At 41.7% G+C, this 72089-nt stretch overlaps 3 protein-coding genes across 3 annotated transcripts; all 3 read right to left on the reverse strand.

Annotated features, from left to right (window-relative positions):
• Positions 1-7345: 7345 nt before the first annotated feature.
• On the reverse strand, positions 7346-9933 carry LOC115253519 (mucin-5AC-like). The gene is made up of 6 exons (XM_019687670.4): positions 9688-9933; positions 9440-9628; positions 9059-9376; positions 8856-8998; positions 8685-8798; positions 7346-8627 (listed from the first exon to the last, which is right to left on the reverse strand). Exons 1-6 carry the CDS (start codon positions 9854-9856, stop codon positions 7395-7397), a joined length of 2166 nt encoding a protein of 721 aa, XP_019543215.3. The 5' UTR covers positions 9857-9933; the 3' UTR covers positions 7346-7394.
• Positions 9934-28293: 18360 nt separating this feature from the next.
• LOC115271117 (inactive hydroxysteroid dehydrogenase-like protein 1) lies at positions 28294-57074 on the reverse strand. Its single transcript, XM_062858908.1, has 4 exons — positions 56455-57074; positions 29568-29801; positions 29055-29500; positions 28294-28991 (listed from the first exon to the last, which is right to left on the reverse strand). The coding sequence occupies exons 1-4, from the start codon at positions 56612-56614 to the stop codon at positions 28911-28913; spliced, it is 921 nt and encodes a 306-aa protein (XP_062714892.1). The 5' UTR covers positions 56615-57074; the 3' UTR covers positions 28294-28910.
• LOC109413936 (inactive hydroxysteroid dehydrogenase-like protein 1) lies at positions 47149-48451 on the reverse strand. The gene is made up of 2 exons (XM_062858909.1): positions 48023-48451; positions 47149-47961 (listed from the first exon to the last, which is right to left on the reverse strand). Exons 1-2 carry the CDS (start codon positions 48435-48437, stop codon positions 47507-47509), a joined length of 870 nt encoding a protein of 289 aa, XP_062714893.1. The 5' UTR covers positions 48438-48451; the 3' UTR covers positions 47149-47506.
• Positions 57075-72089: the final 15015 nt, after the last annotated feature.

A 72089-nucleotide genomic window follows, 5' to 3' on the forward strand; every position in this document is an offset into this window, starting at 1 on the left:
TTCGAAACACTTTTTTAGAATTTTTATGGCATGATATATTCGAAAACATGTTTCCTTAGATGCTTGATTGAAAATTTTCATAAGAATATGGTTTGCCTGTGCGTACTGGCCTTTCAGAATTTTGAGAAAATCGAAAAAATCGCTTTTTTCTGTTTCTAGATGAGACATGACCACAGACATTCGAGTTTTAAAACATGTTTTAACGAGAATTTAAAAAAAATCAATCTACACCTAATAAAGCTGGAGTATTTATTTAACTTATAGTGAAATTTACTTGTCTTTTTCTGCATGCTGTGATACATATTTAGAAGCTTGTTTTCAAGTATTTCAAATTCGGAGTTTCAAAAATATCAATTTTTGAGTTTGAATTAAATTTTCAGGTTCGAAAGTACATGTTTTCAATTCAATTTAATATTTGTATCATAGATACGCATGTAGAAAATCACGTATATATTTTTTGAAATTTTTTTCATGCTTAATTTCATGCGTGGAAAACAATTTGTTAAGCGATGTTATTGAAAAATATAGCAATTTGTGCAGAAGCTTTAAAAGGTCTTCTAAGGAAAGTTCTACCGTATTAAAACGATGTGTAAAAATCAAATTCTAATAATTGGCATTTGATGTTAATATATTAAGGCAGGATATGTGTGAAAATAAAGATTAATCATGCATCCGTTTCCAAATGGCAGAGCTTCGAAGTTGTGCCCATACTTTCTGGGACACCCTATAAATCTGTATGGTGTATGTTGAACCGAAGTCCGAAGGACCGCGTGAATTGGCTTCTTTAGTGGTGTTGAGATAATTCCATATTCACAATCTACATGCCAAACTGAGCCGAAATCCAAATTTTCATGAACTTTGGTGCCCGGGAACCTATTTAAAAATCGATTTAAAGTTTGTATGGGAGCGATTTGTCGAATCACCCCTCGTCGCATTTCGTACTGGGCGGAGCTGTCAAGCAGTTGCCCAGCTGTCAAAAGGTGATTTCAAAAAATCTTTTTGTAATTGAATTTAGGTATCAAAATAAAGTTAAAAAAATCTGAAAAAAATCATACTGGCTTAAAAAAAGTGCTCTTTCGAATAAAATCAATATATTATTCTTAATTTAAAAACCCAATTGGCCTCGAAAGTGTGAACGCGCCATCGGGTGGGCAACGATATTGGCCGAAGTGGCCACAGTGTAATAGCGAATGTAACGGAATACTTCCGAAACCCCGTGATTCCCGCGTGTGAAGTGTGGCGAAGCGACCTCGAAGCCCGCCGAAGAACGATCACACCCTTAGGGTGAACCGTTGTGAACCAGGCGTCCAGCATCCGACGGCAATTGGGACGTCATACCGTTCAGAACTACAGGTTAGGCAGCCCCTGGGATGAGACGAAGGTAAGTGGGCATGCTTTCTACTAGCCTTGGCAAACTCCATATTGTAATAATGACTAAAATGAAGAATGTGGTGTAAATCTCATTATTTTTATATGTGTAGGAAGGGAATTGTGTCCTCCAGATGAAATTCTTTCAGGAGTTCCTGAATTTTCCATGAATTTTGTTTGATGACTCCTCCATGAATTCTGTCTCCTGAGGTAACTTCCTATTGGGGCAGTTCCTATTGGTAATTTCTCCTCGAGTTCTTATACAAGTTTTTCCTGGGGATTCCTCCATGACTTCCTTCTGGAGATTTCTGAAGTAGTTTCACCTTTATTGGCATAATCCCTATGGTGATTATTAACCTTCATCCAGCCAACGTACATTTCCCACCTTCGGAAAAGCACAAAAATGGTCACAACTTTTTTGTTTTTCGATGGATTTTGATGAAATTTTCACAACTTCCCGAAAAACTCTTCTAGTTTATGATGCCGGGAATATGGGTGCCTGGTCCACATGGTTCCGGAGTTATTCCGGATTGTCTTGGGGTACCAAAATTGGCCACCTACTTTGCGCAGCGTATATCTCAAGATCCCGATGAGGTAGAAGTATAGTGTCTTCGGCGAATTTGTTCAACAGGTTAATAACTAACTGGCAACGGCGACTTTGGTTCGGGATTCGGCCGCTAGGCGGCGCCAGTGTCAAAAATGTTCAAATCCTCATATCTCTGAAACCTGATAAGATAGAATGATGCTGTCTTCGGCAATATTCTTCAGCAAGCTCAGAACAATCTGATAGTAAAGTCTTTGGTTTGGGATTTATCCGCTAGATGGCGCATTGTGTCTGAAAAATTCAAACTCGTATATCTCGATACCCTAATGAGGTATAAACATGCCGTTTTCAGCAAAGTTGTTCAGCAGGCTAAGAACTATCTGGCAATGGCGTCTTTGGTTCGAGATTCGTCCGCTAGGTGGCACCAGAGTCAAAAATCTTCAAACTTCTATATCTCAGAATCCTGATAAGATAGAATGATGCCGCCTTCAACAAAGTTCTTCAGCAAGCTAAAAACTGTCTGATAGTTGAGTCTTTGATTCGTGATTTATTCGCTAGATGGCACCTTTTTTTTCTTCCGGGAATGTCTCTGGGAATTTCTATAGGAACTCTTTCGGGAATTTTTCCAGGAATTTCTCACTGGGAATTCCTCATGAACTTCCTTCAGTAATTTCTTCAGGAAATCTTCCAGAAATTCTTCTAGAAAACATCCTCCAGAAGTTCCTCCGGGAAATCCTCTAGGAAATCCTCCAGGAATTCCTCCGGGCATTAATCCGGAAATTTTCCCAGGATTTCATCTAGGACTCCTATCAGGAACTCCTTCAGGAATTCCTTCAGCAATTTCTGTAGGAATTCTTCTGGGATTTTTTCCAGGAATTCCTCCGGACTTTTTTCCATGATTTTCTCCGGAAATTTCACTGAGAATTTCTCCAGGAATTCGTCCATGAGTGCCTCCGGGCATTTTTCCAGGAATTCCTCCGGGATGTTCTATAGGAATTCCTCCAAGAATTTCTCTAGGAATTTCTCTGGGGATTTTTCCAGGAGTTTCTCCATGAATATATCCGGGAGTTTTCTAAGGAAAACTGTCGTTTTTTTTTGTTTTCACATCTGGGAATTTCTCCAGGAATTTCTTCAGGGATTCCTGGATCCCGAAAAAAAACTCTTCCAGGATTTTTTTTCACAAAACCCTCGAGAATTTTTCCCGGAATTCCTCTAAGACTTCCTTTACGAATACCTCCGGGAATTTATCCTGGAATGGTTTTGGGAAATTTTTCTTGAAATCTTCCAGAAAATCCTCCGGGAATTCTTTCAGGAATTCCTCCGGGGAATCTTCTGAAATTCCACCGGGAATTTTTAAAGGAAATCTTCGGGGTTTTCTCAGGAAATCCTCTGGGAATTTCACCAAGTATTCCTCTGAGAATCCCTCTAGGATTTCCTCCGATAATTTCTTCAGCAATTCCTCTGGAAAATTCTCCAGGGAATCCTCCTTCCTGGGGGATTCCCCGAAGGAAATTTCTGGAAGAATCTCTGAAGGAATCCCCTGAGGGAATTCCTGAAGGAATCCCCAGGATAATTCCTGGAGAAATATCCGAAAGAATTCCTGGAAACAATCTGGAGAAATTGCTGAAGAAATCAGTGGAGGAATTACTGATGGGAGTCTCAGAAGAATTCCCGGAGAAATTTCCGGAGGAGTCGTTAAGAAATTCCTAGTGGAATTCCAGGAAAAATTTTGAAAGGATTTCCTGAAGAAATTCCTAGTGGAATTTCTGTAGAAATTCCAGGGAGAATTTCCAGAGACGTTCCCGAAGGAAATCCCGGATAAATTCCCGGCGAAATTCCTGGAGAAAACAAAGGAGGAAGTCCTAGAGAAATTCCCAGAGGAATTCCTGGAGAAATTCCCAGAGGAAATGCTGGAGAAATTCTCGGAGGATTTTCTGAAAAAAAAATCACGGAAGACTGAGTGGATTTTTTTTAAAACCGGAAGTTTTCCTGAAGAAATTCCCGGAGGAATTTCTGGGGGAATTCCCGAAGGAATTCCTGAAAAAATTTCTGGAGAATTTCCCGGACAATTTCTGGAAGAAATTTCCGAAGTAATTCCTGGCGGATTTTCTGAAGAAATTCCCGAAGGAATTACCGAAGACATTTCCGGAGATATTCCTGGAGGAACTCCTAGAAAAACTCTCGGAGAAATCCCTCCTGGTGAAATTCTTCAAAGATCTCCTGAGGAAAATCCCGGAGCAATTCATGGAGTAACTCCCGGAAGAGCTCATGGAGATATTCCTGGGAAAATTTTCCGAGGAAATCCGGAGGAATTTCAGGAGAACTCCTGGAGAAATCCCCAGAAGATTTCCTGGGGATATTACCGAAGGAATTCGTGAAGGAATCTCCGTAGGAGTTCCTGATGTTGGTCCCAGAGGAAATCCTGGAAAAAATCCGGAAGAATTCCCGGAGACATTTCCAAAGGGATTCATAGAGAAATTCCCGGAGAAATTTGCTGGAAAAATTCCCGGAAGAGTTCCAGTACAAATTCCCGGAGACATTCCCGGAAGAATAAACGGAGTAATATTGTGGTGTGACAAAATTTGTCTGCAGGGGGTCAGAGACGGTGTAGCGAATAACCTAGCACATAAATCATGAATCAAAGACTCAGACAGTTTTTAGCTTGCTAAAGAACTTTGTTGAAGACGGCACCATTCTATCTTTTCAGGATTCTGAGATATGAGGATTTGAACATTTTTGACACTGGCACCGCCTAGCGGCCGAATCGCGAACCAAAGCCGCCGTTGCCAGATAGTTCTTAGCCTGCTGAACAACTTTGCTGAAAACGGCATGCTTGTACCTCATTAGGATATCGAGATATAGCTGTTTGAATTTTTCAGACACAATGCGCCACCTAGCGGATAAATCCCAAACCAAAGACTTTACTATCAGATAGTCCTGAGCTAGTTGAAGAATTTTGCCGAAGACAGCATCATTCTATCCTATCAGGTTTCTGAGATATGAGGATTTAAACATTTTTGACACTGGCGCCGCCTAGCGGCCGAATCGCGAACCAAAGCCGCCGTTGCCAGATAGTTCTTAGCCTGCTGAACAACTTTGCCGAAAACGGCATGCTTGTACCTCATTAGGGTATCGAGATATACGTGTTTGAATTTTTCAGACACAATGCGCCACCTAGCGGATAAATCCCAAACCAAAGACTTTACTATCAGGTCGTCCTGAACTAGCTGAAGAATTTTGCCGAAAGCAGCATCATTCTATCTTATCAGGTTTCTGAGATATGAGGATTTGAACATTTTTGACGCTGGCGCCGCCTAACGGCCGAATCGCGAACCAAAGTCGCCGTTGCCAGTTAGTTATTAACCTGCTGAACAAATTCGCCGAAGACACTATACTTCTACCTCATCGGGATCTTGAGATATACGCTGCGCAAAGTAGGTGGCCAATTTTGGTACCCCAAGACAATCCGGAATAACTCCGGAGCCATGTGGACCAGGCACCCATATTCCCGGCATCATAAACTAGAAGAGTTTTTCGGGAAGTTGTGAAAATTTCATCAAAATCCATCGAAAAACAAAAAAGTTATGACCATTTTTGTGCTTTTCCGAAGGTAGAAAACGTACGTTGGCTGGATGAAGGTTAAAGAATTCTTCTGTGCATTTCTCTAGGAGTTCCCTTTGGGGATTCACCCAATAGTTCCTTCTGAAGATTTCTCCAAGAGCCTTATGGGGATTCTTCCAGGAGTTCCCTCTGGAGAGTCTTCCAGGAGTTTTCTCTGGGGATTCTTCCATGAGTTCCATCTGTAGATTCCTCCAGTTCTCACTGGGGATGCCTCTGGGATTCATCCGGGAATTCTCTTTTGAGATTCCTTCAGTAGTTTCCTTTGGGGATTCCTCCACGATTCACTATTGGGCAGCTCAATGGAAACTTTTAGTATGTGTGTGAGAGATTAGCATAAGCTTAAATTCACGAATAAAAAGAAATAAAAATAATTTTAGTATGATACTTTGTGGCTATACCCCATAGTTCGTTTCCGTTACGGTGAAACAAAGCCATCGTAATTTGGTTGCGATTGAAGTCACCTTGCGCCCATAGTGTGACAAAATTTGTTGCCAACTGACTGCTTTTGAAGTAGAATTTTGTTTCAGTGTACACAACCGTTGATAGCTGACGGTGTTTTGTGTTTTGGTTGTAAACCAGGTGAGTCGGTGCTAAAATTTTTCATCGTAAATTTATTATTTTCCATAGCCCCAAGTGAATTCAAGTGTCAGCAATGCCGGTCTACATATTTCAAACGCGAAAGACGAAATAATCGCTACCGTCTATAACGCATGGGTTGAAGACAAGTTCGTCTATTGACCGCCAAGCAACCTCAGCTAGTCAACAGACGAAGATTTACAGCCGGATGAAGAAAAAAGTGGATTAAGAAGAAATGCAAATTAATTGACAAGGACAAACGTTCTTTAAGGTTAAATGTTCCAGCAAGCAGAGGATGCAATGAATACGCTGAAGAAGGTAACAGACAACGATTATGCAGCTTAGCTGGGTCTTGGAAGAAGATATACGCCAGCTAAAAACAAGCGAACTTCAAGTCTAAGAGCTATCAACTGATGAGTTTTCTTAAATCAGAAAATGCGTAGTTTGATAACATTATTTAGCATCAAATCCAGGTTTCACCGACTACCACGCATTACAAATAAAGTGGTGAATAATGATGCAGCAGCGTCATCCAAGAGAAGTGGCTTACTTCATGTAATCCCGGTAATCTACCGATCTCAGTCGTCTTATTTTAAATGTATGTATGAAAATAGAAGAGCCTTTCGACTGCATGAATAATTATTCCCAACCTTTTGAACTTGCCCTAAATGCCGTCACTTTTTATCGACGAATTTTATGATACCAACTCCGAAGCGTTATGTCGTTATTATGGTCGGCCCACAACGACTACTAGTAATGCCAATATCTCAACGATTCCTCCTGCAACTCAGAATATAAAGTCAATATGTATCACCAATCAACATTTGCATACTACGGCATTGTTTGCCGTAGTATGAGCTTCAGGGGAAAAAGCAGGCAGAATCCAATATTTTTCCGTATCATCAGCGATAAGTGTAGCATCTGTATGACGTGTTGTAAGTTTCAATACGATTCCTTCCAAAATATAATCCAAATGTCAAGTTTTAAATAGTTTTAACAGGAATTTGAGTCATCGCAAAGTGTTCAACCCATCATACCGAATGCTATTCTGCCTATTCGCAAGAAAGTTGTGGTTTTTTACGTACAGCTCCATAGAAAAGTGTCTCGCAAATTCATCTGTATAGAACCCCCTTTTCCAGTAGTGGGAGGGTTTTCACACTAAGCTAAGAACCTTCCCCAGTTCAAAACCCCCCTCCGAATCCATAAGGGCCAGACAGACAGACAGACATTCATTTTTATATTTATATATTTAGTAATTTTTATATTTTGTTCCAACACTGACAGCTTAGTAGTACAGCAAGCAAATCTGCAAAGCCGCAAACCAACATTTACAATTACTAGGAGCTCCAGGTGTCGTCACTGCTGGAGCTGTGGTAGTGGTAACTGAAGCCTGAGTGGTTGTTGTGGTTGGTGCGACAGCGGTTGAGGTCGTTGAAGCCTTGGTTGTGGTCGTTGGGGTCAAAGTGGTGGTTGTGGGTGCCAAAGTGGTTGTAGTAGGTGCTTTCGTTGTAGTCGTAGTTGGGGCCAAAGTGGTAGTAGTTGGTGCTTTTGTTGTAGTCGTAGTGGCTACAGTAGTAGTAGTGGGTGCTTTTGTTGTAGTCGTAGTTGGGGCCAAAGTGGTAGTTGTGGGTGCTTTTGTTGTAGTCGTAGTTGGGGCCAAAGTGGTAGTAGTGGGTGCTTTCGTTGTAGTTGTTGGGGCCAAAGTGGTAGTAGTTGGTGCTTTCGTTGTAGTCGTAGTGGCTACAGTGGTAGTAGTTGGTGCTTTTGTTGTAGTCGTAGTTGGGGCCAAAGTGGTTGTAGTGGGTGCTTTCGTTGTAGTTGTTGGGGCCAAAGTGGTAGTAGTTGGTGCTTTCGTTGTAGTCGTAGTGGCTACAGTAGTAGTAGTGGGTGCTTTTGTTGTAGTCGTAGTTGGGGCCAAAGTGGTAGTTGTGGGTGCTTTCGTTGTAGTCGTAGTTGGGGCCAAAGTGGTGGTTGTGGGTGCTTTTGTTGTAGTCGTAGTTGGGGCCAAAGTGGTAGTAGTGGGTGCTTTCGTTGTAGTTGTTGGGGCCAAAGTGGTAGTAGTTGGTGCTTTCGTTGTAGTCGTAGTGGCTACAGTGGTAGTAGTTGGTGCTTTTGTTGTAGTCGTAGTTGGGGCCAAAGTGGTTGTAGTGGGTGCTTTCGTTGTAGTTGTTGGGGCCAAAGTGGTAGTAGTTGGTGCTTTCGTTGTAGTCGTAGTGGCTACAGTGGTAGTAGTGGGTGCTTTTGTTGTAGTCGTAGTTGGGGCCAAAGTGGTTGTAGTGGGTGCTTTCGTTGTAGTCGTAGTTGGAGCCAAAGTGGTAGTTGTGGGTGCTTTCGTTGTAGTAGTAGTTGGGGCCAAAGTGGTAGTAGTAGGTGCTTTTGTTGTAGTTGTAGGGGCCAAGGTGGTTGTGGTGGGTGCTTTCGTTGTAGTCGTGGCGGCCAAAGTGGTAGTTGTAGGCGCTTTTGTTGTTGTGGTCGGCGCCTGAGTTGTGGATGTTGTTGGAGCCTTTGTCGTAGTTGTCTGAAACATAATATATCAATAACGTTATTGTTTTACATATAATACAAATATACTCACCGCAGCAGTGGTAGTTGTGATAGTAGTTGAATTACAGTACATGTAATTGATTTTCTTAATATCTGGAAGCGAGAGTCCCGTATCATTTCCAAAGTCGTTAAAAGGCCATGGTTTCTAAAAATAAATTACATTATGTTATCAAGCAAGGATCTTTCAAATAAATATCCTTACAAGATTATTCATCACAGGTCGATTATAGCTGACAGCTCCACCCCACTTAGAATAGTGCATCACGCTGCCATATGCATACTCGATGCCATAGAGTTCCACTTGATCTGCAGATTTCTTTCCGAAATTGGCATTCATAAAGCTTGCTAAAAACAAATGAAATTTAAGATTTCACAAAGTTTCGGTCAAAGCACTTGTAAACCAACTTGTCTGATATTCGGGTGCCAATGCACCTTCATCAATGCTGACCCAATCGTCGCGATCCGGGCGAGTGAACTCATGGTAGAACCCGAGAGCATGCATGAACTCATGTGCTACCGTACCCGTTTCCATGCAGGCTGGATTTTGAAGATTCACTAAGTTATAATTGTTATCCAAATGCCTTCCCACATATGACCAGCATCCCGTTGCACTATTATTGATTTTAATGTAGAATTCCTCCGTGGTGCGTGGAACAAATCTGACACAAGTATTTTCCGCGTAATGGTTGATGGTCCACTGGATGTTGGCCAACTCGGCTGCAGCTGTTGGGAAACGCGGTTTGTAGATATTCTTAGCACTTATTTCTCAAAACCCAAAAAACTCACTAAAGGTGCCGATGATCTGATACGGCACAACCGCTTGCGGCCAGCGCACATAGGTATAGGTTCCTGCTAGGATTGCATTGGCCTCAACTGGGTCTTCGACCATCAAATCGAACTCCAGATATGTTCCGATTCCAGCTTCGAATGGCCTCGTTTTGTTGACGCCTTTCTTGTAATTTCTCAACCTTCTTCCTGAAAAATTCACAGCACTAGTTGTCAAAGCACGACAGAATCACCACGCGTTCACTTACCAACTTCTTCCGATGGTCTCGTAGCGAATTTCATTCCATTTCGTTTCGGACCATGTCTGTGGTCTGGGTGTAGATCGGTGGCGCGATGACGTCCTCGTCCTCGACCAATCACAGAGGCACTGCAACTGATAACCACTGCCAGTAGCACTATACAACCTAATATCTTCATTGTGGAAACGGGAGTGGTTTAAACCTAAGCAATTTATTCTACTTAAATAGTTGATTCTTCCTTGGATTCTTCTCATATTTCCATTATTGCCAGCGCAAACATATGAAGCAATCTTAGGCGCCACTAAGGGTGAAGTTCTGTTCATTCTAACAATGACTTAACAGTGTTCTTTCGCCCCGATTATGGCGGTTTTCTGAAAACAGCGTATATGACGTAAATTTGTCTTAATATAGCTACAACAGAGATATTATTGTGACCCTGCTCAGCAGCTAAACAAAGTCGTGCTGAAAGTGGCTTGGTTCGAGAACTCGCTTCATATTAGAAGTTTTCTTGATTAGATTTCGGTATCTGATGCGTGATGAAGAAAATATATGAACACAAAAACCGTGAATTGGCATAGAAGGTGATCAACGAAGAGCTCTTAGAACATCATGCTGAAAGACAGGTTCCTGTCTAGTGGTAAAGTAACGCCAAAAAAAAATAAATTATTTTAGTTCATCTTAGGGTTCCAATATTTGAGCTTCGTTATTGATTCATATAGCCCTTTCGTGACGGAGCTTAAAAAAGTGAAATTTCCATACAAATTGCTCAAATTTGGCTCTCCAGAACTCTCTGACCTTTTAACACATCATCATTTTTTTCTTTGGCATTCGCTAGAACTACTCCTTGTCTTTCGATTCGTAGCTTTGTCCACCTAGATAAATCGAAAATTAAAAATTTGCGACAGATAAAACTTTTTCATGTTTTACAATTTTTGCTCACTTTTTATTTAACTTGTTGTGGCCAATTTCACATACAACATAAACAAAAGTTTGTTTGCACACATGCAAGTATAAGTAATGGCTCAATTATCAAAACAATTTACATCAGGTAAACCAAAGACTAAACAGTTGAAAATATTACACAAAACTGTTATTGCTCAACAGCACAATTGTGCTGGTTCGTCACGAAAGGGACAGGGTATTGGTTTCCTTATTAAGCATGTGGCTCCCATTTTCATCCTATGAAATACAAAGGATTGAAGCGCTGTTTGTTTTGTTTTTTATTTTTGCATTTTTTGATAGAAGTGAGCACGTATGAAAACAAAAGGAACGGAATAAATCGGTGCCCAAATCACTTGTTTTCGAATAGGATGAAATTGGGAGCGTGAGATTACTTATGGCACTCAAACCCTATTTTTAAGCTGTTTCATTGTGCAATGCCTCAGATCAATGTCAGGTTCACTAAACAGAGCTTCCACCCTACATGACCGATTGATATTAGTTTATCAAAGAAGTGTTTCATCGTTTTTGCTAGTCACTACGCGAAACAGATGCCGCTTTGTTTTGATTATCCAGAACTTAACGTAAGAGAGCGATGTGCGCACGTGCCCAATTCTTCGAAGACAATCGCACCATTCAGCTGGTAAGCTGAGTCCACTAACCCGCGGTAATAAAAGGGAACAACCTGTCCTGGCTGTTACCAACACTTGGCTGTAAAAAGGTCACTGTCAACCTCAAAACAACTGCTAGAGACGTGCATCTAAATTAAAGTGACCAGACGTCCCGGATTGTGCGGGACAGTCCCGGATTCAAGCTAGTCGTCCCGCACTGCAAAGTGTCCCGGAAATGTCCCGGATTTCAACAGTCGGTTAAAATGTCATTAAAACATGTTGAATTGTTGCTGTTCTTCTGAAAATCAATCTTTAGACAAATGTAAATAGTAATAACAAAGTTTAACCAGGCTTACAATTGTTTTAGCATTTTAAGGATTTTAATCTGACGTTGTATAAAGTTGTTGGGAGAAGGATGAAGGTAAAATTTGGTTTTCATAAGCACTTCACACTGACTGAAGTGGACTAATTGAGAGCTGACTGAACATTTTTGAATCTCTGCAAGTGAATTTAAAAGTGTCGCACCAGAACTTTTGTTCATATTTTTTTTTCAAAAATTTCAAATGAATTTCAGTCTTATAGAAATATCTGTTAGAACCCGTCAGATAAACTCCTAAGAGAAACATGCCAACATGGCTACTTGATTCGTGGAAGGTTACATCCAGGATTCCCCTTGTCAGATTTTTCCGGGGGTTTCGGGAATGATCGAAGGATTTCTATACATAGAAGTATATGGTGGATCACTCTGCAAACTCCACCGGTGGTAGATTTTTTTAGCTACAAATGAAAAGAATTCCAGGAAACAAATATCTTTTTTAGAAACGTATATTCTTATAAAGTTTGATAAAGATACACTTAACATTTGTGATGAAAATATTGGAGAAGTGTTTCAGAATACTTTCCAAGAAATGTTTTGGAAAATGTTCTCCAGTAATCCACCAGTACTTTACATTTGAATGCAACTAAAAAAATCCCATAGTTTTGTCAAAAACTCATTCCTGAATTTTTTCCAGCTATCTCTTCAATGTTTTGGCAGAAATTTTCCATGAAAAAAATTCAGACATTTAGAAAAAAAAAATTTTAAGCTAGTTTTCCAAATTCCGTAATTCCCTTGTTGAGATCTAATACTTTGTTCGCTGCGTGTCGTGAAAAAGTTCCCTGATCATCAACCAAATTCCCCGTGAAATTCCCTGACTTGCTTTGATTTTCCAAGCCCAGAAATAAATTCGCTAATCGACATCCTGGTTTAGTAAAACTGTGTCCCGCATCAGAGCAAAATATATCTGGTCACTTTAATCTAAATCGTATCGACACATGGTTTTTTATCCGGAAAGGTCTATTTCTACGAATCTGGTACAATTCACGTCATTTTGCGTCACCACTATGAAGGTAGTCGCTCAAATTCTCGATACTGACTTGAAGGTCGCATTTGATAGAGTTAATCATCTGCTTGGGATCTTTACCTGCACAGAAAGAAATTCTGAAATCTACACTTGACGTAAATATTAGAACATTTCAACTTCCATTCCATTCATTCGATTTTTCATAAAAGAATTTGTTGCAAGCAAAATTGTAAGCAAGCTCCATACTGCTGACACCCGAGCAGGAGAAAAAAGTTGAAGAATACCAAACTCAGATATGAAAAACCGAATACATACCTACAACCTTAATGAGGTATTAAGAAGCCCTGCATAAGTGGTTAAATACCTGAAACAATATCTGGTGCGTATACTGTGCATAACACGTGCATAATGACATCAGGTATGGCAACCCAAGCAGAGGAGAATAGCAAGTTAATAACTACGAAATCACATAACCTGTTTTTATATCTGGTTTTGTTATTATTAAATTATCAAGGCATAGCTTTTCCATAACAAATTTTGTAACACAATCTTATTTTGTTATAATCAAGCTATTGATATTAACTAAATTACATTTAAATAACATGTTTTGTTGAAGTAAAAGTTTAGTTATTGTTGTACTATTGATAAACTTATCAGTAATAGCACAACAGTAACAAGATTTGAAATCACAGCAACAATTCGACAATTATGACGTGTCCCTTTATGTTGTTTTTTTTTTTTTTTATTAACGACATTTTACACCAATTGTGCATTCATGTCCCTTAAAACTAAAAAAAAAAAAAAAAACAACAAAATACTATTCAATCACTTAGCGTTCAATACCTTAGCAATGCGCTTGTCTTGTTTTCTAGATCGCTTAGTCAATTTCAAAACCCAACCGTCGATGTCATCTTTAGCTGGATCTGGGCCGGAGTCCGAATCGCTATCGGCATCCGATACAATCGCGTCAATCTTCTCGTTGGTCGTTCGATGATAATCGTGTTGAACCGCGCGCATGATTTGCTTCTTCCTTGGTGGTGAATTTATGGACGATGTGGCAGATGTGGCAGTACTTCTCACAGAACGCTTTTTCTGTTGTTCCCGTTGTTGTAGCTCTGCATCCATTTCGCTAGATTCTTCCATCTGGTTGTCAGCTTCGCAGTGTGCAATCGGCGACTCTTTGTTGATTGTTTGGTTCCCTTTGTCTTCGGCTAATACTTCCGAGCACTTTTTTTTAGGGTGTGCTTTACGCTGGCAGTGGCGGCATGTTGCTATTTGCGAACGGTAGGTGACCATATAGCCGAGGCGGTAAACGCACGGGTATTCAGCATGACCATGCTGAGGGTGACGGATTCGATTCCCGGTCGGTCCAGGATCTTTTCGTAAAGGAAATTTCCTTGACTTCCTGGGGCATAGAGTATCTTCGTGCCTGCCACACGATATACGCATGCAAAATGGTCATTGGCAGAGGAAGCTCTCAGTTAATAACTGTGGAAGTGCTCATAGAACACTAAGCTGAGATGCAGGCTTTGTCTCAATGAGGACGTTACGCCAAGAAGAGAGAGAGAGGTGACCGTTGTGACGTGATTAGCAATTTGTATGAATGACGGCACATGCTTGGCGAGTTCGATCCTCACCACGCGAACGCCGTTTGGAACACCGGGAAAGAACTTTTTCCAAAGTTCTCGCGCAACGGACTTAACTTTTCCGTACTGTTGCATATGTTCGGCAACAACTGCATTCGGTACGGCGGGTGGGAGATCGAGGATGCGAACATTAATAGCACTATCCTCAACATAAACGGGAATGTTGAAACTCTTCATCTCGGAAACAATTGTGTGTTTGAGATGATGGGTCGATGCCATGCTTTCGGCTGCATCCAGATTGCACAACTCGATGAGCACGCAGCTCCGGATAGTGTGAAGTTGGAGATTCTTCACTAAAGCAATGTCCAGCTTGAGTTTCTCATCGAGAAACTGTTTTATTATTTCCGCACTCGATCGAACGGGCAGAACGTCGAAGTCGACGACCAACGTGTTTTTTCGTACAGCATTCATTGTTCACAACTAACAATGATGCTTCACCGCGTATAGAATATGAGAGCCTGCTCTGCGGCAAAAGCGTCCGAACAGATCAGACGGTCGCTGACAACTGCTTTATGTTGTTCCATTTTTGTATTCAGTTAAAAAGGAAATTCCTGAACGACTCCTTTTAAGAATTCCTTAAATAATTTTCGGATAAGCACTTGGAAATTCTGGAGAAACCTTTCGATAAATCCATGGAGAAGTCTTCAAGAGAACTACTGGCGCAATTTTCTTAGAAATTCCGAAATTAATTCTTCTAAGCAATTATTAGGATTCTTGGCAGATTTTTTTGAAAAACTCCTGGAGAATCCTTTGGAAAAACTCATGGTGAAATCCTCAAACAAATTTTCAGAAAATCTTAAGATGAACTTCAGGACTAATGATCATAGGAAATTCTGAAGTAACCCGTGAAGGGATTCCATGCAGGATTCTGGAGGAATTTCTAGAGGAGGCTTAGAAGATTCCGTCAAAGAACTCTCGGAGAAATTTCTGGAAGATTTTTGGAGTCATTTATGGAAAAGTTTATGACCAAATCTGCTGACAAATTTTTGGAAGAATTTTATGACAAAGTCATTTGATAAACATAAAAGGAGTTTTTGACGGAATCCTTAGAAAAATAAATGGAGGAATTTTAGAAAAAAAATATTGCAAAAATTTCTGGTGAAAGTCCTGTAGGAATCATCAGAGGAAGTTCAGGAGAAATTATAGCAAAATTTTTGAAGGAATTCTTGCAGAATCTAGGAGGAATATTCGACATAATTCTTGAATCCAGGAAAAATTCGGAGGAATTAAAACAATCTTTCCAGGAAAATTGTAATAATCTGTACAATATTTCCAACATCCCAAAAATTTTCTGCAAAACTGTTAAGCATTCGTAAAATTCTTTAGTTTCTATACTGAAAAAACAAAGGTCACACGTGCTTCGAAAACAATTAAAGTATAACAGTTTATAAATTACAGGGGGAAATCGAAGCTCGTCGTATTTGATAATATTGAAATTACTAAAGTTCGATTATCTTGTGACTTTAAATCGCTTAGAATGAATTAAAAGCTGAAAATAGTATTTTTCGAGCATTTGAAAATATTTCTTACATCAAAGTGATGAACCTCATGTTATTGGCGGGTTTGTGAGACAAAGCGAATAATTTTATATAATAAGTATTATTACTTATTTAGTAACGAGTTTGGTATCATAGCAAATTCTGCTCTCCGATTATTATCAATAACATACTAATATCAAAATTTGTTATTGAAATATTTTCCGAATTCACTGTTATTAAGTTGTTATTGAAACTAACAAAACAAGTTATTGAAATGGTTTTCCAGGAACATTTTTTTGTTATGGAATTTTGTTATGGACTTGTCTTATGACAGACAAGTTTATAACACAATATGTTATGGTAATAACTTAAAAATATTATTCAGTTATTTTGCCCAAATAACACAGCTCCTTATGCTGTTGTTATTCCCTTCTGTTCGGGAATACCTCAAGCAGTCCTCAACACCAAACCAATAACTCGTTGAGGTATTTTATCAATACATACAAAATACCAAAATCAGTTATTTCCTATACCTGGATAACCGACCTATACCTTGGCTTGATATGATACCTGACTTTGGTATGCTGCAGTTATGTGTCAGTAATTCGCTCCTGCTCGGGCAACCTGTAATTTAACAATCCGAAGAATATTTGGGATGAAATCGATGAAGGTCATTTTGTTACAGCGAATTCGACGTAACAATTTTTCACTGTGCACGCTTCCATGAACAATCATCCGGTTGGACGGCGCGCGGTACGCCCTCCACTCATTGCCTGACTTGAGATGACTTTTAAGCGGTCGCCCGATATGTGAATATGCAAATTGGCATTGCAGTTTTGAGGTATCAAAATTACTGTTTTAGATTTGTTCCTAGTTTCGTAAACATTATGAGTATGAACAATTCCTACAGGATTCTTTTAAGTCATTCAATCATGAATTCTTACAAAGATTCCTTAAAGAATTCATCTAGGGATTCCACCCGATATTTTTTCGGGGATTTGCCCTGGGATATTTTCAGAGGCTCCTCCAGTGATTGTTCCACTGCTGTTTTCGCAGTTTTCTTCAGGGTATTTCAAGGTATTGAGTTGTGAGGTCAACTTGTAACGTAATTGGAGGCAAGGCCTCTCAAAATCAATGAAATTCAGAAAATATCGGCGCAGATTACCTTATTTAGGCATATACACATGAAAACTAGTTCATTGAGCTGAAAAAAGTTCAAAATCGTTCAATTTTGGATTGTTTCGCCCACCCAACTACGTCACAAGTTGGCGCCTATGTTTGAGGAATTTCTACAGAGACCCTTTACGGCATTTTTTCAGAGATTTCTACATATATTCCTTGCTCCAATAATTCCATCAGGAATTGTTCGATTTTTTTTCTCAGGAATGTTTTCCAGACATTCTTTCAGAAAATTTTACTAGAGATTATTCAAAAATTTATCAAGGAATTGCTAAAAAAAATTGTACAAAAATCCTTTAGGAGTCCAGGGAATAATTACTTCAATACTTTTTTGTCCAGGGATTTCACAGAAATCCTCCCAAGAAGTCGCTAAGACAGCTCTTCTGAGATTTCTCATGGGATTCCTTCAGAAATTCCTTCAAGAATTCTGCTAGGGATTCATCCGGGAATTCCTTCTGTGATTCTTCCAGGAATAACTTCTGGGATTATTTTGATAATGCCTACAAGAACTCTTCTTAAGGTTCCTTCAGGAATTCCTCCTAGAATTCTTTAAAAAAAACTCCTCTAGGAATTAATCCAAGATTTCCTCGCCCAGCTAACACAAAGTCCTATATGATGTTGAATAGGATGCTAAAGTGGAGGCCATATACGTACATGCTTCCATTTAACTGCGTGTAAAGTGTACGTATATCGTCTCCACTTTTGCATCCTATTCAACATCATATACGATCATGTGTTGACTGGGCCAGAAACTGTATAGAGATTTCCTTATAAGGAATTCCTATAGGAATTCCTCTTGGGATTGCTTCCTAGATTCCTCCTGGAGTTTTTTCCAGGAACTCCTCCAGGGATTCCTTCAGGAACTGCTACAAGGATACCACCCAAGAGTTTCACTACGTAATCTTTTTAGGATTCCTTTAGAATTTCCACAAGAAATTTCTACATGTCAACATTTCTACGATTTCTTCAGAATTTCCTCCTGGGGATTCTTTAGAAACTCATCCTGAAATTCCCTCAGAAATTCATCCTGGGATTTCTCCAGAAATTCCTCCAGGGATTCCTCCGGAAATTCCTACACAAATTGTTCCAGGATTTCTCTGGGTAGGACAGGGATTCCTTTAAAATTCCTATAGAAATTCTTCCAGGAAGTCTTCAAGATATTCTTCCAGGGATTCCTCCAGGAATTGTTTCAGGAATTCCTGCAGGAATTTCTCCAGAGATTATTCCTGCAGGAATGCATGGACCCTGGAACCCTGGATTTATCCCTAGCGGAATTCTGGGAGGATCCTCTGATGAAATTTCTGAAGAAACTTCTTAAGAAATTCTTTGATGAATCCTTAGAGAAATTTCTGGAGAAATTCTTGGAAGAAGCCCTGGGGGAATTCTTGCAAAAATCCCTGGAGAAATTTCAAGAGGAATCTCTGAAGCAATTTCTGAAGGAACCTCAGGAGGAATGCCCAGAAGAATTTCTGGACAAATTTGTGATGGAATCCCAAGAGGAATTCGTGGCGGAATCGCAGAACGAATTTCTGGACGAATGCCAAAGTGTCGAAGTTAAAATCAACCAGTGTTACAAAAATCGAAGTTTTGTACCAAAACTCCCACCACACGACAGTTAAAGTTAGATAAAACTACACAGAGCAAATAACGAAAAACATATCTTTATCATGGAGCAGATACCATCCAAAGTGTCGAAAAGTCGGGCTAGATAATAACACGTGTAACAAGTGTCAGTGTAACGTCCAGTATTGATAAGATTTGTCGCGTGTAGTATTCGTCGCATTTTGTATAAAAAAAGAAAACGTTTGTAGTTAGGTTAAGTGTAACATCCCAAAAATCCCACGAACGCAGCCATCACTGCACTGCCCCATGTAAGGACGACGGTAGTTCCGCTAGCCACCACCAGGCTGCACAGGACTGCACGAATGGGCGGCCATGGGGGTGGCGAAATGGGCGGCCATGGGAGACGAACTGGGTGGCCATGATGAGGAGGAACTTCGGCGCTTACGACGGGTCAATGGCCAATGGTTCGGGGTCAATGATGTTCAAAAAGGAGGATCATTAGCCTGGTGAACTTCAGAGACAACAGTCGTTTGAAAAGTTGATAGAAGGATAGTTTTTTGAAGAAAAGTAAAGTTGGAAGAAAGTTTAGTTGGAGAAGTTAATAGAAAAAGTTGAAGGTACGGAAAAGTAGAGAGCAGGAGAAAAGGAAAGTGGAGAAGTTGGAGTAATCCGGACATCCAGGTAAATTCCGTAACAATACCCCGAACCTAGACCATCCGTAAAGCGCCTAACCCGCCATTGCGATTTTCCCATCGTGCCCACAGGACCTTGCGGTTTCGAGACCTCTATACCGCAGCATAGACCCTACTGGCCGATTTGTATTGTGTCCACATCAGCCCTGTACTCGATACAACAACCAAGCGCGCCGACGAACCCAGGCTTTTTCCAGTGACTCTACGGATCACTGAAGCCTCGAGTCCGTCAACACACTCGAGGGGCGCACGGGACAGGAGGAAGTTCCGCGAGAGGCTGCAGCCAACAAGTAAGAAGAAAGGAGAAGAATTGCCCGCCCCAGGGCCAGGAAGGAGAGAAGGAGCCAGTGGACAGGCGAAAGGAGCGGAACGAAGGCAGTGTAGTGCGCGGGGCCCCGAAGAAAAGTGAAGAACGTAAGGTAGGACTAGTCCGTAAGAAAGTGGGAGGCGTCGTCCGGTGTTGAGGGCGGACGCCAAGAAGTTAGAAGAAGGCAGTTAGAAGGGGGAAAGTAGGACGTCAGGAAGTAAGAATGAAAGTGTACGAGACCGACAATACAGGGAGTTTTTTAATCGAAGCTGTAAGTGTTTTCTTTTCGCGGAGTGTCACGAGCGTCTTGCCGACCCTGAGGCTTGAAGACGGGGGCTTCATCCTTGCTGGGAGTAACAGGGCCCTTGCTAAGTTACACTCGTTTTGATGCATTAAGACTGCGTAGCCGTTAAATCCGATTTGCCTGAAGAAATTTCATGAGAAATCCCTAGAGGAATTCTAGGGGTAATTCCGTGGAACTATCCCTGGAAGAATTCCTGGAGAAATCGCTAAATCAATTCCTGGAGGAATCTCTAGAGAAATTCCCAGAGGAATTCCTGGAGGAATCATCGGAGGAATATCTGGAAGAATCTTTAGAGAAATTCGTGATGGAATTCCTGGAGCAATTCCCAATGGAATTTCTGGAGGAATCCGTGAAAAAAACTCGTGGAGGAATCTCTGGAGGAGAAATTCCTGGATAAATTCCAGGAGGAAGCTCTGGAAGAATTCCTGGAGGATTCTTGAAAGAATTTCTAAAGGAATCCCTGGAGGACTTCCTGGAGGAATGGCTATAGGAATTTCCAAAGGAATTCCTAGAGGAAATCCGGTATCTATTCTTGGAGAAATTCATTAAGAAATACCTGAGGTGAAATTCCTGGAGGAGTCCCTGGAGAAATTGAATAATTCCTGGATAAATTCCGTGAGGCATTCCTGGAGGAATTCCTGGAATAATACCTGAAGGTTTTCGTGGATGATTTTCTGGATAAATTGCCATAGTAATTACTGCAGGAATTCCAGCAAGAATTGTTAAACAAATTCCTGGTCGGATTCTTAAAGGTTTTCCTGGAGGAGTTCTTGAATGAAATCCTGAAGGAATTCCTGGATGAATTCCTGGAGGATGGATGAATCCATTGAGGGAATCTTGGAAGAATGCCTAGAGGTATTCCTTAAATAATTCCTAGAGGAATTCCTAGAACAATCTCTAGAGGATTCCTTAGAGGAATTCCTGAATGAACGCCCTGGAGAAATTGTATGTAAAAATTCCAGGAGGAATCTCTAGAGATATTCCTTGAGAAATCTTCAGAGGAATACCTGGAGAAGTTCTCCAGGAATTCTTCCAGGGCTTCCTCCAGGAATTTGTCCAGGAATCTGTCCTTCAGTGATTCCTCCTGAGATTCCTCCACGAGTTTTTTTTTTCACGGATTCCTCCAGAAATTCCATTGGGAATTTCTCCAGGAATTCCATCAGGGATTCCTCTAAAGATTCTTCCAGATATTCCTCCGATGATTCCTCCAGTAATTCCTCCTACAACTTCTTCTGGAATTCCTCCAGAAATTCCTCTGGGGATCCCTCTAAGAATTTCTTCTGAAATTTTTCGAGAGATTCCTACCACAATTCCTCTAGAGATTCCTCCAGGAATTGATTCAGCGATTTCTCCAGGAATTCTTCCAGGGATAGTTCCACGAAATTACTCCTAGAATTCCTCTAGGGATTTCTCATGTAATTTCTCCAGGTGTTCCTCCAGCAATTCCGTCTGGGATTCCGCCACGGATTTCTCCTGCGATTCCGCCACGAATTTCTCCTGGGATTCCATCACGAATTTGTCCAGAAGCTCTTCCAGGCATTCCTCCTGAGGTTCTTCCAGAAATTGTTTCAGGGATTCCACCAGAAATTCCTACAGGGATTTTTGCAAGAATTTTTTTTGCTCTGGGAATTCTTCCAGAGGTCCCTCCCAGAACTCATTTAGAGAATGAACCAGGAATTCATCTAGGAAATCTTCTTATTATTCCTTCAGAAATTCCTCCAGGGATTAATCCAGGAGTTCCTCTAGAGATAGCGAACCAAAATTGTACCACTCGTGCTGAAAAAAAAACATCATTTTGCAACTTGTTGCAGAGATAACTATCAACGCACTAGAAAGACACTATCACCGCTAATTAGAATAATTCAGGTTTTTATACAATATTATACAATTTTGGAAGGCCAACAGCCAAATTTATTGGTATGCCAATATGTGAATCCTATATAAAGAAAGTTCTAAGCATTGTGTATGCTGATTGGGTACATGTTTCATATCATTGGAAACTCAATCTTCATTCACCAGACTTTCTGGTCCGTGAGTATCACATGCAAAAGCAATTACAATCTATTACAAACTGACATACAAGCACATCCCAGCCAATCTCTTTCATGTAATTACATGAAACGTAGTCACAGATCATCTATACCTCACTCACCTGCTGTTACTGGTTGGTTTCTAGACATGTAAAAGTAACCTCATATAGCCACAGAGAATAGACATTCAAACTGGAACCATTCATTTCCTCCAACAGTGTAAAAGAACTCAAATAGTGTCAGTCAGCCATTAGCAAGTTTTTTTTTTTTTTTTCATTTAGCTCGCGTAGTGTACACAGCACCAGCGTGGTGCTGTTGACAGCAGCCAATCATGCAAGAGAAACCTTTCGGAGCTGAACTTGCACGTCTTCGTCTCTATGTTACAGCACTAGGGAAACCCTTGAGAAGGCTAAGATCACAACCCATCCGTTTCAATAGGCTTCGTAGGCACATCGGTGTGTTTGTGTGAATGGGTGATGTTACCAAGCATACATTTTCGTTCCTTAAGCTTTCAGGCACTGCCGACGCTGGCGCTCGTTGGGTTGTCCCATTTGGCCAGTAAAGCCTATTACAACGGGGACCAGATTTGCCTCTCATCTGCACCGATTGGCTCGACGAATGACCATAACCAACCAAGCTGCCCGCCTGACCGCTGTCACACAAAGGACGTGTTATTTTCCGGACTACGGCTTTGTGCGGTTGGCTAGAGGTGGACCAACGCGTCTTGGTTGCTTCCGCTGGCTGGCTTCCGTCTGTGCGTGCGAGCACATCGAATCAATCAGAGCACTAAGAAAACAAGGAACTGGTCGTTCGTTCGTGGGAGGAATGTCAGGAAGGATTTGTTTCCTCGGTATAATGAGGTGCTTGTGTAGAGGATAGGTACGAGCCAATCAGTGATCCCAACGATCCAACCAACCGTTGGTCTCCAGTGCCAGCAAATGCTGTGGAATTAGCTGTGAATGCTAATTGGAACATTGGTACACGTGTAGATGAATGGGTCGAAGCTAATTGGAAGATTGATAATAACTTGCACTTGGCTGAATGTTCTGATTGGCAAAAATGGTTGTCATTAGAAGATGAAGTAGATTATGGTTGCATAAAATAGTACCATTTATACAATATATTACGGATCAACGGGCTCCAGAAGACGTTGCGGTCCAAAAAGATTCACCCACGCAGCCAAATGCACTATGTACAAAACGCTAATTAGACCGGTGGTCCTCTACGGACACGCGACATGGACCATACGCGAGGAGAACCTGCAAGCACTCGGAGTTTTCAAACGATAGGGTAGTGGAGGTATTTTGGACCGGGCAGGTATTTTGGACCACCTAGGGAGTTTTATGATATTTATCACATAATCTCTACTAAATCTTGGTAAATTTTTATTGGAACACGAAAAGTATTCAACTGTGGGATGACCTTTATTTTGGATGTCAGTTAAATATGCTGTTCAGTATAAAAAAAAGAGAAAATGTTTTCACTTCCAATGAAACGCACGGAAAAGCACCAAAAACAAAGAAGGTGACAAATTTGTAGTCGGCTTCGAAGAGGTATTAAATTTTTACAAATAACTATTTATTTCATGTGAATGTAGTTGGGGCCATGTAAGAACTCAAAATAAACTGTTCTTAACCTCGGTGGAGCGATAATATTTACTAAAATGGTGGTTTGAGGTATGGCCAAAATATGTTCAACATAATCAAATGTGGACATATTTTGGACCACCTGTCAGATCCATCTCTCCAGTTCCTTCTAAAGGGAGAAAACATTCATGCGAATTTAATGTACTCTGAAAACAGATAAATAGAATAAGTTGGGACCTCCCGTGATCTGGGTTGTTATACGTTTATTTCACAATGAGATTGTTGTGGGTTCGATTTGTTCTAACAACTTTTTGCCAAGTTATTTCGTTTCGATTCGATTTGGGCCCTAACAACTTTTCAACAAGTTGAAGTTTTCAGGTGTTCAGTCATCCAGTTTAGAAAAGTTGTCCTTCTCGGCAATTAGTTGATGACTGAGACAATGTGTTATCTAATGTATGTTTGACAAATTACGTATCATTCAAATTACTTTATTTTCGATGGCCTCTCCACTCATTACAATGTGTGGAACGCCTTTATAGTTAGCAAAATCACTAAAATTTCACACTTCCTATGATGCGTTACGTAATTTATACATGGTGACTTACATCATACAATAGTTAATACACGTTAATAGTTAAATACATGTTTTGCGTAACATTTTTTTTATGAAACATCATACTACAATGCGTAAAAACTGGCAATAGCAACAAAATTTCATCTTTTTTCACCGTTACGTAATTTTTAAACGTTCCCTGCCTCAAAAAATGAATAGAAAAGATATAAACTTCACGTAGTTTTAACTATGTTTAAATTTTAGCTGAGGTGGCTTTTATTTCATCAATCAATTGAAGTTTAATTTGGTGGGCCAAAATATGTGCACTTGATGGTCCAAAATAAAGTCAGGTGGTCCAAAATAGAAGCCCAAGATCCTTCAGGAGTTTTGATATTTCTTGTATTTACTACAACAATTTTGAGTTCTGTTTGACCTTTTTCGACAGAAAACATGTTGCTCTACGTAATGCCTACTGAAATTATCCATATTTTTAAGTGGGTACCTTCTTTTTTCGCTGAATTGTTCATCCACTTCCTAAAGCGGTCCAAAATACCTCCCTTACCCTACGTGCTAAGGATGATATTTGACGGTGTGCAAGGGGAATGGTGGGCACGGTAAAGGCTGGGTATGCTGCGCAATTCAGATCCCATTGTGATCCACTAGCCTCTGCCCAGCAACTCCTATCTCTACCTCCTCGCGGTACCGGACGGAAACTATGAGCAACCTTAGGGAAGATCGGGTAACCAACCCCGGTTGGAACTTTGGTCGTAGGCTTACAGGGAAGGAGGGGTTTGCTTCGGCAAATCTGAGCATCTGTTCTCCAGGAGGAGCGGCTCACAATAGCGTCTGATCTCCATGTTAGGGGAGGCTGATCTACGTCCGAGTGACAGGGAAGGACTCTAAGCTCAACTGTGCACTATAGTCCTCCGGAAAGTAGGGGGTTGGTGTCAGGCCCTACGAGCCAGCCGTAAGAAACCATTGTAACGGAAAATCAGCAACAGAATAATACGAACCGAGACCAACGGCAACGACCCCAGCGAACAAAAAGGACTTGCGATTGGAAACTCGGTACGTGGAACTGCCGATCTCTCAACTTCATTGGGAGCACCCGCATACTCGCCGATCTACTGAAGGACCGCGGGTTCGGCATCATAGCGCTGCAGGAGGTGTGTTGGGCAGGATCCATGGTGCGAACGTTTAGAGGTAATCATACCGTCTACCAGAGCTGCGGCAACACACGCTAGCTGGGAACAGCTTTCATCGTGATTAGTGATATGCAGAGGCGCGTGATCGGTTGGTGGCCGATCGACGAAAGAATGTGCAGGTTGAGGATCAAGGGCCGATTCTTCAACTTCAGCATAATAAACGTGCACGACCCGCACTCCGGAAGCACTGATGATGGCAAGGACGCATTTTACGCGCAGCTCAAACGCGAGTACGATCGCTGCCCAAGCCACGACGTCAAGAACATCATAGGAGATTTAAACGCTCAGGTAGGCCAGGAGGAGGAATTCAGACCGACGATTGGTAGGTTTAGCGCCCACCAGCAAACGAACGAAAACGGCCTACGACTCATTGATTTCGCCGCCTCCAAAAATAAGTCCATACGTAGCACCTTTTCCCAACACAGCCTCCCTTATCATTACACCTGGAGATCACCACAGGAGACGGAATCGCAAATCGACCACGTTCTAATTGACGGACGGCACTTCTCCGACATTATCGACGTCAGGACCTATCGTGGCGCCAACATCGACTCCGACCACTATCTGGTGATGGTCAAACTGCGACCAAAACTCTTCGTCATCAACAATGTACGGTACCGGCGACCACCACGGTACAACCTAGAGCGACTGAAACAACCGGATGTCGCCTCAGCATACGCGCAGAATCTCGAGGCCGCCTTGCCAGACGAGGGCGAGCTCGATGAGGCACCTCTAGAGGACTGCTGGAGCATAGTGAAAGCAGCCATCAACGACGCAGCCAAGAGCACCATCGGGTACGTGGAACGGAATCGACGGAATGAATGGTTCGACGAAGAGTGCAGAACGGTTTTGGAGGAGAAGAACGCAGCGAGAGCGGTAATGCTGCAGCAAGGGACACGATAGAACGTGGAACGTTATAAACAGAAGCGGAAACAGCAGACCCGCCTCTTTCGGGAGAAAAAGCGCCGCCTGGAAGAAGCGGAGTGTGAAGAAATGGAACTGCTGTGCCGTTTCCAAGAAACACGGAAGTTCTATCAGAAGCTCAACGCATCTCGCAACGGCTTCGTGCCGCGAGCCGAAATATGTAAGTATAAAGATGGTGGCTTCTTGACGGACGGACGTGAGGTGGTGGAAAGGTGGAAGCAGCACTTCGATCAGCACCTGAACGGCGTGGAGAACGTAGACACGGGAGCCGACGGCAGCGGAGGAAACGATGACGCCAGTGCAGCGGAGAACGGAAATGAACCAACTCCCAGGCTGAGGGAAGTTAAGCCATTCACCAGCTCAAAACCAACAAAGCAGCTGGTAAAGATGGTATCGCAGCTGAACTCATCAAGATGGGCCCAGAAAAGTTGGCCACCTGTCTGCATCGGCTGATAGTCAGGATCTGGGAAACCGAACAGCTACCGGAGGAGTGGAAGGAAGGGGTAATCTGCCCCATTCACAAGAAAGGCGACCATTTGGAATGTGAAAACTTCAGGGCGATCACTATTTTGAATGCTGCCTACAAAGTGCTATCCCAGATCATCTTCCGTCGTCTGTCACCTAAAACAAATGAGTTCGTGGGAAGTTATCAAGCCAGCTTCATCGACGGCCGGTCGACAACGGACCAGATCTTCACCGTACGGCAAATCCTCCAGAAATGCCGTGAATACCAGGTCCCAACGCATCTCCTGATCATCGACTTCAAAGCGGCATACGACAGTATCGACTGCGCAGAGCTATGGAGAATCATGGACGAAAACGGCTTTCCCGAGAAGCTGACTAGACTGATTAAAGCAACGATGGACGGTGTGCAAAACTGCGTAGGCGTAAGGGTTTCGAGTGAACTATCCAGTTCATTCGAATCTCGCCGGGGACTGAGACAAGGTGATGGACTCTCAAGCCTACTCTTCAACATCGCTCTGGAAGGTGTGATGCCGGGGAACGATTTTCACAAAATCCGGTCAATTTGTATGCTTTGCGGACGACATAGACATTATTGCCAGAACATTTGCAACGGTGGCAGAGCTGTACACCCGCCTGAAACGCAATGCACCAAAGGTCGGACTGGTGGTGAATGCCTCAAACAAAAAAAAAACATACTGGTAGACGGAACCGAAAACGACCGGATCCGTCTGGGTAGTATTGTTACGATAGACGACCATGCTAGAGGAGGACCTGCAAGAACTCAGAGTTTTCGAGCGACGCGTGCTAAGGACGCGTCTTCGGCGGTGTGCAGGAGAACGGTGTGTGGCGGAGAAGGATGAACCACGAGCTCGCTGCACTTTACGGCGAACCCAGCATCCAGAAGGTGGCCAAAGCCGGAAGGATACGGTGAGCAGGGCATGTTGCAAGAATGCCGAACAACAACCCTGCAACGCTGGTGTTTGCAACTGATCCGGTTGGCACAAGAAGGCGTGGAGCGCAGAGAGCACGATGGGCGCATCAGGTGGAGCGTGACCTGGCGAGCATTGCTGGGCGCGACCGAGGATGGAGAGCGGCAGCCGCAAACCGAGTATTGTGGCGTACTATTGATGATTATGTCTTGTCTTAAATGTGATGTTGAACAAATAAATGTTTGTAATGTATGTGAGCATTTAGAATTGTGATCACTCGGAAGTTCTCACACTCCAACATGGCACCTTCCTTGTAGATGGGGCAAATTACGTCTTCATTCCACTCCTCCGGTAGCTGTTCGGTCTCCCAGATCCGGCCGGTGCAGGCAGTCGGCTATTTTTTTCGGACCCATCTTGATGAGTTCAGCTCCAATACCATCCTTACCAGCTAACTTATTATTCTTGAGTTGCTGGACAGTATCCATAACTTCCCTCAACGTACGTTTTTGCTCCCTGCTGTACTAACGTAGCCATTCCTTCCGCTACCTTGGTCCTCCAAGTCTGCGCTCTCCGCATCATTCAAATGTTCGTCCTTGTGCTGCTTCCACCGTTTGATCACCTCTCGTCAAAGCTTTCGCGGGATTCATTGCACTTTTGGTAGAACTTCCGTGTTTCCTGTGAATGGCACAGCAGTTCCATTCGCACTCCGCTTCTTACAGGTGGCGCTATTTCTCCCAGAATGCGAGACGAACGAAATGTACAGCGATAAGGACACAAGCTAGTGAACTTCCTGATGCATCTTGATGTTAACAATTTGAATTCAACTATTTCCTTTTTCCCCTACTACGAAAGCCAACATATCCCCAAATTAAATCATTTTTTTCGTTTTATTTAAAAATTTTATTCAAAAGTTTTACCATTGTACTTTTATGAAAAAAAAAACTTAGATAGCCTATTTTTATAGCAGTGCTTGAAACATGACTCAAATCGATTAAAAGGGCAGTATTATTAATTTCAACCTACACTACCCACTAACAATACGGAATAGGTAGCAATAACCGAACCCAAATTTTCTATGGGTAGTGTACTTTCTGTCTTTTAATTAAGTTTGTTTGCAGATGCATTTAACAATGTCTGTGCTATACATCTATGAAGTCATTGGAAAAATAGTAATAATGATGCGTTGCAAATGAACACTCTTTGGTACTTTCAAGGCTTTATATTACTTACTTTGTTCGACCAGTTTAGAAAGAATTGAGTGTTTTCAGATAGCAGATTCGCAAAAAAAATGAATGTTAGCAATATGTTTACGAAGCTTCTGAGTTTACCTGCTAAAGTAAATACTCATACAAAAAGAGCACTTAAACAAAAAGAGAACTAAAAATGTTAGCAAAAGTTGAAATGTAATATCAATTGAACAGTAACTTAAAAACGATGTAATGCCTAAAATAAAATGACTTGCCACAAGTTGTGTCTTTTCATTTGTCAACAGCTTTCTTGTAAATTAAGGAAATGAGGAACGTCCCCAACGACAAAGGCATTAGGTCTTGCCAGGATATCTGAAAATGTAATAAATCGTTATTAATTTACAAACCTTCACTTATAATCCATCTCCCTCATACCTGAAAAGCGTGCATCCAGCCCCCGGTCGTATGGGACGTTTTCCCCAATGAATAAACTCCAAACTTGGCCAGCGAATCCGACGTCGTAATCGAAATGTACCACGGAACGTCACCTTCGAACTTTTTGATCATGTTGGTGTGCACCATACCGGGGGTAACCACCTGGCACTCGACGCCACTCCCACGTAGTTCGTGGTTCAACGCCAAGCTGAAGTTGGTGACGAAGGCCTTTGCCGATGCGTACATGTTCAGGTATGCAGCCGGTCGATAGCAGGAAGTGGACGATATGTTGACAATGATTCCTCGCTTACGATACTTCATCCCGGGTAGCACAATCCGCGACATCATCGATGTGCTCAAAATGTTGATGTTGATGGTTGAAACGATCTCGTCGTCAGAGTTAAGGTCAAATGTTCGCACGGTTGGGTAATATCCGACGTTGTTCACTGTTCAGATGAAAACACACAAATCAAAATTGAATTCGCTCATTCGAAACAGCATTACCGTTCTTACCAAGAATTCCAATATCCAACCCTTCGATCTGCTCCTTGATCATCTTGTAGATCTCTGGACCCCTGGAGAAATCCACCGCGACCCACCGGGTTTGGACGTTATACCGTTCGTAAATCTCATTGGCTACTTTCATCAGTTTTGGTTCGCTGCGTGAAATGAGCACAATGTTCATACCCTTGCTCGCCAGAATTTCGGCATACCTCTTGCCGATACCATCTGTGGCGCCGGTGATGACTGAAAAGATGAAGGAAATAAAACCAATCAATTTTCCATGGGGGTTACTATCAATCTATATTCCAAATAATAGAAACATGTTTCAAATTGCTAACAAAAAAGAGTTTTTTAAATTATTATTTACGTGTATTTTAACTTAGGCTAACTCTACACTTCCAAACAAAAAAGAGCGATAAACATAACTGAATGTCTTTAATTATAGGCAGTGCTGAAACATTCATTTCGCCATATCTAAATCCAATCACCTACAGCTCATTTTAGAAGCTAAACCTGAGAAAATGGTATATGAAAAACTTGTGCTGCTAGATAAGTTTTGCAAGGAGTCACTGCTGGAGGAATCTCCAGGGAACTCCTGGAGGAAACCCCAGGGAACTCCGGGAGGAATTCCCAGGTAACTCCTGGAGGTATTCCCAGGGGACTTCTGGAAGACTTCCCAGAGAACACCTGGAGAAATCCCCAAGCAACTTCTGGAGGAATCCCCAGAAAACTCCTGGAGGAGTCTCCATGGAACTCCTAGAGAAATCCTCAGCAAAAACTTTGAGAAACCCTATTTGGCCCTCTCAACGTATTTTTGCTGGAAACCACAATTCAACAGCTTTCAAGCAAAAGAAAGAAGTTTGAAATCGGTCAACTGGTTCAAAAGCTGTGATATTTTGAAAACAATAGTTTTGATAAATCTTGATTTTTACAATCATAAAATTGGTCACCCTGATGACGAAATAAAAAAAAAATACGGGTCTAATTATTTTCGATGAACTACAAAACCACCAAGTATCACGATGTTCGGAGACACACTATATTGATTTTCAAGAATTGTTTTATTTGTATTATTTAAAAAAAATCTTGTTGAAGTCGGTTAAATTGGTTGTTTCTCATTGCTAGGTAAATTTATTGATATAAAATTCATTGAAAACTATGAAATACGTTTCATTACTGATATGGGTTGCGAAAATACGTCAAAATAATTTTGATCAGTTTTGATGTATTAGGTGCTCCACTGTGGATCTCCTGGGTTAATTCCACGGAGAATATCCAGAGAATTACCCGGAAAACTGTATGATTTTTGTGGAACTGTAATAGATATTCACGTGGAACTCCAAAAGGAAGTTCCAAGACAATCCTGGCCGAATTCTTAGGGAAATCTTGGAGGGATTGATGCATAATTGCTGGTGTACTTCTTGGGAAAATCCCGGAGTGATCTCCTTAAGCAAATTTTGTGGAAATCTTGGATAACACAGCGCGCTGCAGCGTACACACTTAGTTTCTATTCCGCTGTTCGGTAATTATTTTACCGGAAAAATTCGGTAGATCGCAAAAATTACCGTTTTTCGGTGAAAATGAACAATTTTACAAAAGTTCGGTGATTTGATTACCGAACAGTTTGTGGTTTGATACCTAAATGTCATCTACTGTCAAATAAATTACCGTACGTACTGCAGAAACTAAAAAATGCAGTATACTGTACAAAAAATTACCGAACAGTTCGTACATCGCACCCTACATTACCGAACAATCAGTAAAGTGGTAGGAAACGTTTACGAAATGTCAAGTTGTGGCAAATGGAGTTTGCATTTCCATATTTGAAGCGAAGATTTAGTTTTATAAAAGCAACTAGACGCTTGAAGGAAGGTGAAACTATCGGGCAAAGCGTCGTATTTGCTGAACCGGTGTAAGTATGCATTCAAATATTGAATCTAGCTATCCCCTATTAAAATTATCAACACAACATTCCAGCCGCCAGCAGCTTCAACGCCAACTCCAACATGATGAAAATTCACTTCGCATGCATGCTATGTACCCGATCGAGCGGAAATTAGAGCAAAAAAGATGAAGCTTGTTTATGACAACATATACAACTTTTTCTATAATTACTATTAATAAAAACAAATAAACTGTGCCCTGCGCCTTTCATTCTCATAAATACCGAAAAACTGTAAAAATATCCAATAGGAATTTAATACTACCGAAACTACGGTAATTCAAAACTAAGCACTACCGGAGAAATTCGGTAATTTTTGACAGCTTATCGAAAATTCCATTTACCGGACGTTCGGTACTCGTTTTGATTACCGAACTGATTACCGAAAGTTCAGCTGTTGAGAATTCGGTAAAAAATTACCGAATACTGTAAAAAAATCTAAGTGTGTAACAAAAATTAACTTTTGGTCTGTCTCAAGAGCAAACTTATGTGTCTCTGACAGACTTTGGGCCGCTGAATCCGAATCCGGGCTCAGATTTGCTCCAGCACGTCACAATTTTGAGCTATACCCCAATTTATAGGGTAAAATATTCGATTTTGGGCTTTTTTGACTGCCAGCCATTAAGCATGGAAATATTTTTTTTAAGTAATCAAAAGGTAAATTGGTCAATTAACCTCTAAATTAACAACTCATGCGAAATATTTCGTTTTATCAAATCAAATTTGATAGATTTACGCATTTTATGTTAGTAAGTAAACTTGCATGCAACTTTTGGAGGGTGACTTGTATGGGAAATATCGTACCTAACAAAAATCGCTTAAAACTATCAAATTTGATTTGGTAAAACAAAATATTTGGCATGATTCGTTAATTTAGAGGTTTATTGACCAATTTACCTTTTGATTACTTAAAACAAATATTTCCATGCTTAATGGCTGGCAGTCAAAAAAGCCCAAAAACGCATATTTTGCCCTATAAATTGGGGTATAGTTTAAAAAATTGTGACGTGCTGGAGCAAATCTGAGCCCGGATTCGGATTCAGCGGCCCAAAATCTGCCAGAGACCCATAAGTTTGCTCTTGAGACAAAAAAAAATGTTACGCTGTGTAATTTGTGAAGGAATTCCCAGAGAAATCTTGATGAAATTCTAGGATAAAATTCACCACAAATGCTGGAAGAATTTTGGGTTACTTATAAAGAAATTCTCATGGAATCTCTTGTAATATATCTGGGGAAGCCATGGAGGGATTCCCGGGAAATTATTGGAAGAAATCCCGAGGAACTGCTAGAGGAATTCCATGAAAATCCTGCAGTATTCTCGGGGAAATCCTGGAGAAATTCGCGAAAATTCCCGGGGTACTTCTGAGGCAGTTTATGTAAAAATTCTGGAGGAATTTTCAGGGTTATTCTAGATAATTTCCTTGGAATCTCTTGGGAATTATTGGGGAACTCCTTGCGACAATTTTAGAACCACTTCCCAAAGGGATGCTTTTGGAAGGAATTCTGGGAGAAATCCAAGAGGAAATCCATGGCTCCCAGGAATTAGGGTCTGGGACCATTTGGGCAGGGGGACCTGCTTTGGACACTTGCTGCTATAATTCAGCCAATTTCAATCTGATTGACTTGAATTTCTGAACATGAAAATCAAGTCAATCGGTTCTAAAGTGACTGAGTTATAGCAGCAAGTGACCAAAAACGTCCCCCTGCCCAAATGGTCTCATACCCTTCTCCTGGAAGAATCTAAAAAACTGTTGAAGAAATCTTTAAAAAAATGTTCAGAGGAGCTTAAGAAGGCACTCCATGACGAATTACAAAAAATGGAAGAATCCCAGTAGAAGCTACTGAGGGAATCCATGGATGAGATTACCGACAATATTCTCCCTGTTTCTCCTGCACTTCCAATCCAGAATATCTCAACGACGCGGCAACGCACACCGTCGGGTACGTGGGAAGGAGTCAGCGTAACGAATGGTTCGACGAACAGTGCACTGCATAGCGATTTTGGAGGAGAGGAATGCAACATGGTAGGTAATACTGCAGCAAGGAATCCGGCAGAACGTGGAACGATATAAACAGAAACGGAAACAGCATTCTCCTCCTCCTCTTACGAGAGAAAAAATACCGCCTGGAACAAGCGGAGTGCGAAGAAATAGAACTGCTATACCGCTCTCAAAAAAACACGGAATACGGTAGTCCTCTCGGGTACGAGACATGGACCATGCACGATGAGGACCTGTGGCTGTGAGCATTCGAAGATTTCAAGCGACGCGTGCTAGCGCGTGATATGTGGCGGAGAAGTATGAGCCACGGGTTCGCTGCACAGCATCCAGCAGATGGTCTAAGCCGGAAGGATACGATGGGCAAGGTATGTTGCAAGAATGCCGGACAACAACCCTGCAAAGTTGGTTGGCACAAGATGGCGTGGAGCACAGAGATCACGATGGGTGTTGGGAGGTGGAGCGTGACCTAGCCAATATTGGGCGCAACCGAGGAAGGAGATCGATGCAGCCACGAACCGAGTATTGTAGCGTAGTGCCTATAATCAATGCTGAAAAATTCATTTCGGCTTATCTAAAGTCAATCACCTACAGCTCATTTTAGAAGCTGAACCTGAGAATATGATATATGAAAAACTTGTGCGGCTAGACCAGTTCTGCAAGAAAGTCACGGAAAAACGATATTTTTTGAATATTTAAGGTAAATGTCACGGACTACCTGCGAAAAATGCAAATGATATTCACGGTGAATATCATTTGGCATTTTTCACTGGTGTTCTCTGGGAAGTCTTCCAGAAGTCCCCTGGGAATACCTCCAGGAGTTACCTGGGAATTCCTCCCGGAGTTCCCTGGGGTTTCCTCCAGGAGTTCCCTGGAGATTCCTCCAGCAGTTCTATGGGGATTCCTCCAGGAGTTCATTGGGGATTCCTCCAGGAGTTCCCTGGGAATTCCTCCAGGAGTTCCCTGGGAATTCCTCCAGGAGTTCCCTGGGAATTCCTCCTGGGGTTCCCTAAGGATTCCTCCAGGAGTTCCCTGGGGATTTCTCCAGGAGTTTCCCAGAATTTTCTCCAGGACTTCCCTGGAGATTTCTCCAGAAGTTCTCTGGGGATTCCTCCAGAAGTTCTCTGGGGATTCCTCCAGGAGTTCCCTGGGGATTCCTCCACGAACTCCCTGGGGATTCCTCCAGGAGTTCCCTGAAGATTCCTCCAGGAGTTCCCTGGGGACTTCTCCAGGAGTTCCCAGGGGACTTCTCCAGGAGTTCCCAGGGGACTTCTCCAGGAGTTCCCAGGGGACTTCTCCAGGAGTTCCCAGGGGACTTTTCCAGGAGTTCCCAGGGGACTTTTCCAGGAGTTCCCAGGGGACTTCTCCAGGAGTTCCCAGGGGACTTCTCCAGGAGTTCCCAGGGGACTTCTCCAGGAGTTCCCAGGGGACTTCTCCAGGAGTTCCCAGGGGACTTCTCCAGGAGTTCCCAGGGGACTTCTCCAGGAGTTCCCAGGGGACTTCTCCAGGAGTTCCCAGGGGACTTCTCCAGGAGTTCCCAGGGGACTTCTCCAGGAGTTCCCAGGGGACTTCTCCAGGAGTTCCCAGGGGACTTCTCCAGGAGTTCCCAGGGGACTTCTCCAGGAGTTCCCAAGGGACTTCTCCAGGAGTTCCCAAGGGACTTCTCCTGGAGTTCCCAGGGGACTTCTCCAGGAGTTCCCAGGGGACTTCTCCAGGAGTTCCCAGGGGACTTCTCCAGGAGTTCCCAGGGGACTTCTCCAGGAGTTCCCAGGGGACTTCTCCAGGAGTTCCCAGGGGACTTCTCCAGGAGTTCCCAGGGGACTTCTCCAGGAGTTCCCAGGGGACTTCTCCAGGAGTTCCCAGGGGACTTCTCCAGGAGTTCCCAGGGGACTTCTCCAGGAGTTCCCAGGGGACTTCTCCAGGAGTTCCCAGGGGACTTCTCCAGGAGTTCCCAGGGGACTTCTCCAGGAGTTCCCAGGGGACTTCTCCAGGAGTTCCCAGGGGACTTCTCCAGGAGTTCCCAGGGGACTTCTCCAGGAGTTCCCAGGGGACTTCTCCAGGAGTTCCCAGGGGACTTCTCCAGGAGTTCCCAGGGGACTTCTCCAGGAGTTCCCAGGGGACTTCTCCAGGAGTTCCCAGGGGACTTCTCCAGGAGTTCCCAGGGGACTTCTCCAGGAGTTCCCAGGGGACTTCTCCAGGAGTTCCCAGGGGACTTCTCCAGGAGTTCCCAGGGGACTTCTCCAGGAGTTCCCAGGGGACTTCTCCAGGAGTTCCCAGGGGACTTCTCCAGGAGTTCCCAGAGGACTTCTCCAGGAGTTCCCAGGGGACTTCTCCAGGAGTTCCCAGGGGACTTCTCCAGGAGTTCCCTGGGGACTTCTCCAGGAGTTCCCTGGGGACTTCTCCAGGAGTTCCCTGGGGACTTCTCCAGGAGTTCCCTGGGGACTTCTCCAGGAGTTCCCTGGGGATTCCTCCAGAAGTTCCAGGAGTTCCCTGGGCATTCCTCCAGGAATTTCCAGTGGTTTCCTGCAGGAATTCCCTGTGGATTCCTCCATGAGTTCTTTGGGAATTCCATTAGAGTTCCTCTGGAATTCTCACGGGATTAATTTGGGGATTCCCCCAGGATTTTCTCAGGAAATCTTCTACGAGTGCTTTTGGAAATCCTCTAAGAGTTCTTCGGGAATATCTCCGATTGTTCCTCGGCAATTCTTTCAGGAGTTCCCGGGGCATTCCTCAAGAAGTTAGCGGGGAATTCTTTCAGAAGTTATTGATATTTTCTCCAGAAAATTGCTCCAGCAGTTTCATGAAAAATTCTCCTTGTAAAATGCTCCAGTAATTCTACGGGAATTTCTCCTGGAATTTCCTGGATTTTTTTAAGGAGCTCCCCGGAAATTTCTCCATGAGTTCCTCCAGGACTTCCTCGGAAATTCCAACATTAGTTTCCTAGGAACTCTTCTTTCCAATCCTGGAGGAATTCCTGGAAGAATTATCGGAAAACTTCCGAATGAATTCCTGGGAAACTTCTGAAGGAATTTTCAAGTAATTCCTAGATAAATTCTCGAGGAAGTTCTAGAGAAATTCCCAAGGAACTGCAAAAGAAATTCCTAAAGAGCTCCAGAAGATATTTCCAGGGAACTCCTTGAGAAAATCCCTTGGAATTTGTAGTGTACTTCCCGAGGAACTTCTTAAGCAATTCCCGGGAAAATCCTACAAGAAGGAAGGGGTCTCAGATGGCCGAAAATGAGTTTACGTAGTTTATGGACAACGTCCTTGAAGTTTTCTGGAGGAACTGTTGAAAGAATTCCTGCAGGGAAATTTCGGATGAATTTCTGAAGATACTTTCGAAACAACTCCTGAAAGAAATTCGTGAAAATTTCCCAGATTTCCGGAGGAACTTCTTGAAGAGTCTGCAGTGGAACTTCTTAAAATATTCTTAGAATAATTTCTCCAAAATTTCCGTAGTAGTTCTCCAGGAGTTCCCTGGGGACTTCTCCAGGAGTTCCCAGGGGACTTCTCCAGGAGTTCCCAGGGGACTTCTCCAGGAGTTCCCAGGGGACTTCTCCAGGAGTTCCCAGGGGACTTCTCCAGGAGTTCCCAGGGGACTTCTCCAGGAGTTCCCAGGGGACTTCTCCAGGAGTTCCCAGGGGACTTCTCCAGGAGTTCCCAGGGGACTTCTCCAGGAGTTCCCAGGGGACTTCTCCAGGAGTTCCCAGGGGACTTCTCCAGGAGTTCCCAGGGGACTTCTCCAGGAGTTCCCAGGGGACTTCTCCAGGAGTTCCCAGGGGACTTCTCCAGGAGTTCCCAGGGGACTTCTCCAGGAGTTCCCAGGGGACTTCTCCAGGAGTTCCCAGGGGACTTCTCCAGGAGTTCCCAGGGGACTTCTCCAGGAGTTCCCAGGGGACTTCTCCAGGAGTTCCCAGGGGACTTCTCCAGGAGTTCCCAGGGGACTTCTCCAGGAGTTCCCAGGGGACTTCTCCAGGAGTTCCCAGGGGACTTCTCCAGGAGTTCCCAGGGGACTTCTCCAGGAGTTCCCAGGGGACTTCTCCAGGAGTTCCCAGGGGACTTCTCCAGGAGTTCCCAGGGGACTTCTCCAGGAGTTCCCAGGGGACTTCTCCAGGAGTTCCCAGGGGACTTCTCCAGGAGTTCCCAGGGGACTTCTCCAGGAGTTCCCAGGGGACTTCTCCAGGAGTTCCCAGGGGACTTCTCCAGGAGTTCCCAGGGGACTTCTCCAGGAGTTCCCAGGGGACTTCTCCAGGAGTTCCCAGGGGACTTCTCCAGGAGTTCCCAGGGGACTTCTCCAGGAGTTCCCAGGGGACTTCTCCAGGAGTTCCCAGGGGACTTCTCCAGGAGTTCCCAGGGGACTTCTCCAGGAGTTCCCAGGGGACTTCTCCAGGAGTTCCCAGGGGACTTCTCCAGGAGTTCCCAGGGGACTTCTCCAGGAGTTCCCAGGGGACTTCTCCAGGAGTTGCCAGGGGACTTCTCCAGGAGTTCCCAGGGGACTTCTCCAGGAGTTCCCAGGGGACTTCTCCAGGAGTTCCCAGGGGACTTCTACAGGAGTTCCCTGGGGACTTCTCCAGGAGTTCCCTGGGGACTTCTCCAGGAGTTCCCTGGGGACTTCTCCAGGAGTTCCCTGGGGACTTCTCCAGGAGTTCCCTGGGGACTTCTCCAGGAGTTCCCTGGGGACTTCTCCAGGAGTTCCCTGGGGATTCCTCCAGAAGTTCCAGGAGTTCCCTGGGCATTCCTCCAGGAATTTTCAGTGGTTTCCTGCAGGAATTCCCTGTGGATTCCTCCATGAGTTCTTTGGGAATTCCATTAGAGTTCCTCTGGAATTCTCACGGGATTAATTTGGGGATTCCCCCAGGATTTTCTCAGGAAATCTTCTACGAGTGCTTTTGGAAATCCTCTAAGAGTTCTTCGGGAATATCTCCGATTGTTCCTCGGCAATTCTTTCAGGAGTTCCCGGGGCATTCCTCAAGAAGTTAGCGGGGAATTCTTTCAGAAGTTATTGATATTTTCTCCAGAAAATTGCTCCAGCAGTTTCATGAAAAATTCTCCTTGTAAAATGCTCCAGTAATTCTACGGGAATTTCTCCTGGAATTTCCTGGATTTTTTTAAGGAGCTCCCCGGAAATTTCTCCATGAGTTCCTCCAGGACTTCCTCGGAAATTCCAACATTAGTTTCCTAGGAACTCTTCTTTCCAATCCTGGAGGAATTCCTGGAAGAATTATCGGAAAACTTCCGAATGAATTCCTGGGAAACTTCTGAAGGAATTTTCAAGTAATTCCTAGATAAATTCTCGAGGAAGTTCTAGAGAAATTCCCAAGGAACTGCAAAAGGAATTCCTAAAGAGCTCCAGAAGATATTTCCAGGGAACTCCTTGAGAAAATCCCTTGGAATTTGTGGTGTACTTCCCGAGGAACTTCTTAAGCAATTCCCGGGAAAATCCTACAAGAAGGAAGGGGTCTCAGATGGCCGAAAATGAGTTTACGTAGTTTATGGACAACGTCCTTGAAGTTTTCTGGAGGAACTGTTGAAAGAATTCCTGCAGGGAAATTTCGGATGAATTTCTGAAGATACTTTCGAAACAACTCCTGAAAGAAATTCGTGAAAATTTCCCAGATTTCCGGAGGAACTTCTTGAAGAGTCTGCAGTGGAACTTCTTAAAATATTCTTAGAATAATTTCTCCAAAATTTCCGTAGTAATTCCTGGATAAATTCCTAGAAAACTCCAGTACAGTTTGGATGCTTGGAACGTTTCCCAAAAAATCAACATGCTGTCGCAGTGTATTATGATGCATCCCGAGCAGTAGAAAATAACAAGAGAATAACATATCAAGGTATTTATCTTGAATACTACCATACCTTGATATGCTCTTCATTAGGTGGTAATAAGAAGCAAAATAACAAAAACGAATACCAAAATTTTGTATAAATAACACCTAGAAAATAACAAGTCTTGTGATTTCAATAATGAATGCATACCTAAAATTTCAAGTGCTGTGTTTGTTATCCTAAAGTTATTGAATAACAAACTAATAACATTTCTTGTTATTAAATGTTTCATTTGTTCGATGACTTCATGTAATAGCAAATCTTGTTCTTCGGTTATTTTCACTGCTAAACCAAGGGTGCATCCATTAAGTACGTCACGCTTAGAGGGGGGAGGGGGGGTTTGTGAAAGTGTACAAGCAATGTATAAGGTATAGGAAAAACCCGTACGAGGGGGGGAGGGGGGGTCGAAAATTATCAATTTTAGCGTGACGTATTTAATGGATGCTCCCCAACTAATACTACATCAATACCAAACTCTGCTCAAATACCTCCAACTGTTATTGTGATAACGCAGAATAACGCAGCAATAATAATTTTAGGTATTAGAGCACATGTTGCTCTTCGCATGGTATTTGTAAGGTATGCCCTTCTGCTCGGGATACCATAGGAAAAAACATAAATGCGATCCCAACATGTGAGCAGCAGAGCAGAGCAGCATGAGCATAGATGACCGCACAATTCGTAGTTGCTACTCCGTGATTGACCAGAGCAATCGAAATTGCACAAGGAACCAATGAATAGGGCTTGGGACTAGCTTACAATTCTCAATGTACACAGGTCGAGAGCTCTCAACTTTAATAAGGTCAATAACGGCACCGGCCACGTCCTTACGGTCATCGAGGATGGAAGGGAATGTTAGTAAGACAAACGTTGTTAAAAAGACCGCGAATCGCTGCATCTCCACGATTGTCTCAGGAAGGAATTTTTTGTTAGTAGGGTAAGCTACATTGTCAGTCCGGAAGTCACCTATGGTTGGTGATATGATTTGACAATGGATCAATATACACAAACCGCCGTTAACAACCGACCACTTTTCGACGCAAGAACTAGCCAAAAAGAAAATTCTATCGCGCTTCTCCACTCCACTAGGGAGCAGAAACCTTTAGTCTATTCCACACAGAAATACACTGAACGCGACTCACTTGTCGGCGCCCGGATTTTTTTCTCGACCGGCGAACCCGAAGTAACATTTTTCACTCTTTTGTGTAAATGCAAAAATGAAAGAAAATATTTATTATCAACTTAAAGTGTATTGGAAACAAGCGCCGAAGGGAAGCGAAAAATTCGGAACCGACTCGAACCACGGCGCGGGCACACTCGTCCCGTCGTCGGAGCCCCGCAGAGAGAAGAGAAAAAAAATCGCAAAAATCTAGCAAAGCCAGCGCGCGAAGCTTTGCTGCTGCCGAACTACCGCACACTACTGACTGCTTGGCGTCCCGTCGTCGGAGCCCCGCAGAGGGAAGAGGAAAATAAAATCGCAAAAATCTAGCAAAGCGAACGCGCGAAACTTTGCTGCTGCCGAACTACCGCACACTACTGACTGCTTGGCGTCCCGTCGTCGGAGCCCCGCAGAGAGAAGGGGAAAGAAAATCGCAAAAATCTAGCAAAGCGAACGCGCGAAACTTTGCTGCTGCCGAACTACCGCACACTACTGACTGCTTGGCGTCCCGTCGTCGGAGCCCCGCAGAGAGAAGGGGAAAGAAAATCGCAAAAATCTAGCAAAGCGAACGCGCGAAACTTTGCTGCTGCCGAACTACCGCACACTACTGACTGCTTGGCGTCCCGTCGTCGGAGCCCCGCAGAGAGAAGGGGAAAGAAAATCGCAAAAATCTAGCAAAGCGAACGCGCGAAACTTTGCTGCTGCCGAACTACCGCACACTACTGACTGCTTGGCGTCCCGTCGTCGGAGCCCCGCAGAGAGAAGGGGAAAGAAAATCGCAAAAATCTAGCAAAGCGAACGCGCGAAACTTTGCTGCTGCCGAACTACCGCACACTACTGACTGCTTGGCGTCCCGTCGTCGGAGCCCCGCAGAGGGAAGAGGAAAATAAAATCGCAAAAATCTAGCAAAGCGAACGCGCGAAACTTTGCTGCTGCCGAACTACCGCACACTACTGACTGCTTGGCGTCCCGTCGTCGGAGCCCCGCAGAGGGAAGAGGAAAATAAAATCGCAAAAATCTAGCAAAGCGAACGCGCGAAACTTTGCTGCTGCCGAACTACCGCACACTACTGACTGCTTGGCGTCCCGTCGTCGGAGCCCCGCAGAGAGAAGGGGAAAGAAAATCGCAAAAATCTAGCAAAGCGAACGCGTGAAACTTTGCTGCTGCCGAACTACCGCACACTACTGACTGCTTGGCGTCCCGTCGTCGGAGCCCCGCAGAGGGAAGAGGAAAATAAAATCGCAAAAATCTAGCAAAGCGAACGCGCGAAACTTTGCTGCTGCCGAACTACCGCACACTACTGACTGCTTGGAGTCCCGTCGTCGGAGCCCCGCAGAGGGAAGAGGAAAATAAAATCGCAAAAATCTAGCAAAGCGAACGCGCGAAACTTTGCTGCTGCCGAACTACCGCACACTACTGACTGCTTGGCGTCCCGTCATCGGAGCCCCGCAGAGAGAAGGGGAAAGAAAATCGCAAAAACCTAGCAAAGCGAACGCGCGAAACTTTGCTGCTGCCGAACTACCGCACACTACTGACTGCTTGGAGTCCCGTCGTCGGAGCCCCGCAGAGGGAAGAGGAAAATAAAATCGCAAAAATCTAGCAAAGCGAACGCGCGAAACTTTGCTGCTGCCGAACTACCGCACACTACTGACTGCTTGGCGTCCCGTCATCGGAGCCCCGCAGAGAGAAGGGGAAAGAAAATCGCAAAAATCTAGCAAAGCGAACGCGTGAAACTTTGCTGCTGCCGAACTACCGCACACTACTGACTGCTTGGCGTCCCGTCGTCGGAGCCCCGTAGAGAGAAGGGGAAAGAAAATCGCAAAAATCTAGCAAAGCGAACGCGCGAAACTTTGCTGCTGCCGAACTACCGCACACTACTGACTGCTTGGCGTCCCGTCGTCGGAGCCCCGCAGAGAGAAGGGGAAAGAAAATCGCAAAAATCTAGCAAAGCGAACGCGCGAAACTTTGCTGCTGCCGAACTACCGCACACTACTGACTGCTTGGCGTCCCGTCGTCGGTGCCCCGCAGATAGAAGGCGAAAGAAAATCGCAAAAATCTAGCAAAGCGAACGCGCGAAACTTTGCTGCTGCCGAACTACCGCACACTACTGACTGCTTGGCGTCCCGTCGTCGGAGCCCCGCAGAGGGAAGAGGAAAATAAAATCGCAAAAATCTAGCAAAGCGAACGCGCGAAACTTTGCTGCTGCCGAACTACCGCACACTACTGACTGCTTGGCGTCCCGTCGTCGGAGCCCCGCAGAGGGAAGAGGAAAATAAAATCGCAAAAATCTAGCAAAGCGAACGCGCGAAACTTTGCTGCTGCCGAACTACCGCACACTACTGACTGCTTGGCGTCCCGTCGTCGGAGCCCCGCAGAGAGAAGGGGAAAGAAAATCGCAAAAATCTAGCAAAGCGAACGCGCGAAACTTTGCTGCTGCCGAACTACCGCACACTACTGACTGCTTGGCGTCCCGTCGTCGGAGCCCCGCAGAGAGAAGGGGAAAGAAAATCGCAAAAATCTAGCAAAGCGAACGCGCGAAACTTTGCTGCTGCCGAACTACCGCACACTACTGACTGCTTGGCGTCCCGTCGTCGGAGCCCCGCAGAGGGAAGAGGAAAATAAAATCGCAAAAATCTAGCAAAGCGAACGCGCGAAACTTTGCTGCTGCCGAACTACCGCACACTACTGACTGCTTGGCGTCCCGTCGTCGGAGCCCCGCAGAGGGAAGAGGAAAATAAAATCGCAAAAATCTAGCAAAGCGAACGCGCGAAACTTTGCTGCTGCCGAACTACCGCACACTACTGACTGCTTGGCGTCCCGTCGTCGGAGCCCCGCAGAGGGAAGAGGAAAATAAAATCGCAAAAATCTAGCAAAGCGAACGCGCGAAACTTTGCTGCTGCCGAACTACCGCACACTACTGACTGCTTGGCGTCCCGTCGTCGGAGCCCCGCAGAGGGAAGAGGAAAATAAAATCGCAAAAATCTAGCAAAGCGAACGCGCGAAACTTTGCTGCTGCCGAACTACCGCACACTACTGACTGCTTGGCGTCCCGTCGTCGGAGCCCCGCAGAGGGAAGAGGAAAATAAAATCGCAAAAATCTAGCAAAGCGAACGCGCGAAACTTTGCTGCTGCCGAACTACCGCACACTACTGACTGCTTGGCGTCCCGTCGTCGGAGCCCCGCAGAGGGAAGAGGAAAATAAAATCGCAAAAATCTAGCAAAGCGAACGCGCGAAACTTTGCTGCTGCCGAACTACCGCACACTACTCTAAATGCGATCCCAACATGTGTGTAGAAAAAGTCGTCCCGAAAGGGCTTAGGACAAATTCTTGGAAACCCGGTTTTACAGGATTCTGGTGTCAAATGCACAAGTTTCAAGAAGCATACTTTAAAGAACAGTGTAATTTTGGAGCATTGGTAAACACTGACTTCACACGTCGTACCTGAGCCCCCATCAGCTTATTCACACAAACTAGGATCGTTATCAGATAGAGCAAACGTCGATCTTTCGGACAACGGTGTTCATTTGCGTGGGCGGGTTGCTGTTAGGCCCTACGGAGCGTTTTTGAAAAAATACATAAGACCTCTTGGGCCCTTTGTTGCTCCAGAATTTTTAGTTTTGTTCTTGCTAACTTGTGAAATGCCTAAAATACGAAGATCGGGTACGTTATGATTTTAATGAGATTTTTACACCCAACATCGTGGGAGGGTACAAAAGTCGGCCATTGTTTTGACCATTTTGGGATTCTAACTAGTCCTTAAATGTTAATTTTTTATCTTGCTTGGCTGTCCAAGCCATGTGGAAATGACAATGTTGAAAATGATTTGACATCCATGTGCACAACAGAAAAATGTGCTCGATGAATAAATTAAGATTTGAATTATGAAAAGAAATCCACGTACTTCGGTGAGACTCAGGTCTCCCAATTCTCAAGATGGGCGCTTCTATTCCTTCAAGCTACGGAGTCACACGACTATCATCGTCGTCACTGAACTCGATTCCACAGTCTCACAGGATTTTGCTTCTTTTCTCAATCCAAATCCCCTTCAGGTGGGATTGGGAGACTGTGTCCGAAGCTTTTGACAATTAAAAATAATTTTCCTCTCCCGCTTTGACATACATGTGCACAACAGTTTATGTGTTAGATGTTCATCTAATCCCATCCGAAAGGGATTTGGATTTCGAAAAGAAGCAAAACCATGTGCGACTGTGGAATCGAGTTCAGTTCTACGCCTACTGGTGACTCCGTAGCTTGAAGGTGAAGCGCTCATCTAGCGAATTGGGAGTCGTGAGTTCGAGCCTCACCGGAGTAGGTGGATTTCTTTTCATAATTCAATTCTAATTTTGTTCATCGAGCACATGTTTCTGATGTGCACATCGATGTCAAAGCATTTTTAAGTCCTTAAAGTAAAAAAAAAACTTCATTTGGCATTCCACAAATAAAATGCCGATAAGCTACTTGTAAATTACAGGCTGTTATAAAAGTACTACTGTTCTCAAAAAAAAAATTTAAACTTCTTAAATCGTTATATTATTCGCCATACTTCTTCTTGTTCTACCTTATAACAATCGCATTGAGCGATGCATTCAATGTTAAGGCTTAAAATGCATGACCGACTTTCCTCAGTCGTTTGGATTGACTGGCTTCATTGCGGAAAGCGGAAAATGCACCGGATGCCGTAGCTCTCTATTCAAGAATGAAGCGATAGGCCGCTTGCTGCCTCGGTACCTGTACCATACATACTACACTACATGGTGAACATGGCTTCCGCAGTCGGTAGAAAACTCTACGTCAGCACCATTTAGGTCAAGGCTATATCGACGCTATCACCGCATTGGAAAGTGGGTTAAACTGGATCGCTGTTTATGCGGTTATAACGCTTAAGGTGCCAGCCAGAGTGGACGCGTCACGCGGCGCGGCGCGGTGCAATGCGGCATTTGACAGGTCGCGCGTCGACGCGCGGCAGAACTCCGTTCATTAGAATACAGGGAAAACAATCATAACATGCCAGAGTGCGCGCGGAACGATGCGAAGCGGAAAGCGTTCAGCCGCGCGACGCACGACAAAACAGTGCATGCACTGTTTTTGATGCGGAAGTCACGCGGTTCGCGCGGAGAATTTTGTATTTTTGTGTGAATTTCGTCCGTTTTTATCAAATCATGACGCTAATTTCACGAAATTGTTTTTCAAATGTATTCAAATGTGAATGTAAAAAAATTAACATGAATAATACCACATGTTTATTATCCGGTGGCGTCTCGTAACCTCACTTTTCACCTATTCTGCGAATCAAAATCAGTAATTCCTTCAAATTTATGACTAAAGAATTAACGGAAAAAATCAAAATCTCTGTCATTCTACATCCATTACAAGCAGAGCTTTCACATTACCCTTATCCATGTTTCATGCACAAAAACGTTTGGCACCCTCTCGTTTATTTTACTTTCTCAAAGTATTCTACTAGGGCTGTAAGCTTAAAAAAAGTTTCAAAATAAAAATATACTATTTTTGAGTTAACAAACTTGTTCCATTGCATTGCTGTTCAAAAATAAACGAAGGGGTGCCATTTTTTTACGTATACAACCCTGTGGTAGCTCTGACTACAAGCTCACTTGTTCACAAAATTTCAAAATTTGTACCTGCAAGACGGGTAGATCTGAGGTTAGGGAATCACCATTATCCCAAATGTATACCTCTTCTGAATCATCTGAAATAAATAGCAGTTGAAGGTAAATTTAGATAAATGGTTCATTTTTAATTTTAGGTTGAGCACAATAATCACATATCTCCTGGAAATCTTTCATCAGATAACTCTAGAAAACTGTTGAAATGTTATGGCTTTTAAATCGATAGAGAGGAGACACCTCACTTTGATTGTGTGCTACTGGTTGTCAAGGCGAACCTGTCACAAACTGTCTCTGCAACCAGAGTTAGAAATTATACATTGATGGTGTGAAGTGTTCCAATATCTAAAAAATCTTATCAAAACTTCTCACCGTTTGTTGTAATTTGAAAGATAAAATAAGTATGGTGAGTTTACTAAAATAATCTATATAGAAAAAATAGTTATGGTCAGTATTTATGTGCAAAGGTGGCGGAAATTATGAAAACTTTTCAGTTTGCTTTACGAACAGACGCTTTGCACCGCGTTCACTGTGGCTATCAAGCCGCGTTGGAAGCCGCGTCAAAAACGCGCCGCACCGCGTCGCGTCGCGCGACGCGTCCACTCTGGCCGCAGCCTAATGCTTATGGCAATGAGTTTAAATCAAGAAGTTTTATTCGCGCACTTTATCTTTGATTGATTAGTCGTGTGAAGTGGAAATTTGAGAAAAAGAAACAGCTAAGTAATTGAAATTAATCGATCGATTTCTCTTTATCGATTCTTTATCTATCAGGTTAAAGTGACAAGCTTTGGTTGTACTTTTTAACACAATAACGCAAGACTGTATCATGGCCCACCGTCCTGTAGAGGAGAAGTGAAAACAATTTCAAATGTTGGTACTTAAATTTAAAGAAGAGAAAACCGATGCAGAGATATTGATCATATGTGTTTTACAACACAACTCAGTAGCTGCAGACTCATTACTAAAGGCTTTTCTTTCAACAAAAATAATCTTCACCGCACATTAAATCAATTGTTTAACTATTTTATCTATCTGCTAGTGTACTCGTAACACTAGATTCTTGAACCATTTATCAATTGCATCACAGAGTGGTATCGTAGTACCGGATACAGTACTTATACGAAAGGTTGAATACATTCCGCTATTTAATAACGAACAAATCATAACAGTCGTAGAAGAACTTATACAAGGTTTTACCAGTAAAACCTGCATAAGTGAGATAAACCGAACTGTACTGTTCGACAGCTTTAGTAGAGTCATCTCATTTTCCAATTGCTTTCCTGGTAACGAAAGAGATGATAGCCGTTCCTAGCGTATATGGAACTAAATCCTGCCAGCAAATCTGTGAATTCAATCAAAATAATTTGTAGTTGTGAATCTTCATCGAACACCAATTCTACAATACCTGCAAAGTGTGCTTCCATCCACCGGTCGTATGTGCCGTCTTTCCGAGCGAGAAAATGCCGAATTTGGCCAGCGAATCCACCGTCGTGACCCCAACGTACCACGGGATATCCTCCTCTAAATGCTTAATCATGTTGGTGTGCGTCATGCCGGGTACCACCGCCTGGCACTTGACGCCCTTTCCGATCAGTTCGTGATTCAACGCCAAGCTGAAGTTGGTGACGAAGGCCTTCGCCGAAGCGTACATGTTCAGGAAAGCTGCCGGCCGATAGCAACCAATGGAGGATATGTTGACGATGATACCCCGCCTGCGCTGCTTCATTCCAGGAAGCACAATTCGCGTCATCATCGTAGTGCTCAGAATGTTGATGTTGATCGTTGAGATGATCTCGTCTTCAGTGTTGCGGTCGAAGCTTCGCACTTCTGGGTAATATCCAACGTTGTTTACTATCGAACGAAGCATAATGATAAAAAAAACCCGATTCTCAAAATCAATCATTTTACTTACCAAGAATGCCAATGTCAAGCCCTTCGATCTTTTCCCGGATCATCTGGTAGATTTCAGGACCCTTGGAGAAGTCCACTGCAACCCAGCGGGTTTCAACGTTGTATTTCGTTAGAATTTCCTCGGCCACTTTCATCAGTTTTGGTTCGCTGCGTGAGAGCAACACGATGTGCATGCCCTTGCTCGCCAAAATTTCGGCGTACCTCTTGCCGATTCCGTCAGTTGCACCAGTGATGACTGGGTGGATTGAACATATGTTTTTAGAAGTCCTTTCACGATCTCTGTTATACACACAAACACTCACATGATTTGATGCGTTCATGAATGAACTAAATGATGTACAAACCGATGAAATTGATAGACAAATGGTAATTATAAATGTAATATGACCGACCATATCCAACACATGTAGCGACATAAAACTTATTACCAACTTCTATGATTTTCCGCACTATTTTATACACAAAATCACTCGGTTCGAAAATAGATTCAATGGTATTGACATCACATTATGGTGCGCGTGGATGTGTGCATGAATGTAAAAATGAATTGCATAATTTCAACCAAACCAGACCCTGTTCAATGAAGTAGGTTAAATGGTTGAACATGGTCGAAGTTGTTTCATCCTGCTCTTACCTATTCGTCAACAAATGGCTAGGAGCAGGATGCAGCAACTTCGACCATGTTCAACCGTTAAAACTACGTGCTCCATTGAACAGGACTAATATTACTGTAATATCGAAGACAACTTGTGAAAAATATGTACAGGCTTAATCAGGTTGTGTTATACCATTTGATCAACACGATTTTTACGTTCGATGATGGAATGCAAATCACTCCATCATTCTAATTGCGTTACACTTACCAACAGAGATTCCTATATTTTCCTATATTTATTTAATCTGGATCATGGTTTTCATTCGCTTGGGGGCCACAAGAGTGGAGCCGCTATTGGAACTGAAGCTAATTGATTGATTGATTTGTCTTTATTAAAGAGACTTTCAGCCCTTGGCTGGTTCGTCTCTACTGAACAACAATAATTTTCTTATAATTTTCTGATTCTACTTCTACTTTATCAGCGCAACAATAATGAATATGGAAATTTGAGTTTCCGTTGTTTATTTATACCCAACAATGGGCTTTAGTAAGTCGACAACCTGGAAGGAGCTTTCACAAGTTCCCACCCCATGCTTTCTAGGTTCTAGATTACACAAAGACCACCAGCTAAGAGCTGCGTTCTTAGTTAATAGTGTAGGTCTTGTTGTTCATGTTCATATGAGTTGTCCCCAGACAACCATATGTATATCGCATAATTATGCAGGTCTGTCCCTTCGGACAACCTAAGGCCTGCGCCTGAGTATCATCTGCTGTGCGTAGGAGCCGTCTTTTTTTTGATTCGGTCCATGGCTGTGCTCTCCAGCCACACACTCTGCTAAGAGTCCGTACCTCACTCAAACCATCGGATCTTGGATCAATCGTTTCAGTTCATACGGGAACCCGTATTCGTGCATAATCTGCCATAGCTGATCTCGATTGATTGTATCACACGCTGATTTGAAATCGATGAACAGGTGATGTGTGGACACGTTGTATTTGCGGCATTTCTGCAACACCTGACGAATGGAAAACATCTGGTTCGTTGTAGCGCATTCACCCATGCATCCAGCCTGATATTATCCCACGAATTCAAGACCAACAAGTCGGCAGAAACATGTATGTTTACAAAATGTTGATGCGGCCGTTTCAATTTTTGGTCTTTAATTCTCTAACGCTTGTTTCTCGTCATCAGGTCTCCCTTCATGTGGGCAGCACACATTGATGATGCTGTAGTTGAAGAAACGGCCCAAAACTCAAAACATACACATCCTTGCGTTGATCAGCTGCCACCAGATCACACGTTGTTGTATCTTGTCCAACACTAGCAATCCTGTTCCCAGTTCATTGGGTGTGCCACAGCTTTGGTAGGAGGTTTCTGCAAAGTTTCAGCAGCCCCACTAAACCGTAGTTTCGAAGACGTTCTTTTTTGCGCCTATAGATGTGTTAAAAGTTTCATTCATGATAATGGAATGTACTCTTATGCAATTCACAATCATTATTTATATTTTATCGAACTCATTTTGGTATCATAATGGCCATTTTTTCCGAACTGGTTCATTATATAACTGAAATGAGTTGCATAATGAAAAATAATTGTATAATGTTCATAATGCAACTCATTTGAGTTGCATTATGAACATTATGCAACTCAAATGAGTTGCATTATGAAAAAATCATTGCATAAAATTGTGTATGGAACTCGTTGCAAAACTTGATTTTTTCAGCACTCTTCGTATTTATCCAACTCGGCAACCCTCGTTGGATAAAGCCTGCATCCGCAATAATCGGGACACAAAAGTACGGCAGTAACTCTGTACTGAATCAATAAAAATTGGCCAAAAATTAACTGAGAACTCTTTGGTGTATGTTTATTAATTGTGCAAAATTTCATAAAATCGATGCATTACTTCTAACTGTGGATGAGAAACAAACAGACGACGATTTTAAGATTTTGTACAATCATCACCAATTTTCATTCGCATACTAGATGGTTCTTTTCCGCTACAATTCGAAGTTCTGTGAGGATAATTATGAAACATCGTGACCAGTAATGATACTTATAGAGACAATTTCTTGCAAAATTTCATCAACTTTTATCAATTGGATTGAAAGTTACTAGTGTTGATAGGAGATAGTGTTAGTGAAAATATTTCATGTTTTTTATGTGCGATGTTTGCCCATTCATAACTTTTGAATATCTCTGTCTATTTTCATGAAATTTTCACAGAAGGTAGTTGATTATGTGTATATTATGGCTGCAAAATTTTATGATTATTGGTGTAGTACTTTCAACAATACAATCGAAACAATAAGGGGTGCTCACTAATTGTTGTCTGAGGGGCTAAAATCACGATCAGCCCCAACATATGTTTCGATTATAAAATTGTTAATAGTGCATCGATTTTTTTGAAATTTTGCCTATGTAAGTAAAGTAGATTGAGAGGTTTGTGTTCAAAATTTCAGTCATTTTGTTTATCAAATTCAAAAGTTACAGCGCTGACAAGCTAAACCAGGGGCTGTACAAAATTCAATTGCTCGCGTTCTAATGTTTCATTGCTACAACAAAAGGTGCTTCACCGATTCACACTAAATTTTGCAGGTGAAATGAACACATCTTAAGATATTATCAGGCAAAATTTGAGCAATTTTTATGTATCTGTTGCAGAGTTACAGCCATATTTCTGTGTCCCGATTATTGCGGATACAAGCTTTAGATGTACGACTCGTGCTGCTAAAAATCAACTTTTTGCAACTCGTTACATAAATAACTATTTTGCATCCTAAACATATCTGAATACCCTTAATTGTAAAATCAATGTTTTTGCACCTCCACATATGAAAGGTCGAGATGCAAAGGGGTGTAAATGATCATAGCAAAAAATCTTCAGATTACAAGCTATATTAGGAACTTTTTTAAGATTGTAGAGATCGTAGAGATGGATGTTCGAGGGATCGACTGTTTGGATGTAACGATTGGTGGGAGTTCGGCTTTGCAGTCTAAAGTTCTCTAGAACGACCATTTAGGATTCGTCCCTACGTTTCGGCAATTGTTGGTGCCTTCTTCAGGGGAACTGGGAGGGGGAGGGTTTATTTTAAATGTTGTTTTGTACAATAACTTAGAATCTATACTTACAAATCATGAATATCGTTCACCGTCTAATGTCTTTGCTAATAATGTTGTCGTGTTATGTTGTGGTAGGTTGTACATATGCTGTGTAATTTTGGAATTTTTTAGTGATTATGGTTATTATTATTTTTTGGCTATTGACTTACATTCGTTTTTGTGTTAAATTTGTCCATTTACTTAATATAATCACTGTTTTAATTTTTGCACTTTTGGATGGAGTAGCTATTTTCTTTAACTGTAGGGTTATTTTTACTAGGATAGGTTGTGTGTATGGTTTGAGTCTTGACTATTTTCATGGTTATGCGATATTGTTGTGGAATTATAGGTTCGAGATTTGATTGTGTGTAAAATAGCTGCGTACGTTGAATTCAGTCCTTGTGTGTCTACTCTTCTGTTTACGGTGTTTTGGGTATTGTAGATGTGGCACATCTCTAAAAAGCCTAATGTGTTTGTGTTGGTACTTCTGTCTATAATTTTAGTCTTATCGAGATTAAATTTAACACATCGAGATTAAATTTAACACAAAAACGAATGTAAGTCAATAGCCAAAAAATAATAATAAACATAATCACTAAAAAATTCCAAAATTACACAGCATATGTACAACCTACCACAACATAACACGACAACATTATTAGCAAAGACATTAGACGGTGAACGATATTCATGATTTGTAAGTATAGATTCTAAGTTATTGTACAAAACAACATTTAAAATAAACCCTCCCCCTCCCAGTTCCCCTGAAGAAGGCACCAACAATTGCCGAAACGTAGGGACGAATCCTAAACGGTCGTTCTAGAGAACTTTAGACTGCAAAGCCGAACTCCCACCAATCGTTTCTACGATGTTTAGAAAACCAACAGAAAAAAACACAAAGCAAATTGGGTCTATTTTGAAACATCATACCTTTTGTATGAGGTGAATAATTGGTGAAAAACTTTGAACCTCATTAACTTGAAAGAGGGTTTTCGTCACTTACACCCCTTTGCTTCTAACCCCCTCACATGTTAAAATTATTGTGATATTGGATGTTTATCTTCCGCCAAAATATAAAGATAACTCCTATGTAGTTTTCCATATGTTTGCACACTCACGATTTTGCGAAAAAGCTCTGTTATGAAATGGATAATTTGATTTTTTTTTCCATGAATTTACGAATTTTTTGTGGCTTTATATATGTAGAAAAAACAGTAACCTTCTTAAGTTTTCCTTTTTTTTTGTGTCCTCACACATACAAAAATAAATTCTGTGCTATTGGGACTTCTTCCGGAGATTCCTGCAAAAAAACCAGATAATAGAAATATTTCTGGGATCCCTTTAGAAATTCGTCACAGGATTTCTTTAAAAAAATATTCAAGGACTACACCAGTGCTCTACGGGCTCTTAAAAAAAAACGAAGTATTATTTGAAAATTTTCTCCGGGAATTTCATTTTAATTCCTCATATCTTTAGAAATTCATTTTGGGATTCCTTCAGAAAATCTTCCAGGGAAATTAAAAGGAATTCCGCAATGAATACCTTTGTAGATTTCTTTGTGAAATCTTCAGGAATTCTTACTTTGATTTCTATAGAAAACTTTTAGTTGGCTTTATAATTTTCACCAAAATATTCTATAGAAGTTAATTTAAGATTTTTTTTATTAAATTTCCTTCGAATATCTTCTGATATTCCTCCATGGATTTCTTTAGAGAACCTTGCTGGAATTTGAAAAGTCTTCTACGGGTTTCTTTTAAAAGTCCTTTAAAACAACTTCCACGAATCGTCTTTCTATTCTCTAGAATTCTCTAGAATATCCATAGGAATATTCGCTAAAATTGTGGAGCGGACCTGGTGTGATGGTTAGAACACTTGACTATCACGCCGAGGACCTGGGATCGAATCCCACTCCCAACAAACTCGCAAATTGTGAGTTATTCCTTCGGAAGGGAAGTAAAGCGTGGGTCCCGAGATGAACTAGCCTAAGGCTAAAAATCTCGTTAATACAGATAAAAAAAATATTCGCTAAAGGATCCTCCAGAAATTTCTCAAAAAAATACTTTAAAAAAGCATCCATGGATTCCCTATAAAAATACTTTATAGATTGTTTCAAAAATCAGAACGATTTTTTTTTTCAATCAATCATTCACGGTTTCTTTCAGAAATGCAAGGAAATGAAAAAAGGTCTCCCTAGAAACATCTCTGAGGATTTTCTTAAAAAATCTTCCAAAGACTTCTTCAGAAATTCTTACAAAGATTTCTTCAGAAATTCTGTTAAAAAATCCCCGGAGATTCCTTCAAAAACCCTTTATGAGATTTCTCCACAAATTTGACCAAGGATTACAAGTCCAAAGAAAATTTTTTAAGGATTGCTTTGAAAATTCCGTGGATTCAAGTCAGTGTACTAGGGAGGGGTTTTGGGACTTCAATCTCTCCTTTTGCCCCAAGTTCATCTACTAGGCGTCCCTCCGCCTTTCACCGAAAACATGGAATACCCCTCCCTGTTCTCTTTTCTGTGCACGTGTCTGCATGGATTTCTGTAGAAACTACTCCAGGAATCCGGTTTTAAAATCTACCACGGTTTAGGAATTTTTCCAGGCATTCTTTAAGAAATTTCAACAGATATTGTCTCTCCAAGAGTTCTTTTAGGTAAATTTTTATGGGTAGTTAGATATACCTTCGGAAACTCTTTTAGGCATTTTTTAGGAATTTTACCAGATATTTGTTAAGGAACTCTTCTAGGGATTGCATTAGAAAATCACACATAAATATGTCCAGAAATTTCTTCAGGGATTCTACACAATCCAAGCAACACACATGGTTACAAAACAGTCATGGCAGCGTATGTAAGGGTTGCACAGAAGTCACTGTGACGTACTGCACAACCCTTACATACGCTGCCGTTTCTGTTTTGTGACCATGTGTGTTGCTTGGGAAAATCATCTAGAGATTCCTGCGTTGTTAATTTCACTGATTCCTTCAGAGATTCCTACAGGAGTTCATCCAAATATTCCTCCATGTATCATCCCAGAAATTTATCCGCTAAGAATAACTAAAATAATTTTTCGATGTATCTTTGCAGACGCTTATATGTGCGTTTCTCCTGGTATTCAGAATTTCTCAGAAATTCGTTCACAGAAAACGTTCAGAAATACTTATTACATTTTTTTTAGAAATTTCACCAAGGATTGACTGAGAAGTTTCATCAGGAAGTTCTTTAGAAATTCCTCCTGGAGTTCCTTCAAGAATTTTCTTGGAATTTCTCCGGATATTTCTCCAGAGTTTCATTGAAAAGTACTTTCGAGATTTCTTCAGTGATGTTACTGAAGTTTCAATTCAATATCATAAATATTTACACTCAAATGTAGAAGTTTGCTGAATTGTATTCATACGTTCATAGAATGAGAGGTTCAAGCTGACACTTCAGGGGAGAATCCACCTTTCTGATCACAGAACTCACCAGGGCTTGATTAAGAAATTCCTGCTGGGGATCCTTCTGAGATCTTCAAAAGTTCTTCTAAGGAGGTTTTCAGAAACTCTTTTAAAAATTTGTTTACGAACCTTACAGGGTAGCTTCGGAAATTTTTCTCATCCTTTCTCCAAAAACTCTTTGAGAAAATCCTTTAGTGGTTTCTGCAGAAATTCCTTACAAGGATTATTATTTAGAAATGGAACCACATGAAATTCCATCAGAAATATCACCAGAGATGTTACTAGACACAACACACCGTCTCCAACCAGCAGGGATGCCAGATGATTTTTAATAAACCAGTTTCACTTTTTCCAAAAATCTGTATCCCATACAAAATCCGGAGGAAAAATCTGTATCCCATACAAAAAAAAGACATTCCCTGTAGCTCAAAAAGCTAGATTTCATATAAAACGTAATCTGTAATTATGCTTAAAATTCTGTAAAATACAGATAAATCTGTATACATGGCATCCCTACCAAAAAGAGATTACACCGATTAAACAGATCTCTAACATAATACAATGTCTACGCTTATAAAGTACCCTTTTATCTGAACTTTTTATAAGTTGGGTACTTTTTCATCGAAAATATGAAATTTTTAAAGCTGATTCATGTTTAGAACATTACTTCACCATCGAAGTTCCACATAAATATAAACAAAGTTTACAGGCACTCCTACTAGCAATAGATTGTCTAGTGTCAACGGCTTCAAATATTTAAGAAACACTTTAAAAACCCTTAAAAAAATAATGCAAAATTACCTATTCTAAAAATTGAACAGTTTTCACACTCATCTCTAGACATCTAAGAACTAGATTAGGTAATAAGTTTACCGTAGTCGAAACACGGGTATCTGTCAAATCTGTGAGCTGAAGGTAGTATTAAAAGGTACAAAAACTCATTAACTCGACACTTCATGGGCAAAACATCTTTTTCGAACCAAATCCTGCTTCAATTTACACACCATTTCAAACCTCTTAAACTGAAATTTTCCATTGGGACATTACATACTTATAAAAGGTAAATCTTATATCCAGTTGCTATAAAATGTCATAAATAGTATACACATTGGTAATTTGAGACCGTGAAGATGACCGAAGAAATGAATCTGTAACTGCTGCACCGATGAGCATCTTAACGTTTGATTCTTTACTAGTACAAAATATATCACTTCATGATGAACTATGATTTGTAAAATATACAAAACATCTAACAAATGGGAAATTTACATTGCGATTTTTATCAATGAAAATATCAACATACCTGCCCACGGTCCATATTTCTCCGTTAATGGCTTACTCCTAAACCATCCTATTATAGTTCCCCACACTATGCCAAGCAACGACTCCAGAAATGTATTGTACGCCCACAGAAACGTGGCGTACACGCCAAACCCCATCAGGAACAACTGCAGGTAAATCATCGTTCTAAGTTTCAGCACTACACAACACAACACTAAAGAACAAAATCTTGAAACTTCTCGCACTAGCTAGATCAATAAATTCGTTGTCTGTATGCTATAACAGCTAGATCGCAAATACGATCGAATCGACGCATGCATAAGGATATTACGGTGGGAAATTCTTTTCACAGCTGGGCAAAGGAAACCGAAAACTTTTACTCCCAGGGTTGTTACACCCAGAGCCACCGTTGGTCTTCATCCATTTGAAAGCAAAAGCAAACTGGGCCAGGGCAGCCTTGGTTTCGCTCTGTCTAGTTCACTGCCAAATCCCACTATCAACTGATAGTAGCGCCGCCACTCCGCGTACGATCAGGTACGATTTTTCACCGAGCTTCGAGCTTCGAGAGCCGCGCCGGCGCCAACTCGGTGCGATATCGAACTTGAGCTCAATTTGCTTCGTCCATGCCGAGCCGAGCCCCCAACAACGCCCAACGCAACGGCCGAACAGCACTACTGTACGCGATGTCGCATTTCACTGGTAGAGCATAATTAAGCACTGATAACACGCGGTCCTGCATCGCGATACGGAATCGATCGATTTTCCGTGCGAACCATTCGAATTGTATACTACCATTCGAAAGTGTATGGTCTCCTTGGAACTTCAATGGAAACAAAAGAGTGTAGCAGTCTAACCAACTTATTAATAATATGACAGAGCCTCAACGGTCGCCATATGAAGCTTTACCTTGTCCAACCATTGCATTGTGCTTATATTTTTGTATCGACCCAATCTGTGCAGAGTTTTTGTCCGGCAATCTTGCAACATGATCTACCAACCCTATCATTCCAGTTTTTGATTCAGTATGCCATCGGTATTCATGGTACCCAAGTAACATTTGTAAGCCAAATAGCTTGCCCTTAAAACCATAATAAAACCATTTAATTTGTAAGACGGGTTATAAACCCTTTCCTTAAACTTTCTGCTTGAGCAGTATCATATTGATCACATTATTTTAAGAAGCAGTAAAGTAAGACGCTAACACGTGCGCGCACATCAGTGGCTACTAATGTTGTCTTGCCGCGGTTGGATGCATTTACACACAGCTGAAGAAGCGCAACCGGTTCAGCCACTGCACGACGATCGAAGCCAACAACGACAACGACGCCGCCGGCGACGGAAAGTGCGTGGCTTTGTTTGTTGTTCGCTTGTGATTATGCATTTTTCCGCGATCCACAGCCTCGAGCTGAAGGACGGACATTCCGAGTTGCCGTATGCGGTGCCGTACCTAGACCGGCCCATCCATACGTTGGGACTTTGATTAGCATTTGCGTGACAGATGTAGGTATCGGCCAGTTGCACCGGCTGCGCATTGGATGTAGGAAATCAGCTGGCCGTTTCTGTGCCAACCATGTTCATTACGTAGACTTTCAACACCTCGCTCGGTCTGCACGATTGACGACGACGACGACGATGGTATATTATCGATACGGAAAGTGGTAGCCCATAATCAAACCAATAAGGTGTTTTCTATTCCAATATTTAAGTAGATGCACGTGTAGAAACGAAGCGGCTGTCTGCCGTGCGATTACGCTTATTGGGAAGCGATTTCAATAGAGAAAATCTATTATGACAGTATTGGTTTGATTGGCCGACAGTTTGGACGTAGGTTTGGGAATCAGTAGTATTTTTAATGTTTGAACATTTGCACGATGGGCTATGATTATAACGAATAGCATTTTTTAATAGAAAAGGCAGTGATTCTTACTTACCTTACCGATCAGGCTAAGGCCGGGGTGGCCTCTGCTGTACATAGTAGTCGCCTCCATTCCACTCGGTCCAAGGCTGTTTGTCTCCAGTTCCGCACTCTGCGTAGGGTCCGCAGATCGTCCTCCACTTGGTCGACCCACCTAGCTCGCTGCGCACCACGTCTTCTTGTACCGGTCGGATGACTCTCGAGAACCATTTTAGTCAGGTTGCTATCCGACATCCTGATGACGTGACCCGCCCAACGTATCCTCCCGATTTTGATGCAGCTCGTGGTTTATTCGCCTTCTCCAAGTCCCGTCTTCTATCTGCACTCCGCCGTCGATGGTACGCAACACCTTCCGTTCGAAAACTCCAAGGGCGCGTTGGTCCTCTGCACGTAGGGTCCATGTTTCGTGCCCATAGAGGACGACCGGTCTAATCAGCGTTTTGTAGATAGTTAACTTCGTGTTACGGCGAATTTTGTTCGATCGTAGAGTTCTGCGGTGTCCAAAGTAAGCTCGATTTCCTGCCACAATGCGGCTCTGAATTTCTCTGCTGGTGTCGTTGTCGGCGGTCACCAGTGAGCCCAAGTACACGAATTCTTCAACCGCCTCGATTTCATCACCGTCGATATAATTTCGAGGTAGCGGGCGCCCTTTGCCATCATTTACTTTGTCTTCGACACATTAATGACTAATCCGATTTGCCTGGCTTCACTCTTTAGTCGGATGTACGTTTCCGCCATCGTCTCAAATTTACGAGCAATAATATCAATATCATCAGCGAAACCAAGCAGCTGAACGGACTTCGTGAAAATCGTTCAACTCGTGTTTATCTCCGCTCTCATAATTACACCCTCTTAAGCAATATTGAACAGCAAGCACGAAAGACCATCGTCTTGCCGTAATCCTCTGCGAGATTCGAAGGGACTCGAGAATATCCTTGATACTCGAGCTACGCACATCACTCGATCCATCGTCGCCTTGATCAATCGTATCAGTTTATCCGGGAATCCATATTCGTGCATAATCTGCCATAGCTGTTCTCGATCGATTGTATCATACGTCGATTTGAAATCGATGAACAAGTGGTGTGTGGGCACGTTGTATTCGCGGCATTTCTGCAACACCTGGCGGATGGTGAACATCTGTCCGTTGTAGTGCGTTCACCCATAAATCCAGCCTGATATTGCCCCACGAACTCTCTTGCAATCGGTGATAGACGGCGGCATAAAATTTGAGAGAGTACCTTGTAGGCAGCGCTCAGTAGTGTGATCCTCGAGGAATATCTGAAGGGATTTCTGGAAACATTTCTTCAGGAATCTCAGGAGAAATTTCTGAAAGAATTTTAGGAAAAAGCCCTGAATCAATAACTGGAGAAATCCTTGAAAAAAAATCCACAGGGGTTTCAAGAGAAATGCCTGAAGGAATCGTCGAATAAACCTTAGAAAACAACATTGGAGAAATTGAAACTTATGAATAAATCCCTGAAGAAGTAAGTACTTGGAAGATTTCATTGAGGAATATCTGGAGAAATACCCGAAGAAATCATTGAAGAGAGTTTTCTGCAGGATTCCTCTGAGAAAAAAAGAATCCCTAAATGCCAAAACAATGCAGGTGAAATACTTGAAGGAATTTTCTAAGGGAGCCTACGGACATCCTTGAAGGAATTCATGAATGCATCGCAAAGGAATTATTTGGAAAAAAATTGAAGAAATTCTAAATGAAATTGCTGGTAGAACTATTGGATATTTTAGAATCCGTGCCCCTGGAGGAATCCCAGGATGAATTCCTGCGGCAATTCCTAGAGTAAATTGTAAGAGAAAAAACCTGGAAGAAATTCTTGAAAATAACCTGGACGAATTTTTGAAAGGATCAGTATAGGATTTTTGAAGAAATTTTTGAAGTATTTTCTGGACAAATTTCTAGAGAAATTCCTGAAAAAAGTCCTGGAATTCCTGAAAATCCTGAAATCCGTGAAGAAATATCTGGATTTATTCTTGAGGAATGCCTGCATTTATTCTTGAGGAATTTCTGCAAATATAATCGGAAGAATTCCTGAAATGATCCTGGAAAAAATAGCCCTGGAGATATTCCTGGAAGAATCTTTGGAGAAATTTCAAATGAAATCCCTAGAGTTATTCTTATAATACTTCTTTTAGAAGTTCCTTGAGAAACCCCAAGACGAATCGCTGAAGGAATACTGAAGGAGGATAAGTGGAGTGATCCTTGAGAGAATTCCAAAAAAAATGCCTGGAGAAATGCCTGAAAAAAATACTAGATGAAAATAACTGCAGTAATTCCTTACACTAGTTTACAGCATTTTCGAACTCGGTAAGCTGATTATCGTCCGCTCGGTGAGACTCGAACTCATGACTCCTACTCCTAGTCGTGAGTGCGAGTCTCACCGAGCGGACGAGTAACTTTCTCGCAAACCTCACTAAAAAAGTAAAACTTCCATTTGGCTGGTTAAGCCGCAGAAATCGATAATTAATTAATTTAATTAACGATAACTTGTCCCATTGTTTATAGGGCATTTATTTTACCACTGGACTATCGCACTAGTTTTCACGAGTGTGAAAACGCAAATAAAAGTACACGATTGCAACAAATCAACTCGGTGTCTTCAGAGCGCTTATTTAGCATAGATCGTAGAAATAGTGCGCAGATTGATATGATGCAATCGCGCATTTTTATTTATGTTTTCGCACTTATGAAAACTGAGTTCGCAGTCCAGTGGTGAACTAAATGCGGTATAAGTGTTCAAACATTGCATGCAAAACCCAAAGAGAGGGTTTTTGTATCCGGATTTCAGATTCGTATCCGATCGAAAAAAAGGTTTTTTTTCTGATGCCGATCCAAGGATGTGAAAATTAATACTAAATGTTCCTCATGTCTCAAGGCAATTTGTGGATAACATCGAACAAGCGGAATTATGCAAACATTTTGCTGCAAATGCTAGGCTATCGAAGAAAAATGAATGTTGCAAACGGTTGAAACATGAAAATTTAAAAGTTTAACAATTAACGTTATTTTTGAAGTTATGTAATTTACCCGGCATCCTGAATATAACCAAAGTTCAGACCATGCATGTTCAAATACAACATTCTATTCATGTCTCAAAAACCTTATATCTCAATTTCACGATTGATGCTCTCCACATTATGATCATCACCATTTTTGTGAATTCTTCGAAGCAAATTCTATGCCAGATTGATCCCGAATGCTCATTGCTCTCAATCTTCTTTATTCTATTTTATTTTTCGAAAGAACTACAGCACTGTATAGATGGCATCTGGAACATTTCGGGTTAAGTTTCAAATGCTTGAAGTTCTCCAGAATGACATCATCGCTTCATCGAATTATGAAGTTAGAAATCGCACGGTTGATTTTGATAACATTGTTTAAATGGCGAATTCGGTCACCTCCCTGGCAGCCATCCCAAGTAACAATTTAAATTCCATTTGGATTTGTTTATTTTTATGGGAGCTTTATCGTAGCATGACCAATTAATGAAACATTTGTGATTGTTTTTATCAAGAGAAAACAATCTTCGTTCGTTTGCGGTTTTTAGGTTTTCTTCAAGTTTATTTTGAAAATTGCGCATAAAACGACTGGATCTACTAGAGTATTTCATCTTATCATTAGTTTTAAGGCGTATTTGAAGTTATTTTCAACACATAACACCAACATATTTTAATAAAAGTTTATGCTTCGTTTATTGAAGTGCATTTCATCTGAGTTATCCTTCTTTAAAAACTGCTTGAAACCTTCTATTCTTGAGCTAGAGCCACTACTCTGGATCAAGAACTATGCGAAATTGTAAAAAATAAACTATCTTATCAACCCAAACGATACATTATGCAACAAATAGGTAGTTAAACCGCGTTCTCATGCAAATATAAACATTGAATCTTCTTGCTCACTGATAATTTATCCAATTTAATGCTCAAAAGTAATCATATCGACGAATTGATTATTTTTAGGGACAATGGAAATTCGCGATTTCGCGGAAGCCGCGAAATCCGCGAAATTGGACCTTGATCGCGAAATTTGACATATCCCGCGAAATGCTGCGAAATCTGGCAGATTTGAGAAAACACCCTACAAATTTACATTAACTTTAAACTTTTAGGTAAAAATTGACTGTTAGCTTTAGACAGTGTAGATAATTTACGATTCCTTATCAGCATGAAAAAAATTCTTATCTGGTTTTCACCAAATTTGTTATTTTTTCGATGAATTTATGATTGCTCTTAACAAAAATCAAATGAATTCTTCATTTGATCTTCAAAATTGAAGTCTTCCTCAACAAAACGGTCAAAAAAATGAGTCCGCGAAATTGCCGCGAAATTCACAATAGTGGCCCGCGAAATTTAAGAAATTTTGCCGTGAATTTCCATTGTCCCTAATTATTTTATAGCCAATCAAAAATGCGAGTAGCTTGCTGTTGTCGCCCTACCTTTAGCTAGTTACTCATACAGGCCACAGCTATACGAACCGAAAATGATAAGAGTACTTACTGTGGTTCTTCTTAATCTCATGCTATATAATGTAATTTCATTATTGCAAAAATACACGAAAATATCATCGAATTGGCACATCTTGACGCGAAATGCACAGAGACAATTTTCTAGCTCCAAAAACGTAAACAAACAACTATCAAAAGCTATTACTCTTGAATAAAGCGCGCAAGTTTCATTTAAGACGAACAAATCTGCCTTAAGGTCACTACTAGTTAAAAAAATCTTCAATAAATGCTGTAGATTTCATGCAAGGCAACTTAGTTCCATCATTGCTTTGAAGTAGGTTGGATTAAAGGTAATAACTAGGGACAATGGAAATTCGCGATTTCGCGGGAGCCGCGAAATCCGCGAAATTGAGCTATGGCCGCGAAATTTGAGAAATTCCGCGAAATGCCACGAAATTCGGTAAAATTGTTAAAATACCCTACAAATTTCCATCAATTACAAATGTTTTATCATTAATTGTCTGATAACCTTTGACAGTGTAAAGTTCTTTACGAGTTTGTTGCATTTAACATACAGGGGATGGCCAAAATGTTTGGGATAGGCCAATTTTTTTTTTTCAACAAAAAAATTCAACATGCTGTAACTTTTCATGGAGTGCATTAAAAAATTTCAAATTTTGACTGTTTGTCAACCTATTATATGTGCATAATTGGTACAAATTTGGGCTCGATTGATTGATTTTTCGCAAAGTAAGAACCGTTCGGGTAAAACACTATTATTTAGACAACTAATTTTTGAACTGTCATATCTCGGAAACCAGTGAACCGAATGAATTTTTTAACGTTTATTAACAATATATTGATACTTTTAAGTATCAATTTAAGTATATAACTATTTAAGTATAAAATACGACGTTATAAAATGTAATATTTTCTAACGGCGAAATAAGTTCTACCGGGTTGAAATTTTTACCCATATAGAGGAAAATAAGTCAAATTTACAATTCCACACAAAAATGATTAAATGCGTTCTTCCTTCAATCTAAATAGGCTCTAATATATCTGATTAGAGATAACTTTAGAACAGAAGTGGAAAATCTTTGGATATCAACACTAAAATTTATTGACATTAATGTGAACAAATTACATTTTTTCGAGAAAAATCCAAAAAGGGTCAATCCATGATAATTTTTTTCAACGTTTAAAAAGTACCTTTGTTTTAATAGTTTGTGAAGCATTTACATTGTTAGTGTACGTTCAAAATTTCATTTAATTCGGTTCACTGGTTTCCGAGATATGACAGCTCAAAAATGAGTTGTCTGAAAAATAGTGTTTTACCCGAACGGTTCTAACTTTGCGAAAGATTTATCAATCGAGCCCAAATTTGTACCAATGATGCACATATAGTAGGTTGACAAACAGTCAAAATTTGAGATTTTTTGATGCGCTCTATGAAAAGTTATAGCATGTTGAACTTTTTTGTGAGAGAAAAAAAAAGTTGCCTATCCCAAACATTTTGGCCATCTCCTGTACATATATTTATGCTTATTTTACGCTTTCCATCAAATTTGATACTTTTTTCGGTGAATTTATGATAACGGCTCACAAAACCAAGTAAATTATTTATATGACATGCAAATTGTGAGTTTCTCCAAGAAAACGATCGAAAATATTTAACCGCGAAATTGCCCCGAAATTCGCAGTAGTATCTCGCGAAATTTAAGAAATTTTGCCGCGAATGTCCATTGTCCCTAGTAATAACAATTGATGGCGGCTGGACGAGTTTTGTTCGCTTGGAACGGCAGCCATGTCTAGAAGGAATTGAAAAAGTGGCGTAGCACTTTGTTTTTATATGAAATTTTTGTCTTCGTATATTAATGAATGATATTATTCTTGAGGCGCTATGTTATTTTCGTATGTTTAAGATGGCATATTAACGAAGAAGTGGGTATGGCACGGACAATTTGATTCCCTGTCATCAACGGTCTGTCAGGCAATTTAAATGCTTTATCCATTTCAATTTGATGAAAATTAATTCGCAGTTCAATTAACATTTCATCCATGAAACAAAACGCGTTCGCATCTGCATAATGCTTAGGTAAAAGATTTCATTTATTGAGCACTATTAGCACTTTTGGGAAAAACAGCTAAAAGATCAACATGCCTCAAGCTATTCTTATTAAAGTTTTATGAAGTTCTTATAATCAATCATCAGTGCAAGTACATAAATACAACTAGTTTCAAAGCAGTCTTCAAACGCAGCCTTGGAGATCTCCTGAAGAGTGGGCCAGATTAGTCTTATAGATATTTTATGCCTATTTTATCTTGGATTTGCAGAACAAAGAGCTTTATTGCAAAGTTTTATTATTCTATCTTAGAAATTACTTCAGGATTGCCACAAAAGTATAATTGTTACTTGGGATGGTAGGTATGACCGTTCAGAAGGGGCATGGGAACCTAGAAGTTCTATTTTCCTTCACGTTTCGGAAAATCTTGAAGTTTTAGGTGTAGTACGATTGATTTCACCAAATTTGTGGGAGTGAGGACATCCGAAACATTTCGGGTGTATCCAGGACGTCATGGGAACCTAGAAGGACTGTTTTCCTTCATGTTTCGACATATCATGAAATTTGAGGTGTCGTACGGCTGTTTTTGACAATATTTCAGAAATGACCCCTTCTCTGCGGCTTTCCGATATAGTTCGGGTATGGTCAGACCGATCCCAAGGGGCCATAAGGGCCTAGAATGACTATTTTTATGCTTAAACAGCATGAAGTTTGAGGTGTCGCATGGTTGATTTTGACAATGTTGTGCAAATTGACACTTTTGTCACATTCCTGGGGGCACCCGGAACATTCTGGGTATGGCCAGATCGTCCCCGAGGGCAGTGAACCAAAATTCAATCATCGCGCTACAATAATGACAATGTCGCAACCTGTATTTGTTGCGACAAACAAACCCATGCGACATAAGTTTGTCCCAACTTGAAAATAATGGGATTAACATCGTACACCACAAGTTTAGAGATTTTTAAGTCTTGCATTGCGATTTTCGGACGGTAACTTCAAGTCGGTAAACACTGCAACTCTGGTAAGGCTCTATCATCAAACAGTTTCGACTTTGGGTTACCAATAATTGATTATTCACGAGTTGAAAAGTACGCAACAAATTCAGTTTCCGAATTGTCTGCAACAAAAAAACTCGAGATCATGTCATTATCTGTTACCAGTAGGGATAAAGAGTAATCGTCGCACCTTCTTTGTTGCTTGTTTTGTGCCTCTTTTGTCTGACAATTCTCTTCACTGCCCGAAGGGTTATAAGAGCCTAGAAGGACCCTCCATGTTTTGAACAAATCATGAAGTTTGAGATGCCGCACGATTGATTTCACCAACCATTTTGACCATTTTCGGAGGCATCCGGAACATTTCTGGTGTGGCCAGAACCACTCTAAGGGGTCATGGGAACCTAAATGGACTGTTTTCCTTCATGTTTCGACAAATCATGAAGTTTGAGGTGTCACAAGGCTGATTTTGACAGTGTTTGAGAAATGACCACTTCCCTAAGGGCCTCCGGAACATTCCAGGTATGGCCAGTCCGGTCCCAAGTGACCATAAGGGCATAGAAGGGCTATTTTCCTTTAGGTTTCAACAAATCATGAAGTTAGAGGTGTCGCACGGTTGATTTTGATACCATTATTGTGGAAATGGTCACTTTTGTCACATCCCAGGGGGCACCCGGAACATTCTGGGTATGGCCAGGTCGTCCCCGAGGGGTCTTAGGAGCGTGGAAGGACTATTTTCCTTCAAGTTTCGACGAATCATGAAGTTCGAGGTGCCGCATGAATGATTCTGACAATGTTACTAGAATGGCTACTTTGGCCACATCCCTGGGGGCACCCGGGACATATCCGGTTCATGAGACTGCTTGATTGTGTCATTTCTAGTCAATGGTTCCTTGCACTTATATAGTTTCTGTATTCCTGGCGTATAGTATGTGCAAATTTCCAAAATATCTATAGATTCAGGGTAAAATGTATTAATGTGTCATTTTCCGGCCGGTCATGACCCCAACGGAATCTGGATTAACTCCGGAACGGATGGGTGAACCGGTTCCGTATGGTAGTCCTCGAAAATTTGGACAAACCTGGAACGAATGCAATTGACTTCAAAACAATCGGTTGAGAAATGTCTTTTTCATAGCTGATTCAAGGTTTGAAAATCATCCGAAATAGACGTTGGGTACGCGAAGGTTAACCCCGACTATAAGTGTGATGTATACTAGTTTGAACCATAAGATCAAAGTTTAAAATACAATATATAAAATCAAGATCGTTTTGTACGTGCACAGTTGTTAAAAGGCATGTCTAACCGAGAGCTAGCGAAGGCTGCGAGATCGTATAGCCATGAGACGGATTTTGTCTTTTAATCGATAACACGAGATGAGGCATATCAATCAAGTACGAGAACGTCTTTCGTTCAAACGCACATGTGGAAATGATCTTCGTCGTAACAAAGACCACCCTAATAGCCGACGAGAACCAGTTTAACAAGAGATGCTGCCAGTTCAAAAGATTGGCCCGCAGAAATCGTCCTTGTCCAGCAATAAAATAGAAATGTCACAAATTCGGGCATTACGCCGTGGTCTTCAGAATGAAACGTGTAAATAATGTTGAAGATGACTGCCGGCTAAGTGAATCGAAGACTGAGACGAGAGAAGAAGAGGTAAAATAAGTTGAAAGATTGTTTGTTTCTTTTCAATTCGAGAAACTACAAATACCGTAATCAACAAGCAAATAGTTGAGGTTTTTCTTCGTGTCATTCTATTCCGAACAGCTCGACGCTTGAGGATGCGCTAGTCAAGTGCCATTTGGAATCGTCTAGTCCTATTCAATTTTTGATTGATTCGGGGCAGATGTTATCGTTGTTGGTGGCGACGATTGTAAAATATTGGAGGAAGGGGAATGCCACTCAAAGGGAAAGTCACTATCCTGGAAATAACAGGTTAGTATGTAATTGTAACAATTTGATTATCAATATCTGCTCAATTGCAAAAAAATGCAAAATACCTATCAGAAGGATTCATCCTATTCATCCATCGCTAGGCTGATTTGGAGTTGAAAGCAACCACATTTCAATGAGGATGGCATACATTTGAACACATTTTTGGTGACCGGAGTTTTTGTAGTTGTAATTACTATTTATTTTACCACAAAAGGGATGGATTCGATTGTAGAACCAGTACCTAATCATTATCTTCCTTAGCATGGATGTGAAGGTAGTTCTCCTAGTGGATATACCTGTGTGTATATACATTCCAGCAATTCAGCTTTTCAATTTTCCGTCCAATTGAATGATCGTTTTTGCAGCATGTTTATCCATCAATAAAACAGCAATCAACAACAGGTGCACATACTGGACTGAAAGAAGTACCATTACTGCAGCAATCAATCCGACGAACAATACATTTTCTCTATTTGTTACTGGCATACTATTGTGTTGAACTCCTGGCTGCACTGCAACTACGAATATTGTTACGTTGTTGCAACGTGTGCTCTATCAGAGCCAGAATAAAGCACTCCAACTTGACAAAGGCAAACAATTCCGGAAACACGATGAATAAAAGCACCCTGAGAGCATTCAAATCGGTTCATTTGCATTCAACCATCTATGTGGCCCGGGTCCCGTGTCTTGCATACGGTTTTGAATCATAACTCGTCGTAACAAGAACGTCGTCCCCAGCCAGCAGCAGCGGTGGACTACCGAAAGGACCTAGTTAGCTCCCTGATTGAGACCAAGATACCGGTAAATGTAATTTGTTCCGACACGGTCAACCTTGCGGCGTCATCTTCCTTTACAGCAAGTCACACGGCCAGCAAATCAGCAGCAGTGCAGCATAGAGCTGCCGCCAAGCAATCCGTGCCGAACAACACTCACAGCGTTCGAAAGAGACAAATCAACGATACAGCAGCACAGCAGCTCCCTTACCACGACAACACAGACTGGTGCGAATAAATCAAGGTCCGCCTGAGGAGTGCTTATCACACGAATATAGCGGCCAAACAGTTGCGGGCTACTGCTGCGCTCTCTACAGTCTTAAGATTACTCAGAGTCAGAGTCGAGATGTTTCCCATTTCCGCCAACCGGGCTTTCAGAATCATCATTAGTATCGCAATTGTGTGGTGCTTGTTCGTCCGTCGTCGTCGTCGTCGTCGTCCTCGTCGGTACGTTCTGATTCTGCAGGGACGTTTGTGCCGTGATTGGCGTGACCAGCGACATCTAGGTATCTCCACATCACCCCAGTCTTTCGGTTCTGCAGCCAGAAGTGATGCACCGTAACGGGGTTATGGACTGCGGAGACGAGTATCAATGCACGAGGGTGAAGTGATAACAAACGAATCCTTTGACCCGAACTTGACTTGATGATACTTGCTCAGGGTTCACGTCTTTGGAATTTGGAGTGCGATGAATCTTAATAAATTAGAAGAGCGAGAGCGAGACGCTCTATATCAGGGGTTTTCTGACCGTGCACCGCGAAGCATTGACAAGTGCACCGCGCCAGTTTTAAAATTTTGCCTCCACTTCAAAATTCCTGTTGGACTGTTGGATGAAATATCATCCGAATGAATGAACCTTTATTGCACAAAATTGTTAAAAATGCATAAATCACAAGTATCTTAACGAACTTGAGAACGGGTATTTTGCCAATAAACCTAGAAAATTACAAATTTTGAGCACAAAACCTCACATCTTTGACCATATTATACAAGAACTATATTGAAAGTATGTGGTAAACAATCAATCGTTATACTATCATGATTTTTCCAACAAGTAAAACTTCCGAGAAATGATTCTAACACAGTCAAGATAAGAACCGGAAGATGATTTTCTTGCGACTGTGTACAGCAATCATTTATTGAAAGCCAATATCTATCGTCTCTTCACATCTACACATGCTACCCAGCCAGCCTTGCTAGCACAGTCCTCTCCACTCGAAAGAAAAACAGCAAAATAAAAGTCTTGCATCTACTCGTGAGGAATATTGATGAACGAAACAAACCACTACTTCCGGCTAACGGAAATCGAAAGGAAATGTTGTCAACATGTAACACCAGAACACAACCAACAATCACCCGAGCACGAACGACGACGAGCATGGTGTTGTTTGATGTGAGCACGATCTCTATAAGCTGGGAGTTCCGTTTAGTGGAATAGTGATGAAAGCCAGCAACTGCTATCACTAAGTAGCAGAATCATGATAAGTGCCCTTTCCATGTCTCGTTTAATTGGATCCACGATCTGTTTGAAATCAGGCTAGAATTACCGAGGTGATTGATATTTGTGGAAACTTTAGAGAAGAAAAACAAGAAAGGAATCAAACGACAAAGGAATTATCTTCTACTGTCACTCATAGCCAAAGGACTTTCCACTTCCATTATTTCGGACTTTATACTAAGTAAAGTGATTGATACTGTAATTAAGCACAAATCAGAAATTCTTCTCTGTTTAATCTTTTCGTTTCCTGGCATGCAGAAACGTACGGAAAGACCACTCAATGAACATCATCGGACGCTTTTAGAACGACATATGCAAATTTCCAAGGAACATCCTACTAGCACTTGCCAATCATCGGACTTCTACCATCGTCCGCCTACGATGATAGAAGACTATGAGCCGATAGGGTTTAAATTTGCCAGACGAGAGTGACGATTATAGAACACTTGATGTCGATTTCCATTCGAGCTTGTTGGTATCCAATTTAGGCTATCAGTAGAGTGAAACTCGTTGAAGTGAGACCCATTATCTCTCTGGTCATCGATTCCGAGTACAATGAACGATATAATAAAGGATACCAACTGGTGAAGATGAAGCTTTTCGCAACCAGTAAATGTACAACTTTTTCAAGAGAGTCCTTCAGTATAGTTTAATTGGTTTTCTTGGCATCGATAGTAGATTCCAAATCGATGCTCGACCAAAATTAGTGAGCAATCCATTCTCACTCACTTCTTTTTCAGTTAGAGTAAAGTGGGGCAAAAGTTTGAGTGGGGCAAAAGTTTCTTTTAAAGTTTTTGAACTCAATTTAAATAATTACTTTCGGGTGTCAAGGTTGTTCAAAGCCTTATTTTCACTCCAAAAATTATGAAAATTGGTCAATATTTCGAAAAGTTATGACAAAATGTTGGTTTATGATCAAAAGATTGTAATATGCTAGTCCTTCCAATGCATGAAATAGAATCGTAATGAAATCGAATTCGATATTTTATTTTGGGGCGTGTCAAGGTATATTTTGTAGATGCTTTAGCATGTATAACATTTTGCAAAAAAGATTTGGAAATCATATTTTACACATAGTGGGGCAAAAGTTCGGATTGTGGGACAAGAGTTCGAGTCATGTGGCAACATTAGGTAAAAACCTAAAATTCTGCAAAATGTCCATATTATCTCTAAATATGATTTGGGTTGATCCAGATCGAACTTTAAAATGTATTTCAGTTCCAACATCAAATATTAATTGGTTTTAGGTATTCCTATTACCAAAGTGTCAAAATAGTGTGCTACGGTTAGCGAAATTCCACGAACACTAGATTCAAACTTTTGCCCCAGTGGTGGGGCAAGGACTCTATGACATTTCCCCGAACTACATTACCCCGATTTTTTTTTCTCTATAATAAAATTTATATTTGCTTAAATGCAGCAAAGTCATGCCGCTAGTCCCGGAATGAACTAGTTTGGTTGATGAATTTTCATTGAAACGCTTAGAGAAACATATATTGAAATCCTGGGACGCTTCGTGCAAACTTACGATCAATATAATTAAAAAAAACAGCCAAAAGAAAGAAAATATCATTATTGAACTATTGGTTTCAAGTCATAGGACCGAGGAATAGTAATGAATAATAATAATAATAAACTAGTGGACATGACACTATTCTAGACGACAGTACACCTTAAAAGAATAGCCTAAGATTAAAAGAAGGAAAAATCTCTGATAAAAGTAGCAGTTGAAACGCTAACAAATTCCTTGAAAGAATAACTACAAAGAATAGCCTATGTTTGAAAAAAGGATACACATCTAATGATCACATTAGCAGTTGGAATGCCAAAAAGTTCCTCAGTAGTATGGCTAGAAAGAACAACATATACTCAAAGAAGGAAAATCTTTGTTGAAAATATGGCCTACCACTTGGAGCACCGTTAGCTACCCAGAGTTGGTCTCTAGATAGCCTTGCGGATAAATCATTCGGGGTTATGGATCATTCGGGGTAATGGGTCATTCGGGGTA

Source organism: Aedes albopictus, chromosome 3, assembly GCF_035046485.1.
Source record: "Aedes albopictus strain Foshan chromosome 3, AalbF5, whole genome shotgun sequence".
Classification (NCBI taxonomy): domain Eukaryota; kingdom Metazoa; phylum Arthropoda; class Insecta; order Diptera; family Culicidae; genus Aedes; species Aedes albopictus.

What these genes read in the sequence shown, in the direction of transcription:
- LOC115253519 (XM_019687670.4), bottom strand. Translation starts at nt 9,856, where the DNA reads ATGAAGATATTAGGTTGTATAGTGCTACTGGCAGTGGTTATCAGTTGC. An exon ending in GGCACCCGAATATCAGACAA is followed by an intron (nt 8,999 to 9,058) that starts GTTGGTTTACAA and finishes ATTTGTTTTTAG; the next exon opens with CAAGCTTTATGAATGCCAAT. An exon ending in TCACAACTACCACTGCTGCG is followed by an intron (nt 8,628 to 8,684) that starts GTGAGTATATTT and finishes ATTATGTTTCAG; the next exon opens with ACAACTACGACAAAGGCTCC.
- LOC109413936 (XM_062858909.1), bottom strand. Translation starts at nt 48,437, where the DNA reads ATGTCGCTACATGTGTTGGATATGGTCGGTCATATTACATTTATAATT. An exon ending in GCTTGACATTGGCATTCTTG is followed by an intron (nt 47,962 to 48,022) that starts GTAAGTAAAATG and finishes TTCGTTCGATAG; the next exon opens with TAAACAACGTTGGATATTAC.
- LOC115271117 (XM_062858908.1), bottom strand. Translation starts at nt 56,614, where the DNA reads ATGATTTACCTGCAGTTGTTCCTGATGGGGTTTGGCGTGTACGCCACG. An exon ending in GAAATATGGACCGTGGGCAG is followed by an intron (nt 29,802 to 56,454) that starts GTATGTTGATAT and finishes TCATCTTTTCAG; the next exon opens with TCATCACCGGCGCCACAGAT. An exon ending in GTTGGATATTGGAATTCTTG is followed by an intron (nt 29,501 to 29,567) that starts GTAAGAACGGTA and finishes TCATCTGAACAG; the next exon opens with TGAACAACGTCGGATATTAC.